Raw genomic sequence first — 72089 nt, 5'->3', positions numbered from 1 at the left:
CATCCATCCATCCATCCATCCATCCATCCATCCATCCATCCATCCATCCATCCATCCATCCATCCATCCATCCATCCATCCCTTGCATAGAGTTTACATGTTTTCCCTGAACATGTGTGGGTTCTCTCCAGGTACTCTGGCTTCCTCCCAGTCCAAAAAGAGCATGATTAGAGCAAGAGTGATGTTTGAATATAAATATTATTCAAAAGTGGATGAATTTAATATTTCTTCGGAACATTTGGGATTATGAAGGTGTCTTATTTACTTTAAATGATTGTGACCTTTCAAACAACTCTGAAGAAAGTTCAAAGCCTGTCTGTAAAAAGCCTGGATGCTGTGGGACCCCCAGTTCTCAAAAAAGCCCAGTGATTCAGTCAGGTTTATCACCTATTATCAGATCCTCATTTTCATCTGAGACCTCTGATCTGAAATATGAATCAACAACCAACAGCAACAGCAACATGGACAACAAAATAATGACTTCAGAAAGGTTGGGAGCCACAAACAACTCTGAAGAAAGTTCAAAGCCTGTCTGTAAAAAGCCTGGATGCTGTGGGACCCCCAGTCCTCAAAAAAGCCCAGTGATTCAGTCAGGTTCATCACCTATTATCCGATCCTCATTTTCATCTGAGACCTCTTATCTGAAATATGAATCAACAACCAACAGCAACAACAACATCGCCAACAAAATAATCTTGCCGACTAATAATCAACAGCAACAAACTGATTGTGGTGATAACACAAACTTGACAAGCTGTAAAGATCCCTCACATCTGGTTGAAGTCAAAACCCGCAAGAAATTTTGGAAGAGAATAAAGAATTATTTCTCAAACATAAACTGCTTTGGCCTTCGTCTCGCAACAAAAATTTTATATCAATGCTTCTTATTTTATAGGTGTATTGGACACTGTCTGTCTATCCATCCATCCATCCATCCCTTGCATAGAGTTTACATGTTTTCCCTGAGCATGTATGGGTTCTCTCCAGGTACTCTGGCTTCCTCCCAGTCCAAAAAGAGCATGATTAGAGCAAGAGTGATGTTTCAATATAAATATTATTCAAAAGCGGATGAACTGAATATTTCTTCGGAACATTTGGGATTATGAAGGTGTCTTGTTTACTTTAAATGATTGTGACCTTTCATTTATGAATCTGTTATTCACTGAGTGAACAAATTATTTTAAAATCCTACAAAGGCAAAGGCAAACCCCTCCCTGAGCTTCAACCTCCACTTCTTCCTCCAACTCAGACATTTTTTTTTCTTCCAACCCTTCAGCTAAAGGCTTTAAAGGCAATTTCAAGACTAGCTTTTTGGATGATTTGAAACTTTCTAAAAGATGACAGAAAACAAAATGAGTGTGAAGGATTCCAACAACAGGAAAATGAAAGGCAAAAAAAAAAAAATTATAATAAGAAAGAGCATAGGCTGAAAAGCGACAAATGGAAAGACGGATGATGCGCTGAAAGGGTTGGGTAACTGAAGTAGGAATAGAAAAAATGTATGTTCGTCTTTTATTTAAATAAAAAAAAATCTTGGTTGGAACACAAAGGTTTTTGTTTGTTAAGCAATCAAATCAGACAGCGAATAAAATTAGTAAAATCAACAAATAAAATCATATTCAATTTTAATACTTTCCCAGACATGGAGAATCAGATTTAATTCTTAATGCAGTGTAAACTTTTGTGCATAATTACAAAAGTTATAAAACTGATAAAATTGGTAACTTCTCAAAGAAGGAAGCCTCACCTTGATATGAGCCCAACTCTGTTTGTTTGTAGGCAAGAGGAAGGACTAGGCTCCTCTTGCTCGTCAACTCCAGCTGTCTCATCATGTTGTAATCCCATATCAAAGAGGTTTCTAGAATTTCCTTCTTTCATCTGCAGAATAAATTGCCAAGCTGCATCTGATATCTACGGAGCCCCTCTGATGACATGGTCAAAAAAAATGTTTAATTGTGGCCACGAAGTAGTATTTCGTGCGCACAAAGTAGTATTTCGCGGCCACGCAATAAGTATAACGTGCGCAAAGTAGTATTTCGTGCGCACGAAGTAGTATTTCGCGGCCACGCAATAAGTATAACGTGCGCGAAGTAGTATTTTGTGCGCACGAAGTAGTATTTCGCGGCCACGCAATAAGTATAACGTGTGCGAAGTAGTATTTCGTGCGCACGAAGTAGTATTTCGCAGCCACGCAATAAGTATAACGTGCGCAGGAAATACTACTTCGTGGCCACGCAATAAGTTTAACGTGCGCACGAAATACTTATTAATAATATCAATAAATCTGTTTTCCGGCTTATGTTAACTGTAATGACTTATCTTGGACAGGCTGCTATGTAAACGGGCCTTTAGTCCTTCGTTTAGCTATGCTGCGGTTGTTTACAATACGCCTTTTCCACCTAAAATGGCGTCTTAGCAACAAATATCACGTGACTGGCGGAGACCGACTGGGTAAGCAAATCGAGCGCGCCTTAGACCTTAGAGAAGGCGCGCTCGATTTGCTTACCCAGTTGTCCAGGAATGATATTAATATTATTAATAAGCACGATAAACTTATTGCGTGGCCACGAAGTAGTATTTCGTGCGCACGTTATACTTATTGCGTGGCCACGAAATACTACTTAGTGCGCACAAAATACTACAGTAATACTCAGAGCTCTGTGAAAACTCCCTTGGAAGCTGCTGCTGCTGCAGCGCATGCTGGGAAAGATGTCAGTGCTTTCACCGTGCGCACATGGGGTTTCCCAACTTCCCTCAAAAAGCTATCAAACAGTTGACATTCTTTGTTCTGCTGTTTAGAAAATCTTATTTTGGAAAACAATGAGGGAAATCTGTTGTCCAAACAAGTTTTCTCTTTGTCAGTGGAATAGTTAATTTTTTCTGTGTTGGTTTAATTTGAAAACTTTAATAAAATCAATTACTAGTTACACTTTTTATAGTTTAGAACTGCACATTATTGTGAAAACAACCATCAACACCAACAAACGTAAACCTTACAGTTTCATGCATTTTTGATAATTTTCTTCAGCAGTGAAGGTGGATAAAGCTTAGCGTGTAGAGTGCTGGAGGAAAACTTGGTAAAGTCTGATTTATAATTTCAGCAGAAAAGATTAAACTTTTTAAATAAAAAAATAGAAAAATTTAGCTTTCTTAAAGCTACAGTGTGTAATTTTCAGCGACATCTAACGTCCAGACTGCAGACTGCAGCAACATGAACATCTCCCCCCCACCGCTTCTCCCCCCCAACAGTACGGCGAGCGTTACGGGACAAAATGTCTTCCACGACATCCGCATCACCTACCTTCTCAAGTGATGAGGTTTGTTTACATAGATAATTTTACATATAGTATTCTCAGGCATAATACTGCCATCTATTGTTCAGTACCGTCTCAGGTCATCTCTCTCAACTTGCCGTAGTTACTTTCGAGCGTAATGGGTGATCTCGCAATCGCTAGTTTGTTGGCTCTGCGCTGCCGTAGCGCAAAGATGTCTGCCTCCATGGCTGCGAGACCCGCTCCTATGTAATTATAAATAACGAAATCTAAGGCAACGCAAATATTAAGGTTAAGAGGCTGAGCTCGTAGATGATGATAAATAACATAGTTATGTATAATATATTACATTTCTGACTGTATATCCCTGTAATTATTACACACTGTAGCTTTAATGTACAGCCAAAGTTACAATATAATGTAAAGTCTTTTCTTCCTTCATATTAGCCTATAGTCAAAGTCTACACAGGAAGACGGTGTTGCAATTTTTTTTCTTTTGCGTTCCCTCGCAATACTTTTGCGTTCCCTCGCAAAAACTTTTGCGTTCCCTCGCAAAACCTTTTGCGTTACCTCGCAAAACCTTTTGCGTTACCTCGCAATAGGGCTTGGTCGTCGTGACGTCACCACTTTGCGTGGTCGCCATGTTGACGGCGCACTTTACGGCTTCCTTAGACTATTGCCTGTGACTAACGCGTACTGTTCTCCCTCTCAGCCGTGTTTTATTTCGTTTAATTTCACCGTAACTTGATTTCAACCATGGTAAACCGTTGCTGTATTGTGGGCTGTAACAGCGCATCACATGATCGCCGAGGGAAAAACCTACAAAATGGGATAACTTTCCACCGCTGTCCTGCCTGGAGGCGCAAACACGGAGACCAAGTTTCACAGATAACAAAAAGTCGTCGGCTAGCTTGGATCGCGGCTGTAAGACGACAGAACATAACTTTCCACAGTATCCTGATGTCAATGCGAGTGTGTTCCCTGCATTTTCATTCTGGTAAGTTAAAGATGCACGGTTTTATTTTATAGCCTACAGTGTTTCCTTCCTTCATCCGTGGCACCACATACATGCATGAACGGGCGCCCAGAGACTGTTGATATAGCATTTTCATCCTCGTTGGTTGATATAGCATTTGATATAGCATTTTATCCTCTTTGGTAGAACACACTGCCAGTTCCTACAAGGACAGGGACATCCCTCTCCATTTTCAAAAAAAACCCTGAGGTTGACAGCTGTCATAGCACCACTTATAAATTTTGCTGATCCTAGCGCTTACCATCCGTCTTGTAATGTAATGTAATCATATAATACAATATAATAATGTGTATATTGAGGATCATTGATAACATTATGGTTCTATATGTGTTCAACACTGCTGCTGTGGATAATAATTTTAAATTGTGTCACCAGGAAAACCAGCAAATGAAATGTACACCTCGCATCCGGATTGGGCACCATCACTACACTTGGGCCACACTGAGATAAAGGCCACACAGACTGCACGCTATGAGAGACAGGAAAAGAGAAAACGGCAAAGGACTGACAGTACACCTGCGAGGATGAGACAGCTATTGATGACCTTGTTCCACCCGGTAAGCCTTACAGAGCCAGCAGATTCAACACCATATGTTGCTTTTGTGGCTTTTTCAGCTGCATGATGCACATTTAGCTAAAAGATGTCCTTATTTTATCCATAGTGGAGACACCAGCACCAGCTGAGGATGGAGCTGAGCATCAACCGGCTGCTGGAGGAGAACAGGACCCTGAAACGTGAGCTTGGCCAGAGAAAAATGGATGAAGATTTCCTGAAGGAAGACACCGTCAAAGTGAAATACTACACTGGACTTCCACACCTTGAAGTCAACCACTTTATTCTGGTGTTTATGAATTACTGTATTAAAGAAAAGATTGATGCTCAATATGGAATTGACAATTTCTTTGTATCAACAATACACTCTAAGCAAACATTTAACAAGTGGGTTGTTTTTTAGCCATAGGTGTGTTTTGCATCCATACCCAAAAGCAAGAGGTCTCAAACGATCAGATCCTTTTCAGTGTTTATTTGCAAGTAGTGAAACTTGAGAACACAGTGTAGCGCAGAACAGTGCAGTGCAGTTTGAATGCTTGTAGGTAAATGGTTACAAATAAAAAATGGACGCGATGAAAATGCAGTGCAATTACTTACAATAACATAGTATGTATTTATACAAAATGTTCAATCCTATTAATAAGTCGGTCTTAATGAAACATCAATGGAGAAATGGAAAGTGGAGATATTGCAAATTATTATTATACAAATTGTAGTTATAGTAAACATTAACAGTTAAACACTGTTAGTGCAAATTCTTATATAAGTATTTATAATAATATGCATTACTTAAATTGTATAAATAAAGGCTGCGATGCAATATGTCATGATATACAATAATATAATCTATAATTGTATAATAATATAACAACGTGCAATAATATGCAAATATAACAATACAATGTAATAATACAAAATACTATGCTTTTTATAAAAAATGTCTATGTATAAAAAAAATTCCAAAGTAATAAAAAATACGTATTTATGAAACATCAATTACAAACATAAAAATTGGAGGTAGATCAAATTAAGTAATAACAGATATCAATAACATTTGAAGTAGTGCAAATTATTACTATAGTACACATTAAAAAACAATGTTAGTGCAATGTCTTATATAATTACTTTTAACAATATGCATTTCTTAAATTGTATAAATAAAGGCTGCGATGCAATATGTCATGATATACAATAATATAATCTATAATTGTATTGTAATATAACGACGTGCAATAATATGCAGCTGCAATGTCTTTCACTGTCTCACAGTGCTGGAGAAGGACAGCTGGTGGAGCCTTTTCAAACTTTGGGTCGCGGAGACGGTCTTGCAGGGGTTTTGGGATCACAGCTGGCTGGACAGGAGCAGCATAGTTGTGAAAGTAGGGCTTCACTGTGGACATACAAACTGACCTATGGTTCTGAAGAACAGGGAACATTGACGATAAGTCGTCCAATGTGGCTTGGGCAGTGCGTCTGCTGGCCCGTGTCCGTAGGCCAGGCATGGGAATGTTGTCATCGATGACTCTGTCCAGAGCAATCCTCTGCGCTTTGGATGAAGTGAAGTCCATCTTGTGGGCGACTTCACCGCTGACTTTGTTGATACCTGCTGGTATTTTCCAATAAGCTGGCACATCTGTCACAGTCTTTTTCCCACGGATGCGGACTGCTGCCTCAATCTTAAACAGCAGAGCCCCAACATGTGTACATGCCTCTGCAATTCCAGCCATGCATTTACAGTGTGCACAGCAAACCTGCCCATCGTCAGCAATGATGACCCATGGCTTCAGGGGAGTCTCATTAATGCGCTGAGAGTGCAAGACCTGAGGAGAAAAAAAATAGACATAAATTATGCAGGTAAGGACACCATTATATTTCATTCTATGCAGGAAAGCAAACGTTAACCTCAACCCCTCATGCATGTGTATACATATCATATAAATCACAGTTATACAACAGTAAAGTATAACAACCACGCTGTTATATTGTTATATCACTTAAAAGAAAAAGAAATGAAATGAGCACAGGACATTTAAACCTGCATAATACCTCTGACTGAATGATTTAAGCTCAAAGTTACCCGTTACAGTGTTTTATGAGGTCAGATTTAATAACCCGCAGTCAAAACTGCACTCATTTTTCTAAATAGTTCACTTTGAAAGACTGATTCAAACTAGGAGTTAACTTGAATGGCCACAGCACTGCACTATTGTTTATTTTTTTATATTTTGCGGATCTTTGACTATTTAATCTGTTCCTTAAAATTTTATTAATAACAATGTTCAATAAATGATTTTCAACAAAATACAGATGTAACACCTATCCAGTTTCTGAATGATGGTAAAAAAAAATATTGTTTCTACCAGCAGCTGGGGGAGACTAGATTAGAATATGGTTCAGAAAACCTGTTAGGACACATTTTTTTTTCTAACACTAAGTATCAAACAAATGCTGATTTCTATTTCAGCAAATTATTCTTAAATTTTTTTTAAATATTTTGAATAAACGTTTTGATGAAGATTTGAGATTCCTTTAACTGAATGAATGGTCACAAAGCTAGTGTTAAGCTTGAAGTAAATCAAATGGAATGCCCCCCCCCCCCCTTTAAGTTCTTTCTGCAGCCGGGTCTGGCTAACGTTCATGTTGATCCTAAATCTGCAGCAGGAAGAGGCTCAGATACGTGAGAAACCCGGAGGGTTGGCAGTTACCGTTACAAACTACACCTTTGAAAGTTTGAAAATGCTCCACCAGCTGTCCTTCTCCAGCACTGTGAGACAGTGAAAGACATTGCAGCTGCATATTATTGCACGTCGTTATATATTACAATACAATTATAGATTATATTATTGTATATCATGACATATTGCATCGCAGCCTTTATTTATACAATTTAAGTAATGCATATTATTATAAATACTTATATAAGAATTTGCACTAACAGTGTTTAACTGTTCTGCGCTACACTGTGTTCTCAAGTTTCACTACTTGCAAATAAACACTGAAAAGGATCTGATCGTTTGAGACCTCTTGCTTTTGGGTATGGATGCAAAACACACCTATGGCTAAAAAACAACCCACTTGTTAAATGTTTGCTTAGAGTGTATTGTTGATACAAAGAAATTGTCAATTCCATATTGAGCATCAATCTTTTCTTTAATACAGTAATTCATAAACACCAGAATAAAGTGGTTGACTTCAAGGTGTGGAAGTCCAGTGTAGTATTTCACTTTGACGGTGTCTTCCTTCAGGAAATCTTCATCCATTTTTCTCTGGCCAAGCTCACGTTTCAGGGTCCTGTTCTCCTCCAGCAGCCGGTTGATTTCAGCATGCCGGCGCTGACAGAAGTCACATTCTGTCAGCGGTGTCTGCTCAGCTCCATCCTCAGCTGGTGCTGGTGTCTCCACTATGGATAAAATAAGGACATATTTTAGCTAAATGTGCATCATGCAGCTGAAAAAGCCACAAAAGCAACATACGGTGTTGAATCTGCTGGCTCTGTAAGGCTTACCGGGTGGAACAAGGTCATCAATAGCTGTCTCATCCTCGCAGGTGTACTGTCAGTCCTTTGCCGTTTTCTCTTTTCCTGTCTCTCATAGTGTGCAGTCTGTGTGGCCTTTATCTCAGTGTGGCCCAAGTGTAGTGATGGTGCCCAATCCGGATGCGAGGTGTACATTTCATTTGCTGGTTTTCCTGGTGACACAATTTAAAATTATTATCCACAGCAGCAGTGTTGAACACATATAGAACCATAATGTTATCAATGATCCTCAATATACACATTATTATATTGTATTATATGATTACATTACATTACAAGACGGCTGGTAAGCGCTAGGATCAGCAAAATTTATAAGTGGTGCTATGACAGCTGTCAACCTCAGGGTTTTTTTTGAAAATGGAGAGGGATGTCCCTGTCCTTGTAGGAACTGGCAGTGTGTTCTACCAAAGAGGATAAAATGCTATATCAAATGCTATATCAACCAACGAGGATGAAAATGCTATATCAAGAGTCTCTGGGCGCGCGTTCATGCATGTATGTGGTGCCACGGATGAAGGAAGGAAACACTGTAGGCTATAAAATAAAACCGTGCATCTTTAACTTACCAGAATGAAAATGCAGGGAACACACTCGCATTGACATCAGGATACTGTGGAAAGTTATGTTCTGTCGTCTTACCTCCGCGATCCAAGCTAGCCGACGACTTTTTGTTATCTGTGAAACTTGGTCTCCGTGTTTGCGCCTCCAGGCAGGACAGCGGTGGAAAGTTATCCCATTTTGTAGGTTTTTCCCTCGGCGATCATGTGATGCGCTGTTACAGCCCACAATACAGCAACGGTTTACCATGGTTGAAATCAAGTTACGGTGAAATTAAACGAAATAAAACACGGCTGAGAGGGAGAACAGTACGCGATAGTCACAGGCAATAGTCTAAGGAAGCCGTAAAGTGCGCCGTCAACATGGCGACCACGCAAAGTGGTGACGTCACGACGACCAAGCCCTATTGCGAGGTAACGCAAAAGGTTTTGCGAGGTAACGCAAAAGGTTTTGCGAGGGAACGCAAAAGTTTTGCGAGGTAACGCAAAAGAAAAAAAATTCCCCATGTCCCCTAGGGGGCTCCGTATAATTCACCTAAAACATGCAAACTTAAATGTCTGACAATGAACAATGAATGTAAACATCTGGTCTTGGATCAATGCTTTTCTTTTTTGCATTTATAAATGTACTTTGATACGATAACTTCCTCTTTTTATACCTAATGCATTAGCTTTTATCACTCCCCCTGGAAAAACCTGCTCTCTTTGACCGAATAATCTTACTGACAAAAGTATTAGGATTACCAAATTGTTCGAAAAAAGGCTCACTTGATCTTTATCTGCTTTTTATGACTTTAATATTTAAACACATAACATATTTGGGAACAGAGGGATAGGCCACATGTTAGAATAGATATACGCAGCCAGCCAACACGTTGCGTGCGGAGGCTGCCAAGCAATCTGCTCGGAGTTGGGCCAGAAGAAAGAGGGTAAGACTTTATTTGGTGACTATTTTTCAGGTGCATTAATAGATGAGTTGTGTCCATACGCAGTGCGCTGATTCATTGTTTTTTTTCAGCTGCTGAAAGCGAGGCAGAGTGTGCTAGCAGATGAGGAAGTGGAACTCTGGAAGTCCGCCACCGTCGGCCTCATGTCCGACGAAGAAGATGGCGTCGTTGGCGGTGTCTCTGGATAGATTGTACAGTCGCCTCCATTTCATAGGCCGGATCTCACTGAACTCTGTGTTAAGCTGCAGTCCCGGTTAGAAGCGATGCCGAAGTACAGGGCCACGCACAGTAGGCGTGACCTGCCTCGGAGGGAATGCTGCCAGTTACCGCCAACCCCGAGGAGGCAAACGGACCGTTCACGGACTTGTAATTTTTAGATACGCATGTGTTTGGATACGCGTTGTATATAGTTGTGTGTGTTTTAATAAAGCTCTTTCTTTGCATAAACAGCTTCCTGGCAAATGTTCATTTCCTGTATAAATTCATTCATGTCCTTGATGGTAGCCTAATAATTGTGTAGTAGTGTAGGATAACATAAATACACAGCATATGGATGAATAAATATATATATTCATAAATATATATATGTAAATTTATATGTAAATATATATATATATGCCAACCAATCACGAGTGACTTAACTAGTTTAAAAAGAAGTGGTTCCGTCCAATACTCAGTAATAAAATTAAAGCCTGGCGTGGCCATGTGTGGTTTTGCTGCCAATCACGAGCGATTTCACTTGTTTGAGAATAGTGGTTTCAGCCAATACTGAGTAGGTTATTCAAGCCAAACCTGGCCAGAGAATAAAAATGCAATGTATGCTAATTAGGGCCATTAGTACAGCTGATCGCTCTCCACATACGTCAGAGTCCGTTTCCGACAATTTGTGGCACGACAAACGCGGACAAGCGCGGGTTGCAAATTGTGGGAAACTGACGAAAATCAGGGAGATCTGCGGGAGTTTACGGGAGTTTACGGGGACGAAAATCTCACTTTTCATGCAGTGTTCGTTTCTTGCAAAGATTTTTCAAGATAATGTGAAACTGTAACGTTTTGGTATAAACATTGCCGAGATTTCTCTAACTTTTAGTGGGAAAATCAATAATTTCAATCAGTTTCTGCATTTAAATGGGTTTTGATTACATTTATAGCGAGAAGTGTAGGGTTTATTCATATAATATTTACTTAGTGAACATACATAATCACCCGCTTGCTAGTTTTTGCTACGGTTTTTCGGATCTCGTCAGGATTATGTGAAATTGCAACGTTTTGGCTGCTACCCATCGCCTAGCATTTAGCTGCCGCCCCGATTCAACATTGAATTCTTTGTGATTTAACTCCATCTGACGGATCAAACCCTCGCCACTGTGTGCGTTGCGTCTGAGGTTGATTTTCAGATCAGTGCACTACGTCGTGGCATACTGTAAATATAGTGCAAAATGCAGTAGAACATTCATTTGTGTTCTATTTAAAAGGATTATAAAAATTCAGCCACGTTGGTGAGGAAGAAATTGTTGCGTGTGTGTTGCAGAGTCCAGTTTAGAGTTCAATAGTCTAATGTGAGTGGGGCAAATCTGTTACAGAACCTGTTGGATCTGCAGCCAGATGGAGAACAGTCGATGGTTGGGGTGTGAGGGGTCACTGATGATGTCACATGCTTGGGACATGCAGTGCCGGGATGAAACGTCCTTAATGGAGGGAAGAGGAGCCCCGATGATCCTCTCTGCTGTCCTCACCGCTGTTCTCACGTTCTTCCAGTCTGAGGCGATGCAGCCTCCACACCACACAGTGAGACAGCTGGTCAGAACCCTCTCTGTGGTGCTTCTGTAGAAGGCTGTGAGGATGGGGGCAGGTGGGCTCTCCTCATCCTCTTCATGGCACTTTTGTGCCCTTTTGACCAGTGAGGTGGTGTTTACAGTCCAGGTGAGGTTGTCTGTGATGTGCACCCCCAGGAAATTGGTGGTGCTGAGCAAGGTGGTGTCACAACCAAACAAGTACAGACCAGATGAAGCTACAATAATGAGAAAAGGCAGAGAGGGCATAAAGTTAGTGGTTGATCTAACAAATACTGCAGAATGGCAGACCAGAGATAGAATGAAGCAGAATATTGAAAAGTTGCCCCTATTTCAGCAGCCTAAGCCTATACAAAAATTAGCAATTAAACATTATTTGAATGAGTATATATGTATTTTCCATTAAACAACTTTATATTATCAACAATATGCTAAAAGCTTTTAGTCAAATTACTGATTGCCAGTACTGTATAATCCATCTTTTTTGTTCCAACCTGAGTGAAATGTGTGGCAAATACTTTCTTCACCTAAATTTTGTATTCCTTCCAATTATTTTCTTAAAATTCATCCTGAAAGAAAACAAAAAATATTAACAGAGGAAAACCTAATTTAAGCCAAGATTTACATTAGTCATGGTGACAGGGGCATTTGAATAATTTTAATATTTTTACCCCTGTCCAGAAATGACAGATTTATAAACTGCAGAGTCATCGGAGCAATTCTGCATATGTATAACAGGGCTCCGAGTTGGACTGCATGTGTAGGTGTACAGATTGTAGAGGAATGAGAAGAGCTGGTTTCTGCGAGGCTCAAGAGTTTAAGACCACCCACCCGCTTTATCAAGTTATTCTCCATTCACACATACTGTGATTTAATTACCAGGCGGTCAATAACGGGAGCTACTGGAGCCATCTGTAGTCTTTCTGAATGCTCTCAGCAAATATTGTGCTAAATATACTGAAGAAATTTCCTCCTTCTCATTGCTTTCTATTTTGGTCAAAAGAGACTCAGTTCTATGAGACTCCAAACCTACATCCATGGTTAAAACAAGGTACATTTTCATTTCACTTATCCTACATATTCAGGACAGAATATAAATGCTCTGATTATAATATTTCTTGCCTTTTTACATATTCAACCAGACATGAACAATCATTTGTGTTCTGATTTTAAACAGTTTTTACTATTTTAAACAAAAATATAGAGAATAAAAATGCAATGTATGTAATATCATTAAGTACAACCCCTGATTCAACAGCTGTGAGGTACCGTAGTTAATGAAATAGCTTCATTGAAAATATTGATACTCTACTTTTTTATAGCATTATTTTAGTAAACTTCAGTTTACTCCATTCACAGCGCAGGAAGTGGGACTTTATGATGCGGAACTCTTAAGCCGGGTGTACAATGTGCGATTTTCCGGGCGATTTTTCAGTCGTGCGATAATCTTTCGATCGGGCCGACTTTAAGCCTGATCGTGCGTTGTGAGTCGTGTAGTGTACAGGGGGTTACATTCATAATCATGAAACATTAATCTATATTTACTTTTTACATATTTTACAAATATTGACTTGGACATTTAAAACTTCATCATTATTACATGTACTACAACACATAGCTCTGCTTAAGTAACCAGAGTAGCTTTAGCGTAATGCTTTTCCTGCAGTTTTAACAGTTTAGCAGCATATACACAACAATAGCTAACCCTACAGTGAACTGTAAAGTAAAAATGTTTAAATTTAGGCGAAAGGTTTAACATTTTAGGGGTTATTTGCTTCAGAAAAGCTCTAGTCAGAAGAATTTTAGAGTCTTGATCAAAAGCCACAGGAGGTGCTACCAGCCAGAGAGAATGATCCGATTGCACAGCTCATGTTATGGTCTCTGATTGTGCTCAGGATGAAGCATGTACATGCGTCAGCTGGTGGACAGGAAAAAAAAAAAAAGGATAATGGTGAAAATGTTTTGTCGAGAAAAACAAGAGGCAATCAAATCTGTAATCATGCAATCCTATTTTGCATTCAGAAAAATTATTAAATAAATGCTGATTAAAGTCAGAAGAGTATTTGTTGGGTTCCTCTCCTTCTATTTAATGACTATTTTTTGGAAACTGATTTGAATTGATTTGATTAAGGCTCCAGCCTTTTACTGCACCATTACATAATGAGTTAAATGTATTTGATGCATAAAACTCAAAATTCACAGTCAACACACAGACCTTCATTGAAAATGTCATAACGGTGCTGCAAGGGATCATTCACTACTACAGGAAAAGGGGGGGAAAGGAGAACTCATTATTAATATTGCTGCATTTGCTTATTTTCTCATAAAAAGCTTAACCATTGAATTGTGTTCTTTTTTAGAAAGAAAATACATATGCCATTTTGTTTTTAGACTTTTTTTTGCCACAGAAAGAATCTTAACTATAAGACCTCTGCTATCTATAGCTTTTAAAACTCTTGTCTTAGACTTAGACAGAGTTTATTGTCTATTTATGGTTACTAAGCAGACTGGGTACTGTTTAGTAACCTGTACCCATAAAAGGTATTCACACCCATTGACTTACAAAATATATATATATATATATATATATATATATATATATATATATATATATATATATATATATATATATATATATATATATATATATATATATATACAGTATATATATACCGATATATATATATATATATATATATATATATATATATATATATATATATATATATATATATATATATATATACTCGTACTCGTCGTCTCCCGCTTTATCCGGAACCGGGTCGCGGGGGCAGCAGACTAAGCAGAGACTCCCAGACTTTCCTCTCCGCAGACACCTCCTCCAGCTCTGTTGGGGGAAGCCCTAGGCGCTCCCAGGCCAGCCGAGAGACATAGTCTCTCCAGCGTGTCCTGGGCCGTCCCCTGGGCCTCCCCCCGGTGGGACATGCCTGGAACACCTCCCGAGGGAGGCGTCCAGGGGGCATCCGAAGAAGATGTCCGAGCCACCTCAACTGACTCCTCTCGATGTGGAGGAGAACCGGCTCTACACTGAGCCTCTCCCGAATGACCGAGCTCCTCACCCTATCTCTAAGGGAGAGCCCAGCCACCCTGCGGAGAAAGCTCATTTCCGACCGGGACCGGAGGGTGTGTTCCAACTATATATATATATATATAAATATAAATATATTGTTAAACAGAGGCCTCCACCTAAATTTTACATTTTGGGGATATGATGATATGGATAAACATAAATTATTTGGCAACTGTGAAGTGTGAGGAAAATCCTTTATGGCTGTTAGTTGGACCAAATTGTAGCCAATATTAGGCTGCTTAATCAAATGGAGCTATACATATATGTACTTAGTTTTCATATATAAAAACAAAAACATATAAAAACAACAAGTACATTTCCCTTTAAATAATAATAATAGAATAATAGAATTTTTACTAGATAATGTTAATATTCCCAATAAAACCATATAATATATCTCAAGGTTTATGGCTGTGACATAATTAAAGACATATGAATAGTTTGGAGAAAGACACTGTATGCTATGCATAATATAATTAATATAATATCTACATGACTTCACCAAATCACGGTTGGTTTTTATTTAGAACAGATTTCAGTAAGCTATATGCATTTCTAAATGTCACAGTAAGTCACAAATCATGTAGAACTTGCTTGTAACATGAGTCATCTTCTTGCAAAGTAGAACTACATGCAAGCTTTCAATTATGCTTTTTTCCTCGGTTCTTTGGTCTAAGTTATACTGATCCCTGTGGTCATCACACACTCTGCCCCTGCATATAGCCACACCGTGTTCACTGTTATCTTAGCTTGAAAGGCTGGATTTCTGCATTGACACATGCACACAAAAGCCTAGAGCCTTACCAGGTGATGAGATGGAGAATGTGAGCTGTGTTTAGATAATCACTGTGTTACAGGGCAGCGTGGTGCTGTCCACTATCTGCTGTAAAGCTGCAGCTGATATCAGGATAAAAAAAGTGATAATATCACCCAGTTCAAGCAATACATCTTATTGTTGCATTTGAATATCAATAAAAAGTGAAATCATTTAATATTTCCATTCAAAAGCTTAAACTAATGCATTATAGATACACTATAGGTAAAGCAGAGATTATTTTCCCAGCGAACACTTATTCTGTATTTTTAAATCAGTTTTGAGGAGTTATAGCTGTTTTTTTTTCCTTTTTATATTTGTATTTTTCACTGTAGAATGCTTACTGTTGTGGGGTTCTTTTTAGGTAGACAATTTTAAGATCTATCCAGGTACAACAGATGAAAAGTAGCCTTTTGGCTAATTCAGCTGCATTTGCAGGAATGCTTTTTGTTGTATACTGTCCCTTTCAAATAAATAAATAAATACATTAAATAAAATAAAATTGGGATGATAATGGCTTACATCTAATAAAAAAAAAACAAAAACAAAAAACAAACCTCAAACAAATCTGATTAAAAGAAAAAAGTTTTTTATCAGCATGGAATGTTTTATTCAAGACCATGCATTGACTATAGCTATTTAAACAGTTTTACTTTTTTTATTTTTAGGATGGGTTACTAGTAGAAAAGCAAAACAAAAAAGGCTGATTTTCTTTTGGTTTGGCAAAGAGAAAAAAGAAGTTTATTTAAAAAATAAAGTTTAATCTTTGTTGAATTATCATGTATTGATAAAAATATTCTTAATTTGATTGTATTCTTCATTAAAGTTGAAGTTACAGTGGTTCAGCACATGCCAGCTTCCTCTAAAGCAGACAGAAGAAAAGGGTGAAGTACTCATTAACAAACCCTTTCTTTCTCCATGCTTGTTTTGTTCATGTGTTGTAAACCCGTGTATAAATCACAGCAATTGGTCAGGATTTACTTGACATAAAATGTTAAAAAAGGGTTAAGGCTATGCCATTGCTTTTGGGTCCCTCCTTAACAACAGGGTTTCAAGCTGAAATCACTCTTCCTCACAAATGGGGCTCATGATAACCGCTGACGCTCCACCAGTCAATGTCACAGTGCTGACAGTCCCTGAATAGCTCTTCACGAGACAGATTTCACTCTAACTATTTTCCTTTTTAGCCCAGGTAACAACCACTCAAGTTCACAAATGACTTAACCTAAGAAATATGACAGATCCAGCTCATGCCCTGGATACTCCTGTTTATATAGAGCAGCTGTAACCCACGCCTCAAACTGCTGGGCTCATATCGTTGACTATTTACTGGTCAACTGTCGACTAAACAGTCTTCCTTGTGATGAACTAAATCATAACATGCAGGTCACAAGACATGTATTTATTAAAAGGTCATTATCTGGGTCATACTCAAAGAAAAATTGAAAGTTGTGTGAGATATTTAGTTTTGTTCTTTTATTAGCAAAAAAAAAAAATTACTTTGAATAACTCTGTTAATAAATGTACCTCAATAAAAAACAGCCAGCTGTTTTGCCGAAATAAACTCTCAAAGAATCACAACTATTCACCTGCATAAAGAAAACAAAACCCTCTCACAAACACCACTATAATCTCAATGTCTCACACAAATACCATCAAACTCTCTTACATAAACTGTTAAACTATTTTACATATATTACCAAAGTTCTTTACATATTCTATTACATATAGAAATAGTTTTATTACATATTTACATTAACTAATATACTACAAACTCACTTACATACACCATTAATTTTTGTAAAACATTAAACTTGGCATTTTTATTTAAGTAGATTGTTGTAGTTAATTTTAAAACTAGCTTTTACCAGCTGTTCTTGCAATGGCTTCAAAAAAAAAACTGCTAAAGATGGAAACAAAAGACATCCCAGCAGTATAATATTTTTAAGCTATACTTCAGATTTGGGATCTAAAATTCAGATTCCCTTTTTAAGTGGTGCTCCTGCTGCATAATTTTCACATTTTAGCTTGTACAAAAAGAGAATAAAAATTGTTGTGTAACAGTGTTTTTCTTTCTTTCTTTCTTTTTTTTTTTTTTTTTTTTGCTTTTAAAACCTTTTAAAGTGCTAATTCAAAGAAAATAGCAGCAACTAGATATAACACAGAGGGACAAACACTAATACAAAATCTCTAAACCAGAACTCAAACTATGAATTAGAAAGACATATAAAAAAAAAGGTTTCTGTAAAAAAAAAAAAAAAAAAGCCCAGTAAAGTATTATTCAAAGATTAATTTCAAATTAAATAACAGTATTCTTAAAAAAACATGGTTGATTGTTTGCTTTGACTTTTGGGTTATTGTATGGTTAAATCTATGTTAATGTTGTTGTTTTTTTTCATGTAGCCAACAGCAAATATGCTAATTAACTTAATTTGACAAATAAGAATGAAAATACTGATAAATGTAAGATAGTATGATGGAAAATGTGACAATGATGGTGGTCTGCATGAGTCAGTAGTAGAGAGCAGTAAAGTAGTTTTGATAATATATGTAAGATAATTAGTAAATTAGTTTGATGGTGTTTGTTTGAGACATTCAGATTGTAGTAGTGTTTGTGAGAGGGTTTGTTTGTCTTTAAGCAAGTGAATACTCTGATTCTGTTAGAGTTTATGTAGGCATGTAAGAGAAACTGAACATTTTGTCTCATAATTTATAATCTTTTGAGGTGCTAACACTGACAGAAACAAGAGAAACTAAAAACACCTTCTTATTCTTTCACAAAACAGGAAAGCGCTTTGCTGTACAGTGAATCAATTTTGCTACTCAGACCTCTGTGTATTGAATTTATCTCCTGTCACGGCCCTTTCCTCTGACCTGCAGGGGCGGTTCCTCCTGTAGGCAGAGGTCTAATTACTAATTGGAGCCACTTGGGCTCCTTATATAAGTTGGGCTCCACTAACACTCTCTCTCTCTGCTCCTCCAGGTATTTCCTTTGTTGGTTGGTTCCTTTTGGTTTTGGTAACACTTAGTGATGGGCAAGTGAAGCCTCATGAAGCAATGAAGCTTTCCAACGCAAAGTGTTGAAAAAAGTTCATTACTCGATGCTTCATTCATCACTCACTAGTGACATCTGCTGGTGAAACTGTTACTCAGTTGGATCATACTTCCAAATATTAGGAAATGCAACATTGTCACAAAGTTTTCATCAAACTCATGTTTAGTAAGAGGAGAATCCTATTTAATTGTCATGTTTTAATGATTAAAATGATTTGTAGCCAATCTAATCCTTGACCATCAGTGGTTTTCTTTTATGTCATGGACTTATTAGACAATGAAGATATGTGTTACTTTAATGTATTGAGAACTGAGTGACTGTTGCTGCAGACTCTGTGTACTTTGAGCTTGAAACTTGCTTCCTTAAAGACAGAATTTGTTTAAAATCATCTAGGAGTTCTAGTTCTGATTCTTAATATTAAGTTACACATAGAGTTTGCCTCTTCTAATGGCTTTTAGTCTGGTTTTGATGTGTGATTCTGATGCATCTCCTGATTAAACAAAAGAAAATATAGAAATTTCTGGATTTTAGGTTTAATTATTTTTATTTAGGAATAGGACTTTTTTCACTGTTTCAGATTGTGATTGTGATCTGTCATCTCATAATACTCCCACATATTAGAGGTTTTTCTCTTTTTTGACGGCTCCATTTAAACCACTGCTGATGAAAACTGTTCTGCTGATACCAAACCACCTACTACAACCCACGAAGCAACAGGATTCATCGCGCTTTTATTTTGAAAACCGACACGCAAAATGAAGCAGTCACGTGACCAATGCAATGCGAGGCCTCGTTTGTTGCCAGTCACGTGGTTTTCAACAAGACAACACAGGCCTCGAAGCGGGGCTTCATTGACACGCCCCCTTATTACTCGGTACAAGCCTCGAAGCCTGGCTTCAGATAGCCCATCACTAGTAACACTCAGACACATTCATGTTCACCCACTCATACACTGCACACACTAAACATTCTTACATACTCACATCTCATCTTTGTTTTATTTAGAGTTATTTATTGGTTACAATAAAGTATTGATTGGCCTAAATCGTTTGGTGTCCCCTCCTTTTTGTCATGGGCATTGAGCCGGCCTGTGACAAGTGGGGGCTTGTCAAAGTTAAGTTAATGTTAGTTGTACCTTAGTTTTTGTGTACTTTAACAAGTTGTTGTTTGGTTAACTTAACATTCTGTTAGATTGGTTAACATTGGTATAGTTTTCCTTTTTATCTTATCATTGATAAGTTTATTTGTAGTTTGGCTATTCTACTTGTTTTGTAGTTAATTACGTTCAGTAGTTTTGAGTAGTTAATTTTGGTTTCCAAACTTTTGTTGAGGGGATGCTTTGGTTTGGCCCTTTTGTTAGGAGAGAGCAGTGAGCATGTGTTACCTTTGGTTAGCTTTTTTAGCTTCTTTGTTTGGTGACTCACTTAGGGCCTTTTTCTGGGTTTGTGTCCAGGTGGGAGTCCTCCCCTTGTGAGGTAAATCAGCGAGTGTCAATAGGAGGCTCGTGGTGTTTTTGTTTTAGGTGGCAGTGAACGTGGGTAGAGCTTCCCCATTCCCTTTTTCCCTACATCGGCTCGGGAGCACCTCAGTGGTTGTGGGGGTTGCCAGTTTCTGCTTACTTTTCACTCCACTGGTTTTGAGTGCATAAAACCCCACAACATGTGACTGCACGAAGACCAGGGTTCAGTCAGTTAGCTGTTTTTGAAGACTAGTGGGGAGTGGCTCCTGTCCTAAACCCAGCTGGCAGCAGGTGAGTTTGTTTTTGTCTTTGTCAAAGGTTATATTGACTTTGTTTAAAGGAAAAATGGCTTCTATTTTGTAAAATTTTATTCAGTCACCTTCAGAATTGGCTTTAGATTTGTGTACTAAGGAGCAGTTAATTGAAATAGCTGAACATTATGACATTGAAATTGGGGATAAAAAGTTGAAAGAGATTGTTAGGGCTGATTTAAAGCAGGGTCTTATGGAGGCAGGGATTCTTGGCAGTCAGGGTGCAAGTTGTCAGCCTAGTCCACCTGTTTTAACCTTTGAGCAGCAGAGGGAGCTGTTACAAATGCAGCTGGAGCTGGAGAGGTTGAGGTGTACCAATAGACCAGTTTCAGATACCAGAGGACAGTTTGATGTTGCAGGAAACATTCGTCTGTTGCCTAAATTTGATGAGTCAGATGTTGACACTTACTTCACTCTATTTGAGAGGATAGCAGATTTTAGAGGTTGGACAGACTTGGATAGAACTACGTTGTTGCAATGTGTGCTCACAGGTAAAGCACGTGAGGCTTTTTCAGGATTGAGTGTAGCTGACAGCAGGGTTTATGCTACAGTAAAATCTGCAGTACTGAAAGTGTATGAGCTGGTACCTGAGGCATATCGCCAACGTTTTCGTTTTAGGAAAAGGTTAGATTCACAGACTTATTCAGAGTTTGTTCGTGGTTTGACTTCTGCATTTAATCGTTGGTCGACAGCTTCTGAGGCTACTACTTTTGAGGGTCTTTGTGACTTAATTGTGTTAGAGCAGTTCAAAAATTCAGTGCCTGAGGCAGTTGCAACATACATTAATGAACGCAAGGTTAAATCTCCATGTGAAGCAGCAGCCCTTGCAGACGAGTATGTGCTTACTCACAAAAGTCACTTTGAACCAAGCCGTGCTACTCATAAGTATGGTCTCAGACATGTTCCTTTGTCTGAAGTTTTAAATCACAAGCCCCAGCAAAAATTTGGTCATAGAGTACCAGTTAATGTCAATACCTGTAGATATTGTCTAGTTGAGGGTCACTGGAAGAAAGAGTGTCCTTTACTTAAATCTAAAAGGTCAGGTCAAGTTAAACCTACTGTAAGGGCAGCTACTGTTACACTTCCTGACCTCCAGGTTGAGCTGTTGCAGTCACAGGTTAAGGTTGGTTCTTCTCCTTGTAATTTCTCAGCTTTTATTTCTGATGGTGTAGTGTCTTTGGTTGGTGATAGCAAAGGAGTCCCAATTATAATTTTGAGAGATACAGGAGCTTCGGATTCTTTTATTTTAGAGTCTGTGTTGCATTTTTCTAAAATGTCTGATACTGGTTGTTGTGTCATTGTACAGGGCATGGGGTTAGTTCCATATTCCTCTCCTTTACATAAAGTCACTTTAGCTTGTGGTTTTGTAGAAGGTGATGTAGATGTTGGGGTGCGGTCCCAGTTGCCAGTAGAGGGAGTGCACATGATTTTGGGGAATGACCTTGCAGGGTGTAAAGTGTGGGCAGATGGCAATCCCAACATCTTTAAAAACCCAACTTCTGTGTCCCCTGTAGGTCTATCTTTGCAGTGTAGTAATGTGCCTTCTGATGTATTTCCTGTTTGTGCTGTAACCCGTGCTGCCTCTAGAGTTAAAGAGGGTGAGGTTAAGCCAGAAAATTTTGAGTTACCATTCAAACTTCAGACCGAACAGTTGTCTACTTCTAAAGATACATTAGTAGCTGAACAAAAAGCTGATACAACTTTGTCTAATCTTTTTGCAAATGTTGTGCCTGAGTCAGTTGTGAGAGACAGTGCAATGTGTTATTTCCTTCTGGGTGAAGTTTTAGTTAGGAAATGGGTTCCACATAGTGACCAGGGTTTGGGAGATCCAGTCTTTCAGGTAGTTGTCTCAACTGTATTGAGAAACAAGGTTTTACAAACATCACATGGTGACGTAGCAGGTCATCTGGGTGTACGTAAAACTTATGACCGTATTCTCCGTCAGTTTTTCTGGCCACGTCTTAAAAGAGATGTAGCTCAGTTTATTAGGACTTGTCATACATGTCAGCTCACTAGCAAACCAAACCAGGTAGTCAAGCCAGCACCTTTGTACCCAATCCCAGCCATAGGGCAGCCTTTTGAACATCTCATTATTGATTGTGTTGGGCCATTACCACGATCTAAGTCAGGGCATAGCTATCTATTGACTGTAGTGTGCCAGGCAACTAGATATCCGGCTGCTTTTCCACTTCGCACGATAACTTCAAAATCAGTTGTAAAAGCATTGACCCAGTTTATTTCTACATTTGGTATTCCAAAAGTTATTCAGTCAGATCAGGGTTCTAATTTTACCTCTCATATGTTTGCCCAAATTCTTAAACAGCTTGAAGTTAAACATAACAAGTCTACTGCATTCCATGCTCAAAGTCAAGGAGCTTTGGAACGTTTTCATCAGACTTTAAAGTCTTTGCTACGTGCATACTGTACAGAGTTGTCAGCAGACTGGGAGGAAGGGTTACCCTGGTTGTTACTAGCCGCTCGTGAAGTAGTGCAGGAAAGCACAGGGTTTGGCCCAAATGATTTGGTGTTTGGTCACAAAGTCCGAGGGCCGTTAGCAGTTTTGCAGGATGGTTGTTTGCCTGATGAACCACCTCAAAACCTTCTTGACTATGTAAATGGATTCAGACTGAAGTTGTACAGGGCTGGTGAATTGGCTAAGGAAAGGTTGGAATTGTCTCAAAGGAAAATGAAACAGAAATATGACAAACAAGCTGAGCTAAGTGAGTTTAGTCCGGGTGATCGTGTCCTTGCTCTTTTGCCACTTGTAAGTTCACCGTTTCAGGCGAAGTATTATGGTCCATTTACGGTGTTGCGTAAAGTGTTAGATTTAAACTATCTCATTGAAACCCCAGGTCATAGGGGAAAACCTCTAAATTATGTCACATAAACCTAGCTAAAATGTCCTAATCATTTCTGCTCAGTCCAAGTTCTAGGGTTTGAAAGGACTTCAACGTAACTGGTCTCGACTGTATCTGGTACGAGCGAACGGTCACGCGTTGGCTTGGGTTTCGCGCCCATCACCATGTCCCTACTGCGCCTTCTCTGTAACTTTTTTGGAAGACTAGTGTGGGGGAGAAATATGAGGAGAAGGTAGCTTGTCGGTGTCAGTTGAAGTTTTACGAGGGTCGCTTGAAAAAACTCTAAGAACTTTGCAAAAATTTAGCTCCACTGGGTAGATCATATCTAGAATTGTGGATAAACCGTGATGAGTTGGTGGCCTACTCATCTTAGACTAGTTATCCTGCTTTGTTTTCTGACACTCTTTCAAGACTCATTGTAAGTCCTGAGCCCATGAAATAGACATTGGAGGAGGCTAACACCCGATGTAAACAAAAGCTTTTATAGCAGTTATCCGCAGAGAGAAGAAAAACAGTTGGAGACAGAGGTGCAATCAAAATGTGGAAATAAAAATTGCTGATGCCCATGCCTATTCCTATTGCCGGGCATCCATCCTATCGTGCTTTATGGTTTAGAAAGTTCTCTGACTCAACTTTTTAGACCTTGCCTAGCTGATTATCGAAAAGTTAAACTAGATGTCCCCTACACACACACACAGAAGATCTATTTTTCCTCTTCCACACTGGATGCGAGGAAATATGCCATAGATCAAGTTGGGTCAAGCAAAGTTTAGCTTATGTTAGCAAATTTGAATCTTCTGATAAGAAGGTATACCATGTCAGGTGGCCTTTTGACAAAGAGAGCCCGTGGAGATTGACTGCCCGCTTTTAGTTCACCTTCCATACTGGCTTGTACTGTTACAAGTAATGCCTTTTGACGGTTGGGAATGCTCCGAGCCACATTCCAGAGGCCTGATGAATCCTTTCGGTCGGTTGTCAGGTCTGCGAAGGAGTGTGCACGTTGCTACTATACTGGGTCGATAGTAGTCTTAGTTTATTCAGATATGTTAGGGATGAGCATATCCCCGGCAAGAGAGTACAATCCTTATTGAAAACTAGTTGTGGGCCAGGCTTGACTGGTATAATTTGGCAAAGTGTGCTGATTTAGCCAAGCTACTGTGACTTTACCTTGGGAAAAAAATTGTTGGGCACAATGGGTTTGATCGTCCTTTTTGGAAGCAAGATCGTCGACTATGTGAAAGACAAGTTCCTACAGCCAACCACCAACGAAAGGAACTAATGCAGCTTCCTTGGGAATGGCAGGCTACTACGTGCTATTTTGTAAAAAACCTTTTCTGTAGTAGTGAGGCTTCCACCCCTTGACCACCGCATGCTTGAAGGCAAAAGGTCTCTGAGTTCATCTGGTCCACCCATGTAGCCTAATGACAGCCCTTATTGTGGCGAGATAAAGGCTCTTTTGTTGTTTCCAGCTCCTGCTCTGTTGCCCGGCCAGCACCACTTGTTTGTGGTCAACCCTTCAATTACAGGTAGATAGCTAGTCAGAGTGGTCGGGAACCTGCAGGGTACTCGTATCTTACTGCCAGGAAAGATGCACAAGAGCCTAGTGATGGAGTTCCAAGGGTGCCTCCAGTCAGTTTCTTCTCCCGGAAATTTTAATTACAGCCGACCAGCAAACTATTGGTCAGTAGAAAAGGAGGACACTAGGCCTCAATCTGGGCTTTAGAGCACACTTCTGAGTAGGTCGTATGTCAATTGACGCTTCGGCTGCGTTTTTTTGACTCCTTAATGACAGGCAAAAATTTTCACTGACCAATAATCCCACTTACATTTTTGAAGTCTTATGCAGAATACCCAACAGCATCGTGATGATGGTTTGGGCCCAGTGTTCCTACAGCACCTTTATAAACCTTGACATTAAGACCACGATCGCTGTGCCTAAAGTAACGATTATAGCTGTTGCTTTGTCCCAGGTGCCTCATTGAATAACTATTGTTGCGTTTTCTCTGTCTCCCATAGCACTGCTTCGTTCTCTCTTCCTCCTTCTTCTTAATACTGGCTCCAGGAGCCTACCGATGGGATGCTCTGAGATGGAGATTAATGGACAGTTGGGTCTAGGCGGATGCCAGAGCCAACTACTAGAGCCGGGACTGCGGTTTAGCCTTTCTTGTATTTTTGGGAGGAATCATTGAATTCACTCTAATGTATGAGCACAAATTTTGCCGGTGAAGGGTGGAACCCTCAATTTTAAAGGTATGGAGTTGGTGTCACGGCCCTTTTACTCTGACATTGACATGCGGGGCGGCGTTCCTCCTGATAGGCATTGAGAGTCTAATTACTAAATTGGAGCCATCTTGCCTAGCAGCTCTTATATAAAGTTGTGCACTCACACTAACACTGCTCTCTCTCTGCACTCCCTCCAGGTATTTTCCTTTGTTGGTTGTGTTTCCTCTTGTTTGGCTAACACTCTAGACAATTGCTTACTTCGGTAATTCATGCTTCAACCTACTCATTACACTGCAAACACTAAACCATTCTTATCAGTACTCACTATCTGCATCTTTGCTTTTTACTTCTAGAGCTATTATTTATCTGGTTGTACAATAAATGTAATTTGATTGCGCCTCAAAATCGTTTTTTTGGTGGCTGTTCCCCTCCTTTTTGTACCATGAGGCCCATTGGCTTGAGGCCGGCCCTGCTGACAAGAGTGAGGGGCTGTCAAAGTATAAGTTTAAATGTTAGTTGTACCTTATGTTTTTCTGTACTTTAACAAAAAGTTGTTGTTTTGGTCTTTGTTACTTAACATCTGCCTGTTAGATTGGTTACATTGGTATAGTTTTACCTTATTTATCTAATATCATTGAATAACGTTATATTTGTAGTTGTTTGGCTATTCTACTTGTTTTGTGATGTTAATTACGATTCGTAGTTATTTGAGTATGTTAACTTTTAGGTCTTCCAAACTTTGTTGATGGGGAATGCCTTTGGTGTTTGGCCTTTTGTTAGCGAGAGAAGCATGTGTCCAGCATGCTGTCTACCTTTGGTTAGCATTTTTAGACATTCTTTGTTTAGGCATAGATTCTTCACTTATGGGCCTTTTTCCTGGGACAATTGATGCCCTCCCTATGGTGGAAGTCCTCCCCTTGTGAGGTAAATCATGCGGCAGATAGTACACAATAGGAAAGGCGCCTCCGTGGTGGGTGTGTTTTGTTTTAGGTGGCAGTGAACGTGGGTTATGAGCTTTTTACCCCCAATTCCCTTTTTCCCTACATCGGCCTCTCGGGTTCTGTAGCCCACCTCAAGTGTGTTGTGGAGGTTCGCCCCAAGTTTCAGCCTACTTTTCACTCAATGTGTTAGTTTGAGTGCATAATAAAAACCCCACACATGATGCACTACACTGCACGGAAGAACCCAGGGTTTCAAGTCAGTTTAAGCTGTTTTGAAGCACTGAGTGGGGAGTGGCCTCCTGCTCCTAACCCATGAGCTGGCATGCAGGCGAATGAGTTTGTTTTTGGTCTTTGTCTATGGTTATATTGACTTTGTTTATAGGAAAAATATGGCTATCTATTTTGCTAAAATTTTATTCAAGTCTCTTCTAGGAGAATTGCTTTAGATTTGTGTACTAAGCGCTAGAAGTTCAAATTGAAACTAGGCTCGAAACCATATATGACATTGAAACTATTGGCGCGATAAAAAAGTTGAAAAGAGATTGATTAGTCTAAATACGGACTGATTGTAAAGCGAGAGCAGTGCCGTCTTCATGGACGGCCAGCGTTCTTGGCAGTACACTCAGGGCTTTGCCTGCAAGGTTTGTCAGCCTTGATCCACCTGTTTTTTTCTTAAAAACCTTTTAGAGCAGAGAGGGAGCTGTTACAACATGCAGCTGCGCAGCTTTGGAGACGGTTGAGCGTTTATTGCATACAATAGACCAGTTATTCAGGACTACCTAGAGGACAGTTTGATGTTGCCAGGAAACATTCGTCTGTTGCTAAATTTGAATCTGACAGTCAGATGTTGACACTTACGTCACTCTTATATGAAGAGGATCGATAGCAAGATTTTATACGAGGATTGCGAACAGACTTGGATAGAACTGACGTTTTGTGCAATGTCAGTGTGTCAACAGGTAAAGCACGTGTGGCTTTTTCAGGTTGGATTTTCGCAGTGGTAGCATGACAGCAGGGTTTATGCCTACAAGTAAATTGCAAAGTGACTGAAAGTGTATGAGTGCGGGGTACCTGGAGAGGCATATCGCCCAACGTTTTCGTTTTAGAATAAGGTTAAGATGCACAGACTTATTCTAGAGTTTTGTCGTTGGGTTTTTTTTTTAACTTCTGCATTCTAATCGTTGGTCGACAGCTTCTGAGTGACTACTACTTTTGGAGGCGTCTTTGTTGAGCTTAATTGTTGTTTAGAGCAGTTTAAATAAATTCAAGAATGTCCTGCAGGCAGTTAAGTCATGCAACATACATTAATCGAACGCAAGGTTAATATCTCCTGTGAAGCAAAGCAAGCCCTTGCGAACGAGTATGCTTGCATACTCACAAATGATCACTGTTGAAACCATAGCCAGTGACCTAGCTCATAAGTCATGCAGCGTCTCCAGAATGATTCTCTTTGTCTGAAAAGTTTTAAATCACAAGCGCCCTAGCAAAAATATGGGGTCATAGGAGTACACAGGCCTTTAATGACATCACAATTACCTGTATGCATATTGTCTAGCTTGAGGCGTCAAACTGCGAAGGGAATAGAGGTCCTTTACTTAAATCTAAAGGTCAGGCTCAAGTTAATCCTACTGTAGTCGGGCCCAGCCTACACTAGCTTACACTTCATGACCTCCAGGTTGAGACTGTTGACCAGTCACATGGTTAAGGTTGGTTCTTCTCCTTGTAAAATTTCTCAGCTTCTTATTTATGATGGTGGTAGTCGTCTTTGGTTGATGATAGCCACCAAAAGGATCGATCCAATTATAATTTTGAGAGATACCCAAGCTGTAGCTTCGGAAGGATTCTTTATTATTTAGAGTCTGTGTTGCATTTTTCTAAAATGCTCTGTACTGTGTGGGTGTCATATGATACAGCGGCATGGGCAGTTAGTTCCATATCCTCTCCTTTCACATAAAGTCACTTTACTGCCTTGGATAGGCTTTTATTTTGTACGAAGGGATTGTTTTAAAGATGTTGGGGTGATGTGCGAAGTCCCAGTTTTACGCTCCAAGTAGAGGGCAGTGCACATGATTTTGGGGAATGACCTTGCCAGGGTGTAAAGATCGACTGCGCGCAGTATGGCAGAGCCCAACATCTTATTAAAAACGCCAACTTCTGTGTCCCCTGTAGCGAATCTATCTTTGCCGTGTGTTAGTTATGTGGCCTTTCTGATGTATTTCCTGTTTGTACTGCTGCTAACCCGTGCCGACCTCTAGAAGCTTTATAATGATGGGCTGAGGTTAAGCCAACGAAAATTTGAATCAAAGAGCAGGTTACCATTCAAACTTCAGACATACGGGACTCCGCAACAGTTGTCTACTTCTAAAGAATACATTAGTAGCCTCTGTACAAAAAGCTGATACAACTTTGTCTATAGTCTTTTTGCCAAATGTTTTCCCGTCTATGCCTTGATGTCAGTTGTGTGGAGACAGATGCAATGTGTTATTTTCCCTTCTGGTTTAGTGAAAGTTCCTTAGTTAGGTAAATGCGTTCCTCATAGTGACCAGGGTTTGCGGGAGATCACAGTTCTTTCAGGTAGTTGTCTCACATCTGTATGAAAACAAGGTATTTACAAACGATCACATGGTGACGTAGCAAGGTCATCTGGGTGTACGTAAAACTTATGACTCGTATTCTCCTAGGTCCGTTTTATCTGGGCCACGTCTTAATTGACGATGTAGCTCAAGTTTATTAGGACTTGTCATACATGCTCAGCTCACATAGCAAACCAAACCATGTTGGTAGTCATGCCAGCACCCTTTGTACCCAATCCAGCCATAGGGCAGCCTTGCTTGAACATCTCCCTCATTATCTGATTGTGTTGGAGCCATACCCGACGATTCTAGTCAGGGACCATAGCTATCTATTTAGACTGCTAATTGTGCCAGGCAACTAAGATATCCCGGCTGCTTTTCCCACTTCATGCATACGATAAACTTCCAAAATCAAGTATGTAATAAGCATTACCCAGTTTACTTTCTAAATTTGGTATTCTTGTGTGTGTATCAAAAGTTATTTCATGTCAGATCAGGCGTTCTTATAAATTTTACCTCTCATATGTTCTGCCCAATATATCTTAAACAGCCTTGAAGTTCAAACATAACTAAAGCGTCTACTGCATTCCATGACTCGATGTCAAGGGCTTTGGAACGTTATTTCATCACGACTTTAAAGATCTTTGCTACGTGCATCTGTACAGAGTGGGTCTATGCAGACTGCGGAGGAAGGGCTTACCCTTGGTTTGTCTACTAGGTACCGGCCTCCGTGGAAGTAGTGCAGGAAAGCACAGGGTTTGGCCCAAATGATTTGGTGTTTGGTCACAAAGTCCGAGGGCCGTTAGCAGTTTTGCAGGATGGTTGTTTGCCTGATGAACCACCTCAAAACCTTCTTGACTATGTAAATGGATTCAGACTGAAGTTGTACAGGGCTGGTGAATTGGTTAAGGAAAGGTTGGAATTGTCTCAAAGGAAAATGAAACAGAAATATGACAAACAAGCTGAGCTAAGTGAGTTTAGTCCGGGTGATCGTGTCCTTGCTCTTTTGCCACTTGTAAGTTCACCGTTTCAGGCGAAGTATTATGGTCCATTTACGGTGTTGCGTAAAGTGTTAGATTTAAACTATCTCATTGAAACCCCAGGTCATAGGAAAACCTCTAAATTATGTCACATAAACCTGCTAAAGTCCTATCATTCTCGTAGTCCAGTTCAGGTTGAAAGGACTTCAGTGGGGAGGTCAGCGTTGGCTGTTGCGCCCATCACTGTCCCTACTGGCCTTAACTTTTTGGAGGGGGGAGAAGAGGAGGTAGTTGTGGTGTCAGATGAAGTTTTAAGAGGTCGTTTGAAAAACTCTAAGACTTTGCAAAATCTTAGTCCACTGGTAGATCATCTAGATTGTGGTAAACGTGATGAGTTGGTGGCCCTCATTAGAAGTTATCCTGCTTTGTTTTCTGACACTCTTTCACAGACTCATTTAATCGAGCATGACATAGACATTGGAGAGGCTAAACCCATTAAACAAAAGTTTTATAGAGTATCCAGGGAGAAGAAACAACAGTTGGAGACAGAGGTGCAATACATGTTGGAAAATAAAATTGCTGAGCCATGCTATTCCAATTGGGCATCACCCTGTCTTTTGGTTAGAAAGTCTGACTCAACTTTTAGACCTTGTACTGATTATCGAAAAGTAAACAATGTCACTAAAGAAGATCTTTTTCCTCTTCCCAGGATGGAGGACTGCATAGATCAAGTTGGGTCAGCAAAGTTTGTTAGCAAATTTGATCTTCTTAAAGGGTACTGGCAGGTGCCTTTGACAAAGAGAGCCCGTGAGATTGCTGCTTTTGTCACTCCATCTGGCTTGTACTGTTACAACGTAATGCCTTTTGGGTTGCGGAATGCTCCAGCCACCTTCCAGAGGCTGATGAATCTGGTGGTGTCAGGTCTGGAAGGGTGTGTGCCGTGTATCTGGACGATGTAGTCGTTTATTCAGATTGTTGGGAGGAGCATATCCGGCGAGTACAAGCCCTATTTGAAAAACTGGTGTGGGCCAGGCTGACTGTTAATTTGGCAAAGTGTGAGTTTGCCAAAGCTACTGTGACTTACCTTGGAAAAATTGTTGGGCAGGGTTTTGTTCGTCCTTTGGAAGCAAAGATCGTCGCTGTGAAGCAGTTCCCACAGCCAACCACCAAGAAGGAACTAATGCGCTTCCTTGGAATGGCAGGCTACTACCGTGCCTTTTGTAAAAACTTTTCTGTAGTAGTGTCTCCCCTGACCAACCTGTTGAAGGCCAAGGCTGAGTTCATCTGGTCCACCCAGTGCCATGCAGCATTTGAGGCAGTAAAGGCTCTTTTGTGTTCAGCTCCTGTGTTGGCAGCACCACGTTTTGGTCAACCCTTCCAATTACAGGTAGATGCTAGTCAGATGGGGGCTGGGGCTGTCTTACTGCAGGAAAGTGACAAGGGAGTGGAGTGTCCAGTCAGTTTCTTCTCCCGGAAATTTAATAAGTACCAGCAAAACTATTCGGTCATAGAAAAGGAGGCACTAGGCCTCATCTGGGCTTTACAGCACTTCGAGGTCTATGTCGGCTCTGGTTTGACTCCTTTGACAGTTTTCACTGACCATAATCCACTTACATTTTTGAAGTCTTTGCAGAATCCCAACTAGCGGCTGATGCGTTGGGCCCTGTTCCTACAGCCCTTATAACCTTGACATTAGACACATCAGTGGTAAAAGTAACATTATAGCTGATGCTTTGTCCCGTGCTCCATTGAACTAACTATTTGTTTCTCTGCTCTCCCCTGCTGGTTCTCTCTTCCTCCTTCTCTTAAACTGCTCCCCAGGTACCAGGGCTGCTGAGATGGAGGAATGGACAGTTGGTCAGGGGATGCAGAGCAACTACTAGAGCCGGGACTGGTAGCTTTTTGTATTTTGGGGAACATTTTGAATTCACTCTAATGTAGGCCAAATTTTGGGTTGAGGGTGGAACCCTCATTTTAAGGAGGGGGGTGTCACGGCCCTTTCCTCTGACATGCAGGGGCGGTTCCTCCTGTAGGCAGAGGTCTAATTACTAATTGGAGCCACTTGGGCTCCTTATATAAGTTGGGCTCCACTAACACTCTCTCTCTCTGCTCCTCCAGGTATTTCCTTTGTTGGTTGGTTCCTTTTGGTTTTGGTAACACTCAGACACATTCATGTTCACCCACTCATACACTGCACACACTAAACATTCTTACATACTCACATCTCATCTTTGTTTTATTTAGAGTTATTTATTGGTTACAATAAAGTATTGATTGGCCTAAATCGTTTGGTGTCCCCTCCTTTTTGTCATGGGCATTGAGCCGGCCTGTGACACTCCTTCTCTTTGTACTACACAGCTAAAATGATAGAGTACAGCAGAGCTCCTTTACTGCACTGCCCAAACATCTTGCTCTAAATCTCCCTAACAGCCCCTGAAAAGAAACCAGGAGGAAAAGGAAAAGCTGGTGCCTCTGAGAAAAACACAGGGAAGGAGGAATGATTTAGAAAAGAGTGAACAGCCACTTGTCAAATAAATAAAAATAACACTGTAGCCTCATTTATAAGGCTGATTGCACAGGTCATCACTTACCTGGACGACCTGTGCAATCATGGGGGATTGAATCTGAGAGAGGTCTCCCCCAGTTTGACTGAAGACGAATGCTGGAAGAACAATAGTTCACCCTGAAACTCTCTTCTGATCCCGCAGAAGCTTCTCCAAACAGGCGCCTTTCTGATTACCCTCCCAGTAACAATACTCCTGGGTTTTCTTTGGATCCCTGCTGCCTGCCTTGATAAGCCCCAGTATATGTCTGCCAGGAGGATCAGGACACTGAGTTTTATTTGATGCCCAAAGCAAATCAAGATCTCCCAGCATGTTATTACAATATAGTGAAAAGCACTGAAGTCTCTAGGACTTTTTTTCCTCCGGGTAAAAGACGCATTTTGGAATTTGTTGTGGTTTTTCATTTGCTGGAGTAGTAACATAAACAGATATGGGTTTATTCTAATAGAACAAATTTTTATGAAGTATTATAAATATTTACATCCAAAGCATTTCAATTACTTTTGTTTAAATAGCAAGGTTTAATATACGACATGTTTTCTTTTTCCAGCTTTCAATTTTATAAGAAATACTCAGCATGTCAAACATCAAGTGGAATTTCTATAAGTATACTTCTCAGAAAATGCATGAGTCATCTGCAAACAAACAATAAATAATGAAGAATTGTCATCAAGTCATTAACATTTAGAGAGTTTTGTCTCTTTTCAAATGGGATTCTTGTGAATATATCTATGTGAATATTGAATCATGTTTTTTTCCACTATCCGGAAACCATTCTGACTCATCTTTGATTCATCCTTCAGATACGTTGAGCTGCAACAAGTGTATAGATTTTCCTGCTTTAGAAAAAGGGTATTGACAACATTGTTTATGTTGCATGCATTTAATTTATTAAAAAAATGAATATTTCAAAACTACTAAACATTTTCTCTTTATTTTCAAGTTTTCAAATGTGTTTTGTTTTAAAAAAAAATTTGTAAATTATAAATACTGCTGTTTCCCCCCTCTCAGATGAAAATTGAAAAAAGATTTTGTTTTATTTTTTTGTTTATACTTTGACATTTCTAATTTAATGACCCCACACTTTGATCTGATTTCTCTTGACCAATAAATGGAATTTGATCAAATGGATCTACTGTCATAACAGGCTATTTTCTACTTTGTATCATTCTCACTATGTAAGATTTCTGTGTTTTTTTTTTTTAAATGTTTCACAATATTTTTAAGAAAAAAAGAAAATGACAACTATTGATTGCTTTTCTTGGTCAAGCAAAGTTCAAAATCTTTTTTGAACACTGAGAATAAGATTAATAATGGACAAAAAGCACTATGTTTACAACTTTTCAAGAGTATTTTAAGAGTAAAAGTGATGCTGGAATATCTATATTTTCAAATATGGTGGAAGTGGTTTCTTTTCAAAATGTCTAGTGTTATACAAGTATTCTGTTTAGTTTAAAAAAATTTAAACCTTTGATTTATTAATCTATTGGTTTCATCTATCTCTATATAAGGATCCATTTTTATATGAATTAGTTTGTTTTTAGAATCTCTCTCTCTCAGGCTGGCCATGTTAGGTGGAATCAAAGGACTAACCAGATACAGGCTTGGGAGCTAATTTTCGTCTGCCCCCAGCTTCCTTATCTATTCTTTTTTTTTTACTTGTTAGATCTATGTTTGATATTTACCTGAGTTTAGTTCAATCTATTCAGCTCATTTTCTTGTTTCTTTGCCACCCTCCCTCGGCTCCCCATGCTTTCACACTGTCTGCTGGAACCATGAAATTACTGTATTTGTAGCTGGAACACTGAGAGCTTTCAAGAATATGTTTGTTTGTTGGTAAATACTTAGAGGGTTTTTTCGCTCCATGTGTATTGAACTAAATGTGATTATGCTGAGAGAAACAAGCAGGTTTCAAAAAGTAAAATCACTAAATGAAAGCAATGATACCAGTGTTGTTTCATGTACAGTCTGTCATTGGGATGCTGAATGGCTGTGTGTTTCCTGGACGGGGCCGCCTTTTACAGCTGCTTTTTGTGTCTCTGCTTCTGTCTCCTTGAACCCCAGTCGGCCTCAGCAGATGGCCGCTCACACTGAGCTTGGTTCTGCTGGATGTTTCTTCCTGTTAAAAGAGAGTTTTTCCTCTCCACTGTTGCTACAAGCATGCTTAATGTGAGGTATTGCATTCAGGTCAATGAGTTGATGCAATCAACTGGTTTTCCTTAGATAGAAAATTTTGAATAAATTTGACTGTATGATCTGATGAACTGTAAAGTGCCTTGAGATGACATGTGTTGTGAATTGGCACTAAATAAATAAACTGAACTGAATTGAATTGAATGGGGTGAGAGGGCTTGCCCTATTTTTAATAGTCATTTTTTGGGCATGGGTCCCATATTGTACACATTTATACACGAAAGGAGGCTTATCTTATAAAAGATATACTACAGTAGGAAATGCTTCCCCACTAATTTATTTTTCAAGTTAAGGTTAAATAAAGTTTTAATAAAGCCTCACAAATAAACAGAATGCCTCTAACCTCTTCCTGCCAGATGAGATGTCATGACCGCAGGCTCGGTCTTGCCATGCTTCAACACTCAGCACAGCAGAGGTGACTTATAAACAAGGACAGATGATGTCCTCGGTCTCCCATTTTGGTTGACCAGCCTCTTCATCTCTTTTTTTTTTTTTAAATCTTCACCTCTGTTTGGTTGGCTCATCTTGAACCCAGCCAGACCCTGCGGCCTGCAAGCAGCCAGACTTTTGTTTGGCTTCTGTTGCTAAGTTGCAGCACGTATTTGGAGACTGTCACCCAGGCAACAGTGATGGATGAGTTTGTGACGGGCTAATTTGTGGGTCTGGTGAGTTTACCTTTGCCATCACAGTGGGCTTTCATGGACTAGGCATCTCTGTTGGAAATAAAAGTAATTATTTTTCAGTTTTGGTCAGGACAAGGGCGACTGAGGCTTGTTTTCATCTTAAAGAATTGACAACTCGAAGAGGGACTTCAAGACCTCATCAGGGTTTGTTTGCGTGGGGGTTCTCTAGCTGTTGTTGCTGCTGTCTAATTAAACAGGAGACATGAAGAAACACCTTGTCTGTTTATTATGTATGTAAAAGCACCATGTGGGTGATAGCTTCTTTTTTTATTTTATTTTGCCAATTCCATAGTTTGAGGGTTTTAAGTGATCCAGTTCAAGTTTCTAAAATTAAAATTACTCAAAATTGCTATGTAATACTGTCCATTCTTAAATAATGAAATTTTCAATGGTGGCAAAAGTATCTACTTCCATTAATATTTTCCATGCTTTACTGCCCCTAACATTAGAAGAAAAAAAATTAAATTTGACCCATTTGATCTACAAAACATGTCAACATCTTTAATATTTGATATATTAACAGGTAAAAATAAAACAGCTGTGTAAATAGCTGTTACATTCAGACTTACATTAGAATCTCGTAATTGGATTAAGGTCTGGACTTTGACTAAGCCATTGTGACAATTTTATCCCCTATATATTCATCAACTTCTGGTTTTGGTTAATTGTCCTCATTGAAAGTAAACTCCTGCGCCAGTCTTTGACACAGGTTTTGCTGAAGAATGTCCCTGTATTTAGCCCTTTTTAAACCCAGAGAAGCTTTATCAGAACCTGCTGTTAAAAAACATGTGGACTATATCATATCACTGGGCTTTTTAGCAGCCAAACGTTTAATATTGCTGAACTGAAAGGAAAGGAACTATAATTTTTTTGATGTACAGAATTGGAACAAGGGCTTTTTGTAATTGGTTGCTATGGAACAGGCCACCATGATCCTAGATAATCAGATTCCAGATTGTCTGGACCTTGGCCCAGACTGAAAATGTATTTACAAAAATGTACACAATAACCACCTGTTACTGTCTTGATAAGTGACCTCTCTTCTGTTAACAGCCACAAATCATGTGATACATGGACTGCACACAGGTAGGCTTTATTTAGCCTATTACTGTATGTGATGAATACATCATTTTATTCTGCTTATTCTATGTTTAAACAAATCTTATCCCTCTACCAATTAAAGCAATTTTGTGGAGATTTACTTAATTAAATAAGATTTAAAAAACAGATTAAAGTGTAAAAAAATAGTTAAAAACCTAGAGGGGTCACAGTGTTTCGATAACATACTGTAGTTACTTTGACTAGAAATACAATGTCTTTGCAGTATGTGTTTCATAGAAAACAGGCTCAAAATGCTTATATAGACCGTACACAGAAATGAAAAACAAAACATAGCTAAAAATGAAGGATTAAAGGACATTTATAAGACATCTTAAAGAAACTCATATATATATATATATATATATATATATATATATATATATATATATATATATATATATATATATATATATATATATATTTCTTTTCTTGGCAGGGGGAACAGAGAGGGAATGAAATATAATTTTAATGGGATGAAAAAGGACCTAGAAAATCGAAACTAGAATCAACATCTTATATTTCACGAAGCAGAAGTAAAGTAACTCAACCAGGATTTGCGCTGAACATCTGAAAACCTTGCACTAGAGGGCAGTAGATGGCCAAATCAGGCACTTAGTTCTTCAATTAGCTGAAAAGGATTGGCTTATAATGACACATCCAACAGAGAGACTTTACCATTCATCACTTGAATTCCATAAATTTGGGTATAAAGCTTTTAGAAAAAGGTTAGTATTCTATATGGGATTGTGAAAATTGTCTTTTTCCAAGTAAACCTTAAAAGTTGTGGGAAATTCTGACCTACACTTTTCTATAAAATGTAAAATTGTGAATAAACATGTTAAAATCCTAATTTTAGAACCAGTTAGTAAATATTTAATGGGTCCGTAAGATTGTATGCCATTACTAAAAGAAATCTTATATATCATACTGGAACACAGAAAAAAATATTTTTTCTTATCTTCAAAAAAAAAAAAACACCCTTTATATCACTTCAATCTAATGTCTAATCATACGGGTATTACAGAAGAGATGATGTCATGGCAAAGATTTAAAAATAAAACCCAGTAGTATGTGCCTAGGCTACAGAGTTAAATCTACAATCCTTTATCTAATAATGTGGAAGCTGCCTGGCTTTTCAGGATCTGACCTAGGGAGCTCTCAAGGCTTACACTGGTGTCAAAAGGTTGTTGTCTTTTCCCCTCATGGAACAAGTTTTGGAAATATTTGTGTGTGTTCCATTAGAAAAAGAGAGCCGTAACACCTGGCTGCAGCCCTGTTGGCTCAGCTGAAGCAGTGAGGCAGAGACGATATGTTGCTGCATATTTTACATGTTGGAAATTCATGCAACAATCAAGCATGAGGAACAAAGTGGGTCCAAGGCTGAACAAAAACATTCATTAGGCAGCAGAGAGCCAGACAGCAAGGAGACACCCATTGACTATTTATTTTGATTGTTGAAATCTGGAACCCTATTTGAAATTAAGTATGCAGAACCATAGAGGGAGGGTAGAAATCATATACTTTATTTGGGCTGGGTAATTGATAATGGATAAAGATCAGAGAAGTTGTCTTGTTGTACAGTATATTAACAAGTAGTCAAGTTATTTAAAACATCCAGTTCACACAATAAATCACCAGTAGAGAAAATATTTCACAGGAATTTATTTACCGCTTCATTAGTGGCGTTCTGTTAAACAAGCATTTTTTTTTATTTTGCTTCATCCTTTCTAAAGATTCAACTTTGCCTTACATGGAAACATCACATTTATAAATCAAACAAAATTTAATTCTACTAAATTCTTTAGCATAAGCTTTAATACCCTTTAAACCTTTTCATATTTGATCACTTGACAAAAAAAATTACTATATTCTAGCTAAATTCCATGTGATAGATCAACTCCAAAAAGCTACTAATTAAAATGGAAGAAAAAAAACAAGCAAGGGTTTCTATCCTTCCACCCATGTATCTCCTTCCGCTTAATCTGGCTGCTGTGGAGCTATTTGCAGTAGTTGATGGGTGAAGGGAGGGGTACACCCTGGACAAGTCGCCAGTCCATCGCAGACCAGGGTTTCCGCAAAAATGTTAATACAAATATATAAAAACTAGTGTTGCACCGATACCGATACCAGTAACGGACAGGGCACACATATCAGTATAAACTTCTTACCCATAGTCTCTTCATTTGATCTTAAGATGATTAACTTTCAAAAATCAAACTCTCAAAAGTCTCAAAGCAGGTAGAAACTTACCTCTTTAGACCTAAAGCTTTAATCACAGTGAAGCAGAGTTCTGCAAACCATTAAAAAGTGGGCTGAATGTGAAAGTTATCCCCACCTGTTGGATTTTATTTGCAGAAGTTGTGTGACAAAATGTGAATAAAGTTCATGATGGGATTTCACTGGAGTGCTTTCACACTATTTATGATCAAAATAAGACTTGTATGTTAATTAAGTGATCATTATGTTCTCCAGTAACAGTAAAACATTACTTATAAAACAGATGAAGAGCCGTTGAGTGTAAATAGAACACTTGAAATAATAAATTGGGAATAATATACAGTAGCTGCTAGTTAAAAATCCTGAACTACATTATTTCTTAAATTCTTATTTTGCTTATCATTGTAATGTCTAATATTAACAGGCTATCTTACTTATCGTAACTACATCTGAATTTTTAAATTGATCACAAGTTCCTTACACTACTGTTCTTTGTTTGACTTTATTTAGAAAAAAATGTATATACATCTAATCAGACTACTGTCTTTTTCCCCTAAGCCATTGTTGACAATTGATTCGGAGCTAATTGTGCCCATGGAAAACATCCTAACAGAAATCAGCTGATAAGCAAAGCATTGCTGCAGACACTATAATTGTTTCCCCTTCTGACTTGCTGTGGCTGCTGATAGTTCTGCAGTCAGACAGAACATCTGGTTCAGCTGAAAGCTGCTTGTAGTTTGTTTTTTCAAAGCCTGGCACTCTGTTCTTAGTTTGTTTTTTAAAGGTCCCAAATTATCTGAATTCCTCTCATAACAGTGAACGACCCAAAGCGCCCAACACAAAACAAGAGGACAGTAGTGGGTTTGCTCGGTGGAGGATTACTAGAAATAATATGGAAAAAAAAATAGCATTTGTTTGGTATCTTTAGCTCATATCAACAGTGATTTTACTGCACTCGATGTAGTGGAACAGAGGTTCCCAGTGTGGGGGTCGAGAAACCTCCAAGGTCTCCTGAGATATATCCAAGCAAGGTTTAGGAAAAAGAGACATCAATGAAAACACTGTGGAGAAAATCATCTTTATTTTGTCCTGAGTTGCCATTCTCTGCTTTTTCTTTCAACTGTAACAGACACATAATAACAGTGGATATATCATAAGCTTAGGCTATTTTGACATTTGATGAAAAGATAAATTTAACTTAACTAAAAAAAAAAAGACCACATCTGATGTTTTAAAGTGTATTAAGCATATTATAAAATGTAGTGCCCTCTGTTACAGGGATGCAAATGTCCAAAGGAATGTCATGTATAGAATTGTTAATCTATTCAATAATGCTAATCATAAAAAGTTATGATAGTAATAATAGTTATATAAATTTTTATTTTAATATTAAAATAATTGTAATGATTAACTATTTTTATCAATCATCATTTTATTATAATTAAAATGAAAAGAGGCTAGTGCCTCTTTCCATTGCTCATTGGGCCATAGGCAGGGTAGACTCCTGGACGGGTCACCAGTCCATTATTAAGCTATACTTTCAAAACTTTGGAATTTTTCAAACATTTCAAAATATATGCATTGTAAAAAAAAAGTAACATAATTTATTTAATGGGTAATTTAATGGTGTAATCTTTTTTTTTTTTACTCCCCCTTAAAAAATTCAGTTATCCCCTTTGTGGTGTAGTTGTCATCTAGTAAACCTGGTTTTAATCTAAAATTGAAAGTCTACTTTGGTAAACTTTATTCAAATCCTGTAGAAAAGAATAACTTAACTCCTGATTTATGTTGCCATTTTAAGAGGCTTTTATTAGATACACTATATTGCCAAAAGTATTTGCTCACCCATCCAAATTATTGGAATCAGGTGTTCCAATCACTTCCATGGCCACAGGTGTATAAATTCAAGCACCTAGGCATGCAGACTGTTTTTACAAACATTTGTGAAAGAATGGGTCGCTCTCAGGAGCTCAGTGAATTCCAGCGTGGAACTGTGATAGGATGCCACCTGTGCAACAAATCCAGTCGTGAAATTTCCTCGCTCCTAAATATTCCACAGTCAACTGTCAGCTGTATTATAAGAAAATGGAAGTGTTTGGGAACGACAGCAACTCAGCCACGAAGTGGTAGGCCACGTAAACTGACGGAGCGGGGTCAGCGGATGCTGACGCGCATAGTGCGAAGAGGTCGCCAACTTTCTGCAGAGTCAATCACTACAGACCTCCAAACTTCATGTGGCCTTCAGATTAGCTCAAGAACAGTGCGCAGAGAGCTTCATGGAATGGGTTTCCATGGTCGAGCAGCTGCATCCAAGCCATACATCACCAAGTGCAATGCAAAGCGTCGGATGCGGTGGTGTAAAGCACGCCGCCACTGGACTCTAGAGCAGTGGAGACGCGTTCTCTGGAGTGACGAATCGCGCTTCTCCATCTGGCAATCTGATGGACGGGTCTGGGTTTGGCGGTTGCCAGGAGAACGGTACTTGTCTGACTGCATTGTGCCAAGTGTAAAGTTTGGTGGAGGGGGGATTATGGTGTGGGGTTGTTTTTCAGGAGCTGGGCTTGGCCCCTTAGTTCCAGTGAAAGGAACTCTGAATGCTTCAGCATACCAAGACATTTTGGACAATTCCATGCTCCCAACTTTGTGGGAACAGTTTGGAGCTGGCCCCTTCCTCTTCCAACATGACTGTGCACCAGTGCACAAAGCAAGGTCCATAAAGACATGGATGACAGAGTCTGGTGTGGATGAACTTGACTGGCCTGCACAGAGTCCTGACCTCAACCCGATAGAACACCTTTGGGATGAATTAGAGCGGAGACTGAGAGCCAGGCCTTCTCGTCCAACATCAGTGTGCGACCTCACAAATGCGCTTCTGGAAGAATGGTCAAAAATTCCCATAAACACACTCCTAAACCTTGTGGACAGCCTTCCCAGAAGAGTTGAAGCTGTTCTAGCTGCAAAGGGTGGACCGACGTCATATTGAACCCTATGGATTAGGAACGGGATGTCACTTAAGCTCATATGTGAGTCAAGGCAGGTGAGCAAATACTTTTGGCAATATAGTGTAGTTTAACAAAAATAGGAATAAAATTATAGATTTTTACCCTAGTCTTTATTACAACCATTATTTTATAATATTATATATATCTTTCTTAATATAATTTACCACAAACTGCAACAGGATTTTTGGATGCTGTAAGTATAGTGCATGAACGAATACTGGAAAGGCAGAATGGACAGTGCCATGAATCTAAATGTGAAAAAAAACAGCTACGCCCCAACAGGGCTGTTGCTAGTTATATTTGCATGTGTTAAAAAAAAAAAAAAAAAAGAAGAAGAAATAATTTTTTTATGAGACATTTCAACCTGAGCCATGTCCCTGCGAAGCTGAGAGGTATCTATGAATGATCTAATGGATTTTAATAAAGACAAGCCATGTAAATGTTTACACAAAAACAATCTCCTTTCTGTAAATTTTATTGTAGCATAATGTATATCACAGAACTTTTCACCCTTTCAGATTGCCTCTGGATACCTATTTTTTATCTTTACATTTACCTTGTAAGGTAAATTCTTGTCCAACTTATTTTAAAAACCCTTTCAAAAACAATTGTCATTAAATTATTCTTGTTTACAACAGTGTAATAATAGAGAGTATGTAAGCACATTTCCCTTTAACAAATCCATTTTATCTTTATTCAGAGTGTATTACTGAGCTTATATTGGCATAGAAATAAGGCAACACAGCATACAGCAGATTTACTTGATACAAATTTACCTATCGTTAAAATACTGTACCTTTCTTGTACAAAAACATGTACTAACCAGAATCATATTGAAGGTTTCTTTAAAGACATTTTTTCACATTGTAATAAAATAAAAAAATAAAAACAATTACAGCAAAACAGAGGAATCAAGGCTGAATTGTGCGAACAAAGAGCCAAGGCTCCGGAAAAAAAAAAAAAAAAAAAGAGAGTTGACATAGTTGGTTAAATAACTGCTTTGGATGATGCACCACTGAAAGGTTTGTGTTATGAAAATGTCTCTACGGTGATGCCGGCCTCAGCAGAACTTGTTATTTTTGTTACAGATTCAGTGTGTCATAAATACATAACTTACCACTTAAAGCACTGCAAAGAATTAGTTGAAGCTGATATTTCTGTGACCACAGGGCTCATATTGTACACTGAAAGATTAGCAATGCATTTTGAATCTACATTTGTCTTATCCATGAACACTCTTTGTAAACAAAATGTCAACATATGGATGGCAGCAGAAAGTACATGACGTGTGAACAAATGTCTAATGTAAAAAACAAATAAAAACAAAGAAGAAAATCATAGCGGTCCTCTCCGGTCTTAATTTGCTGCTTTCAGTCAGTCTACTGGTCTCTTTTGGTAAAGCTTCATTCAGCTCATGCTTTTTAACTTGTCTTCAAGGCTGATTGGTCTCAGATACTGCAGGAGTCACAGTAACAGTTTGCTTCAGTAGATCAACGTGTAACAGTTCAGCCATCCTTTTCCTGAAATGTGCAGCTGCAAAGAGATATACACATATTATGATGTTGAGTTCAGTAATATTAAACAACATAATTCCTCATATTAATGCAATAAAATCTAGGACTCTCATGATTATAAACAAAAATAATTTATGATTATTGGAGTATTGAGAAATAATTGGTTGTTTGAACCTCATATGCATACCTATCTATTAGAAAATGGATGCTAAAGGACGGAATGTGCACTTTGATTTTATTCATGACATTGAAAATATCAGGGAGATTTGTGGATGTAAATAGTTGAGGGGTGAACCTTAGCTTGCCTCATTTCAAAAACAGCCACTTTTTGCCATTTAGTATCATCAGTTTGGAGCCTGTTCAGAAGGTTGAAGATCAGAGCCACAGACAAGCAAAGAAGAAAAAAAAAAAACACATCAGCCAATCACAGAGAGTCTAATTGGTAAGTCCTTAGCCAGACCGTCAAATTGTGGGAAAATATGTTTCTCAAGTGAGATTATTTCATTTTATGTCTTGCTGGTTCGATTCCCTGCCAGGGTCTTTCTGCATGGAGTTTGCATGTTCTCCCTTAGCATGCGTGGGTTCTCTCCAGGTACTCCGGCTTCCTCCCATAGTCCAAAAACATGACTGTTAATTGGCTTCTATAAATTCTCCTTAGGTGTGAGTGTGAATGGTTGTTTGTTCGGTTTGTCTCTGTGCTGCCCTGTGATGAACTGGCAACCTGTCCAGGGTGTAACCCGGCTCTCACCCGTAGACAGCTGGAGATAAGTACCAGCAACCCTTGCGAACCCTCTTTGTATAAGTGTTAATTGATCTCTTTGAAAGGCCTATATCATGCAAATAAAACTTTAAGCTTTTAAATATCTAATAATGCTACAGTAGCAGCCATTCAAAATGGCCCTTTCCAGTCAAACCACAGCCGAATGGCAGCCGACATCCCTGCAACTCCCAGCAACATCCCCTCCAACTTCCAGCCACTGGAGTAACCCCTCCTTCTCCTGGGCGTGCATATTTTTTTACTATGACTCCAGCCTTTACACTGTCTGACCAGGAGATGGTGCTTCTCTTTAGATCCTAATGTCCACAAATCATAAAAGAAAAAATATTTTAGTACAAAGATTGATGTTTAAAAAGGAATTGTATGGGACCAGGCAAGAACCAGCCAAGGGTCCACCAAGGAAAGTGGGGAAATTTTGAATGTCTACTGCTGTATGTCTTCATCAAAAATAATGCACAAATGGCATTTCCCTTAATGCATGCATGTCAGTTCTCCTCAGGAATCCTGTTCTCTGAGCTGCAGCGCCTTCCTGTCCTGTGCAAGCAAGCACCATCATCCTATGTTGGAAATTGACAAACCCTCCCTTCCAGGAAGAACGCTAGCTTGACCGTACTGTCCCTGCTCTGTAAACCAACATCCATCGTGATGTTGGATGTGCCTAATCTGTACATGGATGGCAACTCTCCTTTTTGAGTTGCCATCCATGTACAGTTGTGCATTGTGAAAACATGTTTGTTGGGCTCAAGCCTTCAGAAGTGGAGTGATACGGCAGTGTTATGAAATGGGTGGCACCCAGATGGGGAGAGCCAACTTCACTCCAAAATCATGTGTTTTTCTTCCAGTTCGAAGAAAATAAATAATATTTCATAACAGATAAATAGTTTACTGGCTAAAGGAATTATTTCATCAAATATGTATGCCTATAGTTGACTTTGAAAGGCGTAAAAAAGCATGAATAGAACCTTTAATTATTAAATGATGCCCTCTCTCTCATTGCTTCTCCTGCGTCTTTACCTGAGATAATTTGCTTAAGCAGGAACTTTATGCTTTTTTTTCAGTGTTGTAGCCAAATGAATAATAATGTCAGTATTTTAATTACTCTCCCCACCTTCTAATGTGTAGCAAAAGCTGGGAGATATTTTTTTTAAGGCCAAACGAATTTCTGCTTTAAGAAAACTGACCAGACATGCATTTACAGGGTTTGATTGGCATAACAGATGGTTTTTTTTGAAATCATGTTTTTACAGTTACATTGTTGTAGGTTAGATAAACCTTTTCAAAAATAAGAGTGGAAAAGTTTAGTAAGATGAGGTATTTTTGTGATAAAGCTGCTGAGAGAAATGGGAGTGCCATTTGCGGCAAAGGAACAATACCGCTCAGAAATGGATCAGAAATGCAAAGCCTACATAAATGCTACCACAGTTTCATTGTTTTTTTGTTTTTGTTTTTTTTGTTTCTTTATGTGTTGCTATGCTGAATAAAAGGGAGTCTTGTCTTTCACAGATGCTTTTAAATTCATGGTTAAAAAATAAATAAGTGCAAATAAGCCTTTACTGTAGCTCTTTTTTAAGGCTGTTGGGAGACCAATCTCATATAAACTCATTCCCCTTTTTGTCAAGTGATATTAGCACTGCTGAGTTATATTCAGATGCATGATGATGCTTGTCAAAGTGTGTATTGTCAATGTACTATTTGATATACAAATTCAAGATAAAGAGTTAAAAAAAAAGAAAAAGAAAAACTAAATCAACATTAAGTACATACAACGTTGTTTTTTCTTTTCAAGATACTATTATTGTGCTTTAAACAAAATGCATAATAGAAACAAAGACCAAACTTTTAACTGTACTTAGGAATATGTTTTTGAAAAAAAAAATACTTCTAAGATTTAAAAATGCTATATTTCTTTGCCTAAGATGTAATCCTCTCACAGGAAAAAGGGGAAAAAATGAAAATGGGAATACTTATATAGAACAAGGTCATGTTTTATAATTATGATGAAATTCTAACTATATTTCAAGCATTTGGTATTACCTAATAATACACCAATTATATACTGTATTTGACTGTCTGCAGCCATAGTTCGTCAACATGATTTTATCACAGCTGACTAAGAAATGTTTGTACAATATTCTGATTTGTAGGTGAAACAAAATTAACTGAACTGAAAGATGTCTGAACTTTAAGCATTAAATCACAGTTAAGAGCAAATATTGTTTACTTGTATCTTAGCACCATATCTCTATGTGTTTCCCAATACTCCAATCGTTGCTCACTACTTCATGTATTTATAACTGCTTTCTGAAACTATGGCCCAGGCTGTCTAAAATAAGATGTTTTTTAAGTTGCCTGAATTCTTAGTTTCATTATGGCACTGTTTGCCTTGTCAGCTTGTCCAAGACACACCCTGTACAGTACCCCAGTTTCTATCAGATAAATATATCTGTTACTTCTTTGAGTTTTCTTCTGAAAAACAATATGGCACCTCTTTCCTGTTATTTATTTTTCTGGCTAATTACAGAACATTCCCTCCTCTTCTTTTTTCTGTGTTAACTACCGTCCTGCTTCCCAACAAGACATGCAATATGATGCTATCGGCTCCACTGTGCATGCCCGTACAGGGAGGCATAAAATAATTCAGCCTGTAAGCTTCACAGAAAAGCTAATGTGTGTTGAAAATTAACATAAAAGTAAAAGCCTACATTGTGACTTGATGAATCGATTGATTTTAGTAAACATTTTAAACAGAACATGATTTTTGAAAATCATCAAACTCTGGTCCCCTGTTTCCTATATTGACTTTGCACATAAAAAATTACAAATAAAAAATATTAGTGTTAAAGCTGAAGTTGAATTTGCTATTTTAAAGAAATTGAAGAGTTTTTTAATAACTAATGGGACTCTGTAGCCACTCCTCTCTTTAGATTATCTTTTTGTTCTACATCTGTGCTTTATGTGCAGCAATTAATGAATTAATTAAATAATTAAAGGATATCTTGCTAAAAGAATCAAACACATAATCCACCCAAATGTAAATGTAATAAGTAATACACAGTTGCTGTCTGTGTTATTTATGTCAATACGTAGACAAAATACACAAAACAAAATGATATAAAGGTTATTTTCAAGTACAGCTTTTGATGTAGATAAATTGGTAATATTGGGCTCAATAACCTGTTTTTTTCTCTAAAGCACTAAATGCATTTGATCAAGCGGAGTGAAGGCGACATCAACAGCTCAGCCCCTATGGGGGTTTCCATTTAGACAATATGAGGGGGGAAAAGCATTTTGCTATTTGGAAGCAAATCCAAGCTCCATGCCTTAATATCGCACCGGATATTTTACGTAACTGCATGGATTGAGTTATATGATGTGAAAGTGCCAAATGATCAATAATGATATTTTTATAGTTTGTGGATTCAATGTGAAACTATGAGCCCAGATGGGATCAACGTATCTGGTCCAAACACCAACAGCCAAAGGATAATGGACCAAGTCTCACGCACAGTTGCTTCGAATTACAAAACAACATTAGGTTAAGAGCAAGAGAATGTATTACTCTACCCTCACTGATTGGTGCATGACACAGTTACACAGTATGTAGAGCAGAAGCCATGGCAAGATATCAACAGCCAGACCATACTGACGATTCGTGCTAAAGGGGTTAAGTTTCTTTGGCAACATCATATGGGCTATATAACTGTTTTATATTGTAAGAGAGTTTATCATTTAACTGTAACTACAACATTATGATAATAAAAATATAATTTCTGAACACTTCTATCATACCTGTTTATATGTAACACTCAGAGATGGCAAAAGTACTCACTTTCCGTACTTGAGTAAAAGTACAGATACTTGTGTTAAAAAATACTCTGGTAAAAGTGGAAGTACTGATTAAACTTCTTTACTCAAGTAAAAGTAACAAAGTACAGGCTTGTAAATTTACTTAAAGTATAAAAGTAAAAGTAGAAACCACTTTTTTCATGCCGTTGCCTACATTTTAAATGGATGTCTGCCAATAGGACTAGATCTCCGTTGTGTTCATTTTTAATCATCTCGTCGTCCGTACTACTATGCTATCGCCACCGCCACCAAGCTGCAATGATTTGCCGCGAATGAATACCGCCGAATCTGTCGATTCATCTTGTAGTGGTGCGTCAAATGCAACGTAGATTCCCATCCAATTAGATTGAATTTGGTATTGATGACGTGAAAAATAATAACGGTAACGCCATTAAAATGATTCAAAACTAAAGTAACGAGCCAACTTTTTAAAATGTAAGGAGTAGAAAGTACAGATATTTGTGTAAAAATGTAAGGAGTAGAAGTAAAAAGTCGCCATAAAAATAAGTAGTAAAGTAAAGTAAAAATATGAGAAAAATCTACTTGAGTACAGTAACGAAGTATTTGTACTTCGTTACTTCCCATCTCTGGTAACACTGAATGCAAAAAATATCACTAGACTAAAAGAAAAAAATTAATATTACTTCACTTATTTTTGCTTGCTTTGACCCATCAATACAGTCAGATTCATTTTCTGCATCATGAGTGAAGTAGCACTTTCTGTTAAGTGAACATCTGGTGTGAGCTGCAAACCTGTTCCCAGCTGAACAGAAAAGATGTGGAAGAGCTTATATATGCCCGTTATCCTGAAGGTTTTCTGTACCGTGCATTCGCTCCAGCTGCTGTTATGATTTGTTGAGCAAGGTTTCATTATCTTACAGTTCATATCACATTCAAACAAGCCAACGTTGTTGGTATTTTCAATTCTGGGTGTTTGCCAAACTCCAAGATGCCTCTTTTATGAAGTCGTGTGATTGGTGCCGATATCTGGCCAGCATCAAAGGCAGTATTGTGGTTCCTCAAAGGTCAACAACTCCATGTTTTCATTTATCCTGCTTCTTGTTTCATGCTCTCTTGGGCCTGATCTCACTCTAAGCTAACTAAATGCACGGTGGACGAGGCGCCATGTGAAGTTGGATGGGAAGCACAATTAGCATGCTCAAGAGAAAAGCCGAAAATCATAGAGTTCACAGCTCAGGAGGCGGCTCGGCCTTTATGATAAGACATTCGACACAGAGATTTGCTCCAATTGACGCCTGATTATATACACTCAATTCAGAGCTCTTCATAACTTATAGTTCATACCAAACAGTACTAGAAGTTAACATACCAGCAGCTTTAGTTAAATTAAGAAACAAAATTTTACCTACTCCTTATGTAGCCCTGTGTGTTATTTATCCATCAGGTTTGCTGCATTGTGATTAGACATTAAGTGTTTAATGAAAGAAACAAGAAAAAGTTGCTTTGAAATCAGTTCAAATTGAAATTATTTCCACCATTTGGGCCAACTTTATGACTTGATTTGCTTTAGCAACAGAGTAACGCAGTTATTTACAGAGCAGACTTATGATACTTATAAATATCCAACATCCGTCTCATGAGCTGTCAACTTGGAAGTCTGATAATATTTACAAGATTGGAATAGCGGACCTCATGAGGTACAATCAGCCTATATTTACTCCCGTGTCATTCTCATTCATTTCTTCATACTTCTGACAAGTTTGACTTCTTTTTTAGATACTTCTGGGAAAACAGCCTTAAATGGTTTAAACCTAACATTTTATACTGTATATAGTTATAGGGGAGTTTGGGGTGAATTATGCCATTTATGTACATTGATGCCATATAGACGCTGAATACATGCAGTGCAATACTAATCACTTAGGCTTTATTTAAAGTTATAGCATTAACGGAAAACTTTCTACAAGCCTATACACGACAAGAGCGCTTTAAAGGTAATTTTCTACAATAGGCCTAGCACCATATGCCCACATCTTATAAAAAATTAACTTCATTAAGACCTAAGTGATTGCAATTCTCTTCACACATCTGGTCAGACAACATTACATCCCACTTGTTGATGTTACAAGGGAACCGTTGCTCCCCATTCTACCACAAAATTGTTGTATAGGTGTTTTCATTCAGGTATGACTTCTCTCTCAAAGTCTTTAAACTTGAAGATGGTCTTTCCTTCCACAGTCCTCTTACTTCTTCACCAAAGTAACTTTCCTTTGATGATAAGACGTCAGCCCTCCCCACAAGTCTAAAATAGTTGTAGGATCTCATTTTGCCTGCATAGTTCACCATGAAAGTCCCAATCAGACAGATCCTTATCATCATCATCATCATCATCATCATCATCATCATCATCATCATCATCATCATGAGGTCAGCACACCCCTGGGTTGAGGTTTGTTTGTTAGTACTTATGGGGGCACAATCCTCATCTGGGTAGATATCCCTGTTGAATGTGAATGTGCCCATCACTCTGTTTTTGGTGTTGTGCAAAACATAAATGCTTAGACTTTGTTAATTGTTATGGTTCCACCAGGGTTAGTGTTGTTATTTTATTTTGGAGATGATGAAGTTGAATCAAGTCCCCCTAAGTTCACATCCCTGCAACAGAGACATTATTAATATTCCTGTTTTCTCTTTGGCCTGTGACTTCCAGGTCAGATGGGCGAGACACACAGGTTGTCTGCTGAAGCCAAGTTACCTGGCCACCCGGTACCTTCGGAGAAGTTTGATTTTTCCTGGTAAAAACAGACTTCTTTCTGCCTACATCTCTGATGCTTGGCCGAGATAAGATCATTTCACCTGTGTACAGTTTTGTGTTTTATCTAAAAGAAGGTTTTTAATTTCAACTGTTGTTGCTTTTTAAGTAAAACAGGTGGATCATGAATCAGAAAGGTGAAATAACTCTTTTTGTTTTTCCCTTTAACCCGATGTATCACAACATCCAACTGCCATGCATGCAGGGATTGTTAGTTTAACTATAGCTGTCGCCAAATTCAATGGTGAGGTCCTAATAACTGTTGTTGATTGCAGGTGTGTATAATAGTTCCCACTGATTTTGCTTGTAAAGCGGGCAGAATCACGCTACAGTAGGCTTACAGTACTGTGACGTCGCTGCCGGAACATGTCAGAAGTGAGGTGTTAGTATATTTGGGCAAAACTGTCCGTTCCCAGACTAAATGATTGCGACGAAAATGATTGTTTTTTTTTTTTCTTACTGATTAATGCTAATTTCATTAAATCACTGCAAATTTATTAGTTTAAGGTAGAGCTAATGATCCATTGATTAATACTTGCTGACCAGACTTTTCCTTTAAGTACTATAGTGAGTAAGCAAATTTCTGTTAGAATAATTTCATTAATAATCATATTGATTATTAATGAAATGATTTGATTTGAATTACCTATTATTTAACTGTAACTTCCAGCTCTAATTATTTAATATATTCATAATCTGCTGGTAAAATTGCACAGCAATTAAAATCAAGTGGAGAATATTCATTACAGCCTGTACAAAGACAAACAACTTTCCCCTGTTTTTTATATTAAACTTCAATTTTCCTTATTTCATCACATATTTTTTTTACTTTTGTTTGCTGCACTTTGATCTAGGTCACCTATGTGACGTACTCTTTGAACAATATTTAGTATTATCATTGTTATTATTAAAATAATTACTACACGCACAGATTAAGGTGTCCTCTCAGGAGCCAAAACTCGTGCTAGAGGGTTCAATAAGCTCATGTTTAAGTTCCCTCTAAAGTGGTGAGGACACGTTATACGTGCCCTTTTTTTTTTCTTTCCACCCCTACCCTTCAAAAATACTGTGCACACCACAGGACGAGAGAGGAAAAATCAATGATTCGGTCAAAACATTCAGCACATCTTGTGCTGATTTTTTTTTTTTCCATGTTGTTTTGGAGTTTATTTTTCTGAGAGCTGCACAACAGCTATTTTTACCTGTCATAATAATGTGAGTTTTGTGTTTCATTTGTGAATGCAATACATTTTGCTTGGATTTAATTAACACCACCCCTGTTTCAGTGACCAGCAGCTGCCACTATTATAAACTTTAGAAAGAAACATCTAAGCAAAGCTTACATTAAATAGGTCACCCATATATTAAGCAACTTATGGTACAGATCAGTTCTGTTCAGGCCCTTAGAAAATACTTAAAAAAAGGCTGATATAAGGATGACCTACATTATACATTTATTTTATATTCTATTTATTGAGTTAACAACAGAAATGTTATGCTTTAAACTAAATCCATAGTCTTTGGTCAGGAGGCTGCTTTAACAAGCAGCTGAGGTGGCCAGACAGGAGGCAACTGAGAGGGCCAGTCAGTTCAGTCTTTACATAAATCACTGATGTTACTGATATTGAACAGGGCTTACCAAGGAGGTTAATGAAAAAGTAAAATACTGAAAAGGCAATAAGTGCCTGTGACATCAAGCTTAAATGGGTGTACAATAAATATTACTTTATGTCAGTGTCCCTAAAAACCATTTGGGCTTTATCTCATGGGCCATTCAGGCCCGACATTCAGTCTAATTTTCAACATTTATTGTTTTAGGTAACTGCTAGTCACCGCTTGCTACTTTTTTATATATATTATTTCAAGCATCTGTATAAAATATCCACTGTACAACATGTTTCTTCCCTTCTCTGCGATACAGAACATTTCAGTCAACAGGACTTATTCATTTTCTCATTGAAGCTTTTTGTTTAAGTAGTAAAAAAAAAAGTAAAACCATGTCTCTTAAACCATTACATAAGAAAATTCTCATGAATTAGATCTATTTTAGGTTGTTAATCATAACCTTGATTTTTATGGGGGTTTGCGGCTTTCCTATTTTGCATGAGTCGGGGATAAATAGCCCTTCAAACTGTACAAGTTGTTGACCCTGGTCTCCAAAGACTATCCTCTGTGTGTTTGGTTTTGTGTGTGTGTTTTTATTTGCTCTTGGTTTTTTTTGTATTTTAGTTTGTTTTGTTTTTTAGCCCGGGAAAGATTCAATGTCTTTGGTTGCGTGCCCTTACTAATTGTTTGAGTTTAACCTCTGATGACTGATACAGTAAAAATGTTTGCCACCTATGTCTTTAAAACCTCAGCTTTAAGAGCTGCTGTGGCTAACAACATGCCTCTGTAGAGTAAGATTATTTTGTGCTCTAGCGTTGCTCCTGCACATTCATTTGACGGTGCAGCATTGTCTCTCCATGCAAGATAACAGCTCTCTAGACCACTTTATCAGACATCTGGATAGAAATCTTCATTCCTGCTCTACACCAAGCCTCCGCTTTAATTGTGCAACATACTTGGTTGCTTTGCTTTGAAATCAGATGTTCTGCTTCATGAATTGTCCCTACATCCGCTTATAGAAGAATGCAACACAAACACTCAGAAACTCTGGATTTGATACCATTTAAAAAGTATATTTCTTATAATTTGAAATAGACCTGACAGACAGGCAATTGCAAAAACCATAAAATTGTTTTTGAAATATGCAAGAAAAGCTGTGATAGAATGCAGTTACACAACTGTTGTGGTCCTTGTTTACCTTTGGAAGTCTTACGCTAAAATAAACGGAAGTCAGTCCTTTACAAAGTAAACAATGCTAAATAACTGTGATGTGGAGTTACAAAACCAATGCAACACAAAAACAATAGTTAACCACACAGAAATCTTTCCTTCAAACTGGAACACAGATGATGGCTGCAGAGGGAAAGATTTCTGAAACCTCATGTTGAATCTAAAGCAGGAAATTTCAAACCAAGAGCAAATTCTACTTGATATCTATCTACATCTGCAGTAAGAATGAGGATCTAGGAAAAAGATCAAATAAATGGAAGATATGATAACTGCTTGGCTTGATAGCAAAGCTACAAACTGCTAGTAATACAGGTAATAGCTAGTAGACATCTAGTTTTCTGAATTGGTTACATTCAAATAATAAAGCAGGCGTTTTAACAGTAGTTTTTAAGTAGCTTTTAAATGTGTAATCAACATGTTATTACAGCTATCACTCTGTTTTAAACAACGCTTTGAAGACAGGGTTGGTAGGGAAATGTTCAAACTTCCCCTTAATGAGATTTTAATGGCTCCTGCACTCTATTTTCCAACTTAAAACTCATTCTGCAAAGGTGAATACAGAAATATTCCACATCCTTCAATTGAACTTGCAGTGCCAGTGGACAGTTTTTTTTTTCTCTCCGTTTATGACATAATTAAATATCAATGCTCAGGTCTTAAGCCCTTCCATATTATTATTCCAAATCCTTGGAAGCCTTAAAATTTCCTAAGATGTTAAAAGTTTGAAAAGTTTTTGAACCAGCAATGCTACCTCAGAGAATAGTCAGGGAATAAATCTACTGTATAGAAATATGTGTTTGTCATTTAACATGCGGTGTGCGTGACACAAGCAAAAGGCCTGTTCTAAATGTTGATGGGGGCAGTGCTGATGTGCCAGCATAGACTTCAAAGAAAACAAAGTAACTATTGATAATGTCTTCACTTTGCAATGCAAGACGCCCATTCTTAAAACGTAGCTTCTAATCTTGGAGGTTGTATCTCTGTCTTTAATCTGCGTTGCCGTCCTCCACCTCATGCTTTAAACTCTGCAGACGTTGTCGCAGTTTTACAGGAACTAGGCTGTCTAGTAGGGCTTTATTCTTAATGTGGACTAGGTTGGACAGCTCCGATGGTTTGCTCCCTTGAAAAAGAATCAGGATGGCAGTATTAGTTCTCCAAAGCATCTCTTCTTAGAAGATCAGAGTGTATTTGGAAAAGGTTATAATTTCCTTTATTAAAGCCGGTCTTTAGGTCTCTCACCCGTCAGCTTCATATTTGATCGAGTGCTCCCGCTTATGTTTGTAATCCTGCTGGGTGCGCAGGGTGAGGCGACTGAGCCTTCCCTTAGGCTGATTTACTGCAGAACACACCACGCTCCTTTTATGGAAGGCTTTTATAAGGCCCTAAATATCCTTTGTATTATGTGCTCATGGATTTCTTTAAATTATGGCAAGGGTTGTCAGGAAGGGTGGTAAATGGCATGTAGTGTGTACAGCAAATATTTAATGATGTTTTTTATGAGACAGGACCAGAGCCGTACAGCTAAATTACCAACAAGAGGTCTCCATAAGTAACAATCTGCAGTAAAAAATTGAATAAATGGGTTTAGAATTGAATTTTTAGATATCAAAATCAGTCTTTTTTTTTTTCATCTCTGATTTTAAAATGTAGTTTTTATTAATCAGAAATGAAATCAACACACTATTAAAAAAAATATACTTTTCCATTTATAGATCATGTCAATTATTATAGACCTTCTATTTCTTCTGAATTTACAGATACCATCATGCTAGTGTGTACTGTAGGCCTGCTGATAGCTTGGGCATGAATCAAATACGGAGGTACCCAACCTTAGCTGCCTCAGCCCAATAGGGATAACCTCATTGGTTATCGGTCTTGTAAACAGGCTGTCCAGCTATGAGGGGGAAGTCTTGCGCATTAGTGATAAAGATTTATCTGCTCCAGCGAGCGTTGGGCAGGGCACGCTGAGGCCCACCGACAGTCCCTGTTTATCACGTGATCGGACGAATCAGCCTTCAACAGCTGAGCTCAATAAAAAAACTTTCTTTCTTTTAACAACCTGCTGTTGTGATAATGACACAAGCACTTTTTTATTTTGCACAGACAACAGTTTATATGTTTTTCTTATGCATATCATTAATTACTATATGGTTTTATTATATAAAATCTAAGGCTTTATACTTTTACATTGACTCAATTTTTTTGCATCTTCAAATTAAATAAGTGACACACTGAGACTAAAATGAAGACTTTTTTATTGATTTTGGGATCAAATTCAAAATATGGATTTTGAACTTCCAAACATATGTTGAGGATGTAATGCTCCAGATATTTCACTCAGCAAAAACAGTTTAGCTTAAGATGTTCAAATATAGATTTTTTTAAACTACTTTTTTTCATATCAACTTAAGAATTTGATTTGATTTGATTGAATTTGATTTGATTTGATTGAATTTGTTTCATGTTAAGTTGTCTTAAAGTTTGAAACTCAAACAAAAAAGTTATTTTTCTAATTTGAATCATATCATAAATGTTATTTGCTAAATATTAAATAAAGATGAATAGAAATAATTACACTAAAGCAATTATATCATGGTCTTTCATGAGAATGAGGTTTATTTGAAATACAAGCCCTTACATTTTTTTACTTACTACCTGATATAAAATCACTACATAGACATTTTTTAAAAAATAAATCCAGGATTTCTTTGTGAAAGTATATTAAATATGCCAGAAGCAAATCTTTATAGTATCTCTATGCAGCCAAGAATATATAACAGATTCTCTGTGAATTTGATTATGTGCTGTACATGTCCCATAGCTGCTTCAACATTTTAGATGTTTCCTTAAATATTACACATAGAAAAAAATTGAACAAAAAAAAACAACACATCTATAATAAAGGAATTGATAAAGCTCTTTAAAAAACCTCACTCCTCTTTCAGTTTATTGTTAATACAATCTAAAAAATACTAGTAAACTGACTTTTGACATGTAATATTCCAGTCTTTTAGGACAATGCTATATTTGAGTTTTTGGTTACACATAAAGCCAGAGGTATTAAAATAATTGCTATTGCTTTGTGATAAGATCACCTATTTTTCACTGCTATAGTGTAGCTTGGGTCTAATGTTTGATACAGACATTACCGTTGTACAAAACAGGGTTTCCTTATCTCATGTCAATTCCCAGCTGTCTTGGTGCACTGTACTGGTGCTTTCAATTTTGATTATGTTTTCTTTTTTTTTTCATTTCTTTTATCATTACTCCATCCTTTGACAAATGTATTACTCCTAAATCCAAAAGAGAGGGATTGCCCCAGTTACACAGAAACGCTCTGTTAAGAATCTTCCTTTGTATCACCCGTAAATAAATATTTAAAAAGAACCACAAAGAAAAGAGGCTCCTGCTTCTCTTGTGTTTCTACCTTTGTAGAGGATATTATGGTGCACACTGTGCACTATCAGCAACTAAATTCAAATCTGTTTAATTGAAGTGCATCACCATACATGCTCTTGGCTGTTGTGTTTTCAAGACAGCAAATGTTTTATGTAAATTTTGAGGAACTATTTCCAATCAAATACATTTCAGCTGATAAAGGTGATGAAAACTGTCAGTTTGTAATCTCCGTCCATCAGACAGTTGCATCTCTAATATAAATTGTAAAGATATAATCTCACAATGTCTTCAGGAATACTTGGATCTTAATGACTTATGTATGTGTAGTTGCAATGAAAAATAACTATTAAAAATAAGAAAATAGAAACTTACAGTTAGGATTCTGGCTCCAAGCAGTCGGTGAACTGTGTGCTGCCATTGGATTGTGAAAGACCAATGGAGATCTCCTCACTTCTGCTGCCTAGGCTGCCACTGCCTTCAGTCCTACCATCTGGAGACTTTTGGAAAGACTCCCCAGTGCCTGGCTCAGTTTGCCATAGAAAGCAGGAGCAGCGAGTTCGCAGTTCCTTATAAAAAGAGTTCAGCCATGCCGTGGAGAGCCACGGACAGCCAATAAGGTTCTTGAAAGCAGTTCGAAATTCTGGACTCCTGCAGTAGATGATGGGATTGAGGCCAGAGTTAATGTAACCTAGCCAATTTAAATACAGGAATTGGTCCCCATCAAGGATGTCTTTTTTAAAAGCTTTGATTATGTTGGCAACAAAAAATGGCAGCCAACATATGGTGAAGGTCCCCATGATGATGCCTAAAGTCTTAATAGCTTTGAGCTCACCGATCATCAGTCGTGATGGTCTCCTCTTGGTACTCTTTCTCCTCGTCACATTGTTGCAGCTGTTGGAGGCCATGCACGCTGGCTGCAGGAGATCGTTCAAGTTGGCACCAGTTTGAATCTGTGCAAGACAGTCGCTCTGAAAACGAGGCCGGTTTTTCTTTATGAGCTTTACCTGCCGTGCAGCAATAACAAAGACTTTTGCATACACAGCTATCATAATCACCAGGGGGATATAAAAAGAGACTAATGAGGATGAAATTGCATATTGTTCGTTAACCACAAAGTCACAGCATTTCTCACTTTTATAACATTCCATCGCCTCTGTTTCATTATTTTTCCACCAATTTGTCATCATAATTGGAACAAACGAAATTAAAGTAGACACAACCCACACTAAACAAACTATTACTCGGGCACGAAATTTGCAGAGTAGAACTGTGTACCGCAGTGGCCTTGTGATGGCTACATACCGATCAACTGCTATGACACAAAGCGTTTCAATGCTCGCTGTAACACACAATATGTCAATTGAAGTCCAGAGGTTACAGAAAGTGTTACCAAGCTGCCAATTACCTGTTAGAACATAACTGGCCCCAAACGGGACCACCAGGGTCCCCATGATAAGGTCCGCACATGCTAACGACATGATTAAGATGTTTGTTGAAGTCTGTAGCTGTGGAGTGCGAGCCACGGCGATGATGACCAGCAGGTTTCCCAACACTGTGACCAGGATGATGTTGACTGCCATGACGAAGAACCAGTCTCCCGGTGGATCTCGGTAGTATGTTCCATTACCAGGATCCATCACTGGCATAAAACTCAGTCACCACTAGTTGAATGGTGTTAAAAATCTTAGAAAATATAGACCTGGCTAAACCAGCACACAGACATAAATCCTCTCAAACCTGAGAGTAGGAGAAGTTTTCCACTGTAAATAATTTCTCTTCTTTGAAGAGAATGCTCATATGTCGCACCTCAGGAGTCCTCCTCTTGCAGCCCTCAAATGAGCATTCTGGGTCTTCATCTTTCCAAGACAAGCAACATGTTCTCCCAAGCGGTGAAACCAAACTGTCCAAAGAACTAAAAAAGTTGCAGAAAGTTCATGAGTCCTGGAAAAATGCATGAGTATAAAGAAATAAAAGTTCTGGAGTACGAAAAGCTTAGATTTGTCCATTTAAGTCTGTCCACTGAGAATAGTTTGTCTCAGAATCTTGTTGTAGCCACAATGCCACTGTGTGGAGATCAAGCAAATACTGAAGCCTTTACAGGAACCACCAGAGTGCACCAGAGTGGCTACCCACTCTTTCTTTTGGTCTCTCTTTTTCTCTCCCTCTCCCTCTCGGTGCAGGTTCCATAAGATAATCACACCCTAGCTGAAGACAAGAAGGAGGAGCCTAACTGCTTGCTCTTTTGTGTGTGTAAGCAGCACATGGATAAGCGCCCTGATAGGGTTGCACATATGTGAACAATCACAGCTGGGATTCATTTACAGTTAAGACTAAATATCTACATAACTGTATAAATATACTTATCATTTCTTCATGATTGATATTAAATCTGAATAAACTTTCCCTTTTTTAGATTACTAAATTACTAAATGTACCTCTGTTTGCTCAATACCAATATATTTTGGAAAGGGTTTTGTACTATTTTCTTCAAAATCCGCTGTATATAATATTGATTCAATGGGAAATCCAGCTGGGGCTGTAATGCATTGTAAGCTTTGGAGAGTTCATTGTACATCATTTGAGTTAAATGGAGGCAAACATGTGACTGTTACTTAAACCCTTCAGAAACACAGTCTCATTGTGTGAAATTTACTATGGACCTTTGTGGGTTAGATTTATCGTTTGTAGTAATAAAGCTTGTTTGTTAATGCATCATCATACCATTCAGTAAGGGAACAGGTTCGGTGTCCCAGTGATGAACATCTTTGGAATGAAATAGCAGTTAATTATAGAGAGAAGCATGTACTGTAGAAATAAAAAAAGATCAACCTAATTCACAATTTGAAAAAAAAAAAAAATTCACGAAATATGGGAATGCATTTTATAATGAAGAGCAACCAGAAAATGATCTAGATTTATTTTTTTTTTTTTGGGGGTCTTTTTTGGACATCTGACAAATAACTGCATCCAAAATGGCATGAACATAAAAAAAAACATGGCTGAAAAAAAGTCACTGTGAAACTAAAGATCTGTATTTGATTGCGATGGTTTGTAAAAATAAAAGTAGAAAAAAGGGCAAACCCAAGTCCCACAGTTCTTTTTATATAGCGCCCTAAAAGGTCCGAAAACATATATAAGAGCTAATAACTTAAGGTCAGGTTAAATCAATTTTAAGATTTTCTACAAACGGTTAAATAATAATATAACAGTTTTTTTTTTATATATATATATATTTACATGCAGCATTTTTCAGCCAATAATAGTATAAGGACAAAACATATTTTGTGATGAATGTTTTTGTAATGACACAATACAGGGGCGTGTTGCCTGACTTGCTCAACATCGTGTTAAACAGAAATAGAAATATTCAGAATATTTTTGCTAAAATATCAAAATAGATGGTAAAACATATGCTGTAATATCTTTTTCCCATATGGGAATAAAACAAAAGTGAAAATGTAAGAGGTTAACGATGTCATGTGGTTTTATGGAGCTTAGGAAGCCAAACAGACTTAATTCTCTTGTACTACCACATCTTTATCCGTTGTTTATAAGTTATGACAGTTTTCTTTCCGAAGACTTAAAAAACAGCTTAAAACTTTTTGGAAAGTGTGTAACTTTTTTCTAATAGGTAGGTTTCCAATAATATAACCAAAAGTGCATTTAGGTCACTTTTATTCTACTCCTGGCATCATAATGATGGGTAAGCAATTTCTGACTTGCAGCTGTTCTATATTGTGTGCTGTATGTGGATGAACTAGGTATAAACACATTATTTTATAATCACGACTTATCTGGATCGTCAATCATGATATGTGTCTCTTTAATTAATAATTTTTTACCCTGTGTAAAACAAGGAATGTTTCTTATGTGATATACTCTAATATTAACCATCCTTTTTTCTACTTTTTCTGGGGAAGAGGAGTGGAGCCTATCTATGCTGTCATCAGGCTAAAGGAGGGCACGCCCTGGTCAGTCTATCTGTGTGTAGCAGAGACGCCTTCCTTCTCCCGCACATTAACTCCTGCAGTAAAAATCATCTTCTTAGGCTGCTTGGAATTAAGATTTACACTGAAATTCACACACATCAAAAACAGACCCCCACAGCCAGAGAGTTACACCAATATGCTGCACACTTCACTTTTTTCAAATCTGTGAGAAAACATTACTCCCGTATTAATCTGAAAAGTGAATTGCGTGATTGTTATTCTAATTATTTTTCTATAACCCATAAATTGATGTTGCAGCTGCAGTTTGTGGTCAGTACTTCAGACCACAAGGTATTTGTTTCCCAACCGCAAAGAAAGAGAAATAAATGCCCTCAGTTTGACTCACAGCTGTAAAGAAAATAATGGATTGTTATCTCGCTGTTGCACAATCCAAAGCGCTGAGGAAGAACAATCAGGCAAATGCCTTATATGCGATTCTCTTAAGATAACTAACGCTGTGCTCTTCGGCCGAGCTGTTGTGTCACTAAGTAGTTCCTTCTTTGGTCTGCACACCTCTCTCCTGCTGTAACTCTTCCATTCCTACTCCCATGCTGACTTTTATATCTGCAGCACTTATGATTTTTTTTCAACGGCTTTAGCATTAGGTCCAGATGCAACAGTTCTGAAATATGACAATTTTTTGGGAGGGTTTCTTCTCAAAGATTAAACTTAAGGAAATTATGGAGGTAAAAGTAGATTAAAGTTACTTGGAAATTATTTTAAAAAGATCAATCCTTGAGGTTTTTTGATACCTTACCATTAAAAGTGATCAGATGTCCTGATTTGTGTGGGACAATGCCACAGTTTTCACTTCTGTGTAGCGAAATATTCTCCTGCATTTAAATAGGTCAAATTAGAAAACAGTCAAAAAAATACAAAGACGCATTTCATAAATTCAGAAATCTGTCATAGTCTTGGCGCTGATGGTTGGCAGTTTCATTTACTCCTGTTAGCCTGTCTAATTGGCCCAGCGGCTCATTAACGCTTATCGTTTCCACCTGGTTTCCTCTGCTATTTATGCTGTTTGTCTTCCTACTATCGGTGCCAGATTATTCGAGCTGTTTTGTGAGAGTAAATCTAGTGTTCAAGTAAGTTTTGCCTTGCCCTTTTCTGCTCTGTCAGTTTCGTTTTCGGACTGATTTCCTGAAATCTGCTGGTTTATCGAACTCTGACTATGTTACTGAACTCTTCTTGGATTTTCCTTCAGCACCTCATCGGCTCTCTGATCTTCTGGTCAACCTGGTTTGGATTCGACTTCTGCTCTGGATATTCCCTAACGGCCTCCTCGGCTTCGGCTGGCGCCAGCTCATCATCCCCTTGAGCTCTGGAAGCCGTATTTTGTAATAAAGCTTGTTTGTTAAATCGTGTAGATTTGTCTGCTTTGAATATTTTGTCCGAGGTTCTGAGGTCATCACAAAATCAGAGATGCAGTCGTTGCTGCGGAGCCGTGACGGTGCCCTATGACCAACCTTTGCATTATGCTCTTGTAAAAAAAAAAATATAAAAGATTTTAACATAAAATATGATGGAAACTATGTGTGTAGCATTGACATCACAATGGTGTGCTTTTGCACTGATTCTCAGTTTTTGTTTAAGGTAATTAGTAATGGATGTGGTCACTGTTTTGGTAGATTTCTTTTTCAAGCTTCTTTGATAAATTTGTTTTGTGTTTATTCGGAGGACGTTAAGCTAACTAAAGAACTAAAAATTAAGATAAAAAACTTTTAGAGTCAGAGTTTTGAAGCTTTACGTGCATGAAGCTGTTGTTTTCTTATTTCAGCAGCATAATGTACCGAAAAACAATCAATTTAATATGTTCTCTTTCCAGTGAAACTGTCATGCTGAGAATGATAATAAACCTTATTTGAACTCTGATTGGGAAGATAATGATAAAACTTCTTGCTCTGCTAGTTTGTAAAGTGAAGAATAAGTTCTATGATGTTTGTTTGGGTTGTTTTCAAAGACCGTACAGTCTGGGTAGTATAAGCTCTGTCAACTTCATGCTTTCAACTTAGAGATGATCTGCGTCTTACCTCTTTCACATTTTTCTTAAATTGAAGATATAGCAAAAAAAGAACACACAGCAGATCAAACCCTGTTATTAGTTATATAATTAGTTATATAAATAAATCTTTTTTTAGAACTAAATAAATCCAGAGTGTATAGCTGTACAACATGCTAAACTCTACTTTAAAATTCTCAATTTTGTATACTATATTTTTATGTATGTAAATGTCTTCAAGTGAATGTTAGAATGCTTAAGGGTGACAATAATATCAATGTTGTCTAATTGAAAAACTCTTAAATGCAACTTTAGGCATCAGGGCCTCATGTGATCAGTTAACAAGGACCAATGAAAAACTGACAGATTATGGATTGTCTGTCTATGATTCCCTATTAAGTCCTTCAGAAAGATGTGTGCACTAGGCTAAGCTTGGCTGTGTGCTGCACTCTGCAAAATAACTCCAGTATCAGTGTTAATGTAACAGATGTATTGGTATCATTTTGGAAGGGCCAGGGGAACCCTACATTACAGCTACAGTGTGTAATAATTACAGAAATATACAGTCAGAAATGTAATATATTATACATAACTATGTTATTTATCATCATCTACGAGCTCAGCCTCTTAACCTTAATATTTGCGTTGTCTTAGAATTCGTTATTTATAATTACATATGAGCGGGTCTCGCAGCCATGGAGGCAGACATCTTTGCGCTACGGCAGCGCAGAGCCAACAAACTAGCGATTGCGAGATCACCCATTACGCTCGAAAGTAACTTCGGCAAGTTGAGAGAGATGAACTGAGACGGTACTGAACAATAGATACTAAATACTACTATAGATACTAATAAATACTATCTGTAAAATTATCTATGTAACCAAACCTCATCACTTGAGAAGGTAGGTGATGCGGACGTTGTGGAAGACATTTTGTCCTGTAACGCTCGCCGTACTGTTGGGGGGGAGAAGCGGTGGGGGGGGATGTTCCTGTTGCTGCAGTCTGCAGTCTGGACGTTAGGGCCGTTTCTCAATATGCGTTCTTGAGCATTCTCGTGTGCTCGTGTACTCGTGACAGGTCATCAGCCTCAGCCCGAGTACCGTTCCAATTCTCGAGAACGCCAGATCGAGAACGCATCAAATCCCTGGATGTTGTTCTCACCTCGCCCTCTTTATCGAGCATGCATCAGAGCAGACTTGTGCGTTCTTCAGACTGACTGCTTCCCCAGAATGCCCCGCGGCCGCAGCTTGATTCGAGACAGCGCTCACAGTGTTAAGTTAAACATTCCCTTTTCTGCTGCTGTTGTTCTTCAAAAGTACGTTTTGAAATCGTTTGAGGCGATAACATTATACATTTAAGCCTCCCTGTGTGGCCTGTTTACAGAGTTAGTGCGAAATTAAAAAAAAAAGTCCGACGTTGAGCGGACCAGAGTGACCAGCAGACCTCCGAGGGTAACCGCAGCCAGGGCTAAATTTACCCCGTCTGTAGTGCACTTCTCTCGGTCTAGTTATGTGTGAACTACCGCTCGTTCTGATGGCGGTTATTTGCGGTTCGGTAATTTTTTTTAAATGTTTTTTAAGCTTTAGAAATTAAAAATATTGTTTTCAAAATGTTTTGTGTAGGGAATAAATAGTTTTGACTGTTAAAGAAATGCTAAAGAACGTTGCATGTGATGACGTCACGAGTACGCTTCTGTTCCAATACACATACGTGCTTGCGTGCTCGCGTTCTCGTCAAGTCCGATCTTCCTGCGTTCTCGCCAAGAACGGACTTGACGAGAACGCGAGTACGTACTCGTGTTCTCGTGAATTGAGAACACGCTGTCGCTGAAAATTACACACTGTAGCTTTAAGTATTGGTTTAAAATGTTCATACCGTTGTGGAGGTCATGGAGACCATAATTTAGTCATGAGTTAAAATTCAAAATTGCCCTACAGTTAATGAATTGTTTTTGTGCACATGAAGAAAAAATGTTGTGGTATTAACAATGAGTTCTAAGTTGTGCCTTTTTCACTAACAGCCCAAATTATTCATCTAAATTTTCAGCAATATTGGTAAACAAGTAAGAATGGGTCCATAAGTCAAGTTTCCTGTAGAAAGCTTATGAAAAACGAACATCATATTAATGTATTATTGAATGATACGTCTGTATATCGAATTCATGAGTGAACTTCACTGACCCAGATGAACCAAGAAGAAGTATAATCCAGAAGCCTTGACATATATGGTGCTCAACTGTTTTACTAACCTATAAAATGCACAGGAAGGCATGTGGATCGAGGCCTGCCTGAAAACAAGCAGCCCTTTTATTCCTATTGGATCCTTGAAGACGTCATTAAAACACGTAAAGATTTTCCAGTTCATCTATCCTTCGAAGAATATTTTAAAAAAAAGTTAAAATCAAATTTTGTGCTCTACTGTGGGAGAAATAAATCCCAATTATCGAGTACTAAAAACCCACAAACAATTTTCCACACATTTCCATACTTCACTTCCTCTACCGGAAACATATGGAGCATATAGATCCCCAGGGAGGAGATTTAACACTTATTAAACCCATAGATTTTGTACAAAGAAGTCATACACTAAGCATAAAGACGTTACATTATTCAGAATGTAAAACTGTTTACACAAGCAGCTACAGATCAGTTAAAGAAGGAACAGAAAAAGAACAAAATGTCTATTGTACATTTAGAGAACGTCATATAACAAGACCTTTAAAAGATGAAAATATGCATGTCCATTAAAATCCAATAAAAAAATAAAAGAATAAAGAATTAAAAAAAGGATGCCATGATTCAATCCCAAGAAGATAATTTTTAAATTAGCAAAGTCCTTGAATAAATCAAACTTGTGATACTTTGTTTATGCGCATTTTCATGTTACCCCATTCTGCGAGTGGCCTACAATACACTTTAGCATCTAACTATCCTATTATCTTCAATTAACCTTTTACAATGACATTTGTGGATATTATAGTTGCCAATTATGGAGAGTTGGCAAGATTTGAGAGCGGCATCTCCTCCAAGCTACACCACCACCTCCCTCTGCTTTACATGTGCTGTTCTCAGTACTCGTTTTACAATAAAATGATTACGGTAGTGCATAAAATCCCGCTATTTAGTTTAACAGAACTAATAAATCAAAAATGACTGAAGTACATCGCTAGCTTTTTTACATAACAAAACAAACAATGCCTCTTTACAGAAAAGGGCATAGGGAAAACAGTTTATGTTTCAACAGCTTTTAAATTGGTATAGCAAAATAAGTTTTACATTTTTTTTAATCATTATTATTTATATTCCTGAGTCATTTACTAGATAAAACAATCACAGTACCTTAATTTACATTTCCAATGGAAACAAATATACTATAGAACATCAGCCAGCTCAAATTGGCTGTATGGCATTTAGAAAAAAGGTACAGTAAGATTACACAAAATATTGTGGTCTTAAAATTCATCATCAGGCAGCAAGATACGATGTAAAGCATGTAAATTCTCTTTATAAACAACCTTCTTTTACTCTTTTGTTTTTGCAAAGATCGAAAAAGCAAGATATGTGATGAAAAATGGCTAACTTTATGAAAAGTAGCAGTTTCCTTTGTTTCCACTCTCACCAAGCTGACCTAACCAGCTGTTGGCACCGGCTTCCTGTTTAACATAGTGACATTAGAAGGGGTGTCAGTTTTCTTATCTAACGCTTGGCAAGCAGGAACATTTAACAAAAAGTCAGACTTGTTCTCTTACAGCTTTTTCTGAGTGACTAATCTTAATTACAGTCATTTTTTAAAACCAGCAGACCTGAGAAGGAACCCAGATGCATTATTGAATTGTGAAGGTATGCCTTTTTTTGCCACTAATTTCACCCCTCCATTTATCTCCTAAGACGTTTAAATGCCTTACTTTTCTTCCCTTTGTCTTGGTCACTCTGTCACTCATCAGAGGGGAAGTTGTGGAGATGTAAATGCTTGCACAAAAAGGACAAGTGGGCAGAAGTAAAACACTGATGCATTTTTGAGCTTGATGACCAAGGGGCCCCGTCTCTCCGGATAAAGGCCACTGCCAAGGAGCTGAAAACTTGACAGCTGCTCATTTGTTTTTGCGTGAGAAGATTGGCCATTGGTGAATCTTGACCTGTTCCTCAACCACTCAAGCACGGCAGCTGGCACAAGCCGACTTGTTTATTGTGAATTCAGCCGTGACGGTTTTCTCACCCTTGCAGAGACAGGCCTGATAAATTACATAATAATGTCAATAGCTAAGTATACTGCATTACTTTCTCTTCACAAAGCTGTTTTTTATGTTATTGATAAACAGTTTTACAAAATTTCCATAATTTCCTATGTACTACTAGCCTGACGTAGTCCGACTCAATTCTAGTCAGAATATGAGTCTGATACTGCTCCATAGAGCTGTGATTATGGGGCGTGTTTCGAACGAACCAGGAAAAAAAATGCCTCTGCACTCAATTGGATAGACCTACAACCAATAAGAGCAACGGAGTGCGTGACGTATGTTAAGCGAGGCATAGTTGTTGTCAACAAAAATCAAAGCGTGCAGTTGCACGCCTATAATAAGAAGATGAGACTTGATCGCGTTTCTCTGTTCCTCTTTTAAAATTAATTTGCTGTCGATATCTTCTAGAACAGACCTAATAGCAGAATCTACTCACCTAAACTCTCCAGCGGCAGCCATTATTGTTGTCACCCAAGCGCGCATTGGTCACGTGGTTGATTACATTACTGTTGGTCATCTGTCCATCATCGTATAAAGCCCGCCCTGACAATTTGATTGGATCGCCTGACAGTGGGCGATAATACTGGCGCTACTATGGAGCAGAACCAGACCGAACTTCCCGACCTCAAACTTTGTGGGCGGGACTAAGTTCGGAATGGCACCCAGGCTAATGTACTACTATATGTATCAGTAACACCAATACACTTGATATAATAAATATCTTTAAAACCTTTCTTATTGTAATTTTGGACTCAGAAAAAACTCAATTTTTAAGAGTCCAGATTTTGCTCACTTTCTGAAGTCAGATCTTGAGCCATAGAAATGGACACACATCTTTCTGAAAACTATTCTCTGTTTACCATGTACGGTAGTATTTTTTCATCTGCTCAGCATGGAAACATAAAAAGTGAGGTGTTTAAAAAACATTTATAATTTCTTTGAAAAGAGTTAAAGCACAGCTCTTATCCACCGTGGACATCTGGACAATATGAGCCTAAATTTCACTTCCTAGAGTGACCCATCTGATTTCTGCCTGCACTTTGGTTGTAAGAGACTTTGCATGCAATCATTCGCTCATGTAAAGTGGCAAATGCTGGGGTCGATTTCATGTTCAGCAGTGCAGACTGTAGGTGATTTGGCTCCAGCAATTGTTTCGATCTGCTGTAGTGCTTACTTGGTGTAGCAAAAGAAGACAGGATAGAGATTGAAATTTCTTTTTTTTAATTTTTTTTATAAAAGTGGATAAAATCAGGATTAGAAATTGATAAATTGCTTTTTAGTCCCTGACTCCCTCTGATAACAAAATACATTTCTTAAATGTTTTTTTTTTGTTGTTCGATAATAATTTAGATTATTTATTAAGCTACAACTGTACATAAAATACTTGCTTCATCTGAGACTTTTTACGCCTACTTATGATTTTTTATTTACTTTGCCTGGTACTTCATTTTGGTTGTTAGGGAAACTTCTCCCCAAAGTCCCCAGTGAGCTGAATTATTGTAGAGCCACCTGTTTCTGCAGCTGCAAATATTCTACTTCATGTCTCCTCCAACTTTGCAAATAACAACTGTTTTTTCAGCAAAACAGATCAAGCTCAGTCAGATTGAATATATGGTGAATATAAATATATATTTTTCTGTCAAACCAACAATTATCTATTGGATTTCACAGCTTTTTTTCCCGGGGGGAGGACCATCCTGGTTTTATAATGTTGCCTTCACCCATGTTGAGCCGTGGGAGTGGTGAAACATGCTGTGATGTGCAGTGTTAGTATTTCACCATAGATAGTGTGTTGTCTGAGAAAGAAAAGCTTACAACAGCAACTTCTTTCTAAGATTCACTCTGGCCATTATCTGGATTCTGAAAAAAATAAAATGATATGAAATTCATATGAAACAGTTATAAGGCTTGATTTCTTCTTTCCACTCTTCCGTAAAGACCAGCATTGAGAAATGTAAAATTTACAGTTGTTCTCTCAGCATATTCTTCCATGCAGTTTGTGTATCTCTGCAGCTCCTCATCAGCTATCATGGTCCTTTTAATGTACTACTTCTCTGATAGATGCTCTCTTTGCTGAGTCTGTAAGGTCAGGTCTCATCTTCTGATGCTTCCAGTTGCCCCTTCCCATTTTCAGAGGATAGGAGGGACAGTGCTCTTTTAGATTAGTACATTGTTTTTATAACCTAGCAGTTTTAAACCTCTTCTCTGCTCGACTCCTTGGTCTTACTGATGCCATTTGTTCACTAATGTTCACTTACAACCCTTCAAAGCTTCACTGATTGACTGGAGTTATACAGTACAGCGATTATTTCACTCTCTCTCCCTCTCTCTCTTTTCTCACACACACGCACACCCACCCACACAAAAACATGATATGGGGGTATTAGAGCAATAAAAGCTACTTTAAGTTTTTTCAAAACCATGCATCTCCTTTTCTCTTACTGTTTGTGTTTGTCAATAACGGAAAAATCCGTAAAAACGCATTTAGATGTCTGGGTGTGAACAGGGCTGCAGCAAGACTTTGAAAAATACTGAAATATTTCTAGAAAAAGAACACGCATGCAAACAATACATGTTTTATTAGATTTAACACATTTTAAAGTGAAGCTGTAACTTAAAAAGAAAAAAGATGTCAAACTTTAATGGATGGAAGACTTAGCTCTTGTAAAAGAAAATTAGTCTGTTAAACATCGCTGTCAATGGGCTGTTACATTACTAACTAAGCGTAACCAACATGCTCTGAAGACTAATGAACTATCATTTAGAGAAGAACCGAATGGAACTACAGTAGTTATTTTAGCAGGTTACCTCCTTTACTTTACGCCATTAGCTGGACTCTTGTTCTTCTGGTCTTTAGCAGTAGGGTAAGCAAGGTTACAGTGCCATCTACAGTAAACAGATGGAGCTCCTTAAGTTGGGCTTACACTGTGCAATTTTTGCCCTTTTCGGGGCGATTTTCCAGTCTTTCGAAAATTTTCCGACTGGGCCGACTTTCAGCCTGATCGTGGATAATGTACAGGGGGTAACAAGTGGCGATCGGCCTCCCAATACCACTTCCCGATCAGGAATTGTGAGGTTGTGGTCGCCAACCATCGTGGGCAAATTGCTCGGTGGCCATGCGCAAACAAGGATTCTTTTTTTTTCTCTTGCTCTCAGAGGAAAACTCAGAAGTATGGCAGGGGTGCGAGTGAAATGGAGTTCTTTCTGTAAAATTGACAGACCGTAGTAGCCACGTTTGCTCAGCCATGTCTTTGTCCAAATACGTCATCGCCTTTTCTTTTCAGGGCTTTCAGCACAAAATTGCACAAATTGCCAAGGCAGCACGTTTCACTCTAGTGAGCTTCATATTCCTCTTCTACTCATTTCGCTTCCGGATAGATAAGTCTGAGTAGCTCCATCTCACTGTGGAGCTGAGTCTGACGTGTTTTTTAGACGTACAGTGTAAGCAGGTAGATTGCATCAGAGCGTCGGGCTGAACATGAATCGTGAGCTGTGAACACACACGAAACTCTGCGGTTTCGTCGTACACTGTGAGCTGTAGCTGGGTGCAACGACTGAAAAAATCGCACAGTGTATGCCTGGCTTTAGAGACCCTTTCCCACTGTTTTTAATAATAATTTATAATATGTACAGCAAAAAAATACTGAGGTCTGAACCATGCTGTCTTCAATGGTAGCTACAGCAATAGGAGCAAATACACTTTTAAATAAATTGGTTGGTAATTACTTTTGTCTATTGAATTGCACAAGAAACTCTTTAACGTAGAGGTGGGTATGCTGGTGAAGGTAAAACTCCTGCCTCAGAGACAATCGGCGTGGTATAACTCTATGTGCAGTTCACTTATATTCGTGACAGGCTTAGAAAAATTAATATCTGGACCATGTATCAATAGAAAAATGTTTTTGACTTGAGAACATTTTTTTTGAATGTTCGCATCCTGTGGGAGGCAAAGTCTAACAAGCAGTTCCTCTTCCACCAGATGTGCAGCGTAGAGCAGTGGTGCAGTGGTGGGTTGAGGTGAGAGAAGGCCAAGCTATTCGGACTTCCACAGCTTTCATGCCGTGGGTAACTCACCCTCATTATTTTCTGAGTGGAACCACATGCTGTGGATCTATAGAGAGAATTCTTTGGGGTTTAAAGGCATACATTGCCTCACTACTCTCATACAGGGGGCTCTCAGGAGAGATGTCCTAGATCAACGCCTGGTTTGGAGGCCATCCTAAACATTTAATCTTGACAGCTTTCCATGAGCGCATTCTGATTTTCTCCAATGTCAAACACATGTTCCTGATAAACCACATTGAGTGCAGGACAGATAAAATTATACTGCTCAACCTACAGGTTTTTGTTAATGTGACTTAAATGATATCGCAAATGAAATAACATTTATTTTGTAATTTTTTTTATAAATCCCTAAGATTCCATTTTATGCTTTCAGTAATTTAAGATCCATCTAGATAACAACTGATCAGAATATGAAATATAAAAGTAATGAATATTTATTGTTTAATTAACATTTCTGGTTGGTTGACAGCTTATACAACTTTTTTATGTTTTATAGTCATAAACTATATTGTATCTTATATCATATTCTGAATAAAATGCACTTTCCTTAACTTCTTTAAGGGATTTTTTCCCTCTATTTTTAATTGGCATTTCAGGTATACCATATAGAGTAGGTGATTGTCTACAACAAAAAAGATATATAAAGGCAGTATCCCAACTCTGGAATTAAGTTTATCAAATTTAGATTCAATGCAGCCTTAAAGAAGGCAGGCCACATTGATATTATGGTAACCAGAGATGGCAAAAGTACTCACTTTCCGTACTTGAGTAAAAGTACAGATACTTGTGTTAAAAATACTCTGGTAAAAGTGGAAGTACTGATTAAACTTCTTTACTCAAGTAAAAGTAACAAAGTACAGGCTTGTAAATTTACTTAAAGTATAAAAGTAAAA

The 72089-nt window shown here is 38.1% G+C and overlaps 1 protein-coding gene and 2 long non-coding RNA genes across 3 annotated transcripts; 1 reads left to right on the top strand and 2 right to left on the bottom strand.

The window, feature by feature from the left end:
- Positions 1 to 4209: 4209 nt before the first annotated feature.
- LOC119783990 lies at positions 4210 to 5007 on the top strand. The gene is made up of 3 exons (XR_005280884.1): positions 4210 to 4269; positions 4684 to 4865; positions 4971 to 5007. It is a non-coding gene; the product is annotated as an uncharacterized LOC119783990 (long non-coding RNA).
- Positions 5008 to 7992: 2985 nt separating this feature from the next.
- Positions 7993 to 9022, bottom strand: LOC119783985. Its single transcript, XR_005280882.1, has 3 exons — positions 8963 to 9022; positions 8367 to 8548; positions 7993 to 8261 (listed from the first exon to the last, which is right to left on the bottom strand). It is a non-coding gene; the product is annotated as an uncharacterized LOC119783985 (long non-coding RNA).
- A 2455-nt stretch (positions 9023 to 11477) lies between these two features.
- On the bottom strand, positions 11478 to 59072 carry adrb3a (adrenoceptor beta 3a). The gene is made up of 3 exons (XM_038285702.1): positions 58309 to 59072; positions 11834 to 11911; positions 11478 to 11659 (listed from the first exon to the last, which is right to left on the bottom strand). The coding sequence occupies exons 1-3, from the start codon at positions 58547 to 58549 to the stop codon at positions 11478 to 11480; spliced, it is 501 nt and encodes a 166-aa protein (XP_038141630.1). The 5' UTR covers positions 58550 to 59072.
- Positions 59073 to 72089: the final 13017 nt, after the last annotated feature.

Source organism: Cyprinodon tularosa, unplaced genomic scaffold (assembly GCF_016077235.1).
Source record: "Cyprinodon tularosa strain WSP-4 unplaced genomic scaffold, ASM1607723v1 ctg214, whole genome shotgun sequence".
Taxonomy (NCBI): Eukaryota; Metazoa; Chordata; class Actinopteri; order Cyprinodontiformes; family Cyprinodontidae; genus Cyprinodon; species Cyprinodon tularosa.
The sequence above is the reverse complement of the archived record's forward strand: the minus strand, read 5'-3'. Positions and strand labels throughout refer to the sequence as shown.

What these genes read in the sequence shown, in the direction of transcription:
- adrb3a (XM_038285702.1), bottom strand. Translation starts at nt 58,549, where the DNA reads ATGCCAGTGATGGATCCTGGTAATGGAACATACTACCGAGATCCACCG. An exon ending in GGCCAGTTATGTTCTAACAG is followed by an intron (nt 11,912 to 58,308) that starts GTAATTGGCAGC and finishes TCATTATTGTAG; the next exon opens with CTTCATCTGGTCTGTACTTG. An exon ending in CCTGGGGGTGCACATCACAG is followed by an intron (nt 11,660 to 11,833) that starts ACAACCTCACCT and finishes GCATCGCCTCAG; the next exon opens with ACTGGAAGAACGTGAGAACA.